The sequence below is a fragment of the Trachemys scripta genome, chromosome 17, assembly GCF_013100865.1.
Source record: "Trachemys scripta elegans isolate TJP31775 chromosome 17, CAS_Tse_1.0, whole genome shotgun sequence".
NCBI lineage: Eukaryota > Metazoa > Chordata > Testudines > Emydidae > Trachemys > Trachemys scripta.
In genome coordinates, this window is record NC_048314.1 from 23,288,482 (window position 1) to 23,360,570 (window position 72,089).

Sequence of the window (72,089 nt, forward strand, 5' to 3'; positions counted from 1 at the left end):
CATAACAAGTGAGGTTCCGCAGGGGTCTGTTTGGGACCGGCTCTGTTCAATATCTTCATTAACGACTTAGATATTGGCATAGAAAGTACGCTTATTAAGTTTGCAGATGATACCAAACTGGGAGGGATTGCAACTGCTTTGGAGGACAGGGTCATAATTCAAAATGATCTGGACAAATTGGAGAAATGGTTTGAGGTAAACAGGATGAAGTTTAACAAAGACAAATGCAAAGTGCTCCACTTAGGAAGGAACAATCAGTTTCACACATACAGAATGGGAAGAGACTGTCTAGGAAGGAGTACGGCAGAAAGGGATCTAGGGGTTATAGTTGACCACAAGCTAAATATGAGTCAACAGTGTGATGCTGTTGCAAAAAATGCAAACATGATTCTGGGATGTATTAACAGCTGTTGTGAGCAAGACACGAGAAGTCATTCTTCCGCTCTACTCTGCTCTGGTTAGGCCTCAACTGGAGTATTGTGTCCAGTTCTGGGCACCGCATTTCAAGAAAGATGTACAGAAATTGGAGAGGGTCCAGAGAAGAGCAACAAGAATGATTAAAGGTCTTGAGAACATGACCTATGAAGGAAGGCTGAAAGAATTGGGTTTGTTTAGTTTGGAAAAGAGAAGACTGAGAGGGGACATGATAGCAGTTTTCAGGTATCTAAAAGGGTGTCATAAGGAGGAGGGAGAAAACTTGTTCACCTTAGCCTCTAAGGAGAAGCAATGGGCTTAAACTGCAGCAAGGGAGGTTTAGGTTGGACATTAGGAAAAAGTTACTAACTGTCAGGGTGGTTAAACACTGGAATAAACTGCCTAGGGAGGTTGTGGAATCTCCATCTCTGGAGATATTTAAGAGTAGGTTAGATAAATGTTTATCAGGGATGGTCTAGACAGTATTTGGTCCTGCCATGAGGGCAGGGGACTGGACTCAATGACCTCTCGAGGTCCCTTCCAGTCCTAGAATCTATGAATCTATGCTTCCAAGGGAGCTTGTGGAATCCCCATACTGGAGGTTTTTAAGAACATGTTAGACAAACACCTATCAAGGATGGTCTAGATTTACCTGGTCCTGTCTCAGTGCTAGGGGATGGACTAGATGACTTCTTCAGGTGCCTTCCAGTCTTACATATATATATATATATATATACACACACACACACGTTTGCATTTTATGAATAAAGAGTCAGTTATATCCCCAGCTGTCTCTCACCCATGCCATCATTAATTGGCTTATGTCTTATGAACTTGTGGCTAATGAAGATTAAATGGCATTTCATACATGTATTTGGGAGTTGGGGCTGGTGTTCTCGCTATAATTCACTGTGGATAAGAGTATTCATTTCCCTACATTTCCCATTTAGTTTCACTGGGACATGGTGTTTTTCCATTTTTTTGTCCTGAACTGTTTGTTGGTTAAATATGCATCAGGACATTTTAAAAAAGCAATTTCTTAGCATCTTAATTGATTGGTTTTTGGAACAATTCATTCTAGTGCCCACAGAGGAGAGGCTTTTCTTGACTTGGTCCTAAATAATGCACTGGAGTTAGTTTATGAAGTAACTAAAGTTGAGCCACTAAGTAATAGTGACCACAATATAATTAAGTTAATCATCCTCGGGGGAAGGATTGTACCAAAAATGAGGAAGCTAGTTAAAAAGACCCTAAAGTCAAAAGTGAGGAAATTAAAATCCTTGGGCTCAGCATGGAGGCTACTTAAGGAACCATAACAGAGTAACAGAAGGCATGTATAACCCTAAACAAAAAAGGAAGCAGAAAGGCAAGAAATAAACAGTATGGTTCAATGGCAAGGTATAGGGGCTAGAGGAACCAAACAGATATACTTCAAAATATAGAAATCCAGCCCAAGTGAAGCCAATAAAAGGGACATAAACTACAGTAAGTAAAATGGAAATTAGGAGGATAAAGGGGGATTAGAGGAGCAAATAACCAAAAACATAAAAATAAACAAGAAATCTTTTAAGTATTAAGAAGCCAGCACAAACATCAGTAGGTCCACTGGGCTACTTGGGAACAATGGGGGAAGTTAAAGAGGATAAAGAGGCACTGCAAGGAAAGTAAATCACTTCTTTGCATCAGTCTTTTATACACATAATTTTGATAAGATACCTATCCAACACCTCTTCTTCTCAGGTAATAAATATGAGGCTTTGTTAGAGTCACAGACTGGAGCATCAAAAGAGGAACTGCTGGAACACATTTACAAATTAAATAAAAACAGCTCACCAGGACCAGAGGGTACATCCTTGAGTTTTGAAGGGACTTAAGAATGAAATGGCTGGACAACTAATAAAAATAAGTAATATCATTAAAATGAGCAACTATACCGGAGGACTGGAAGGTTTTTATATTTTAAATAGCCAGTTGGGGTAATCCTAGTAATTTCAGAATAGTGAGCATTATTTCAGTAATAAGAAATAATTTAAGCTAGAGTTACAAAACATGTAGATGAATATGACACAAGAGGAATTACTCAGCACAACCTCTGTGAAGGAATAACATCCCTCTCCAGTCTTCTAGACTATTTTGAAGGTGTCAACTAAATCATAGGTAAAGGAAAACTGATTGACATAACTTATGTGGATTTTCAAAAACCAATTTACAAATCCTTTGAAAGAGGCTATTAAAGAACCTGAGTAATTATGGATTGAGAGATAAAGTACTCTCATGGAGCAGAAATAAATCTGATCAAAATTTTTCAAAATTGAAAATGTCAACAACATTTTGAATTTCAAAATTTCAAAATTAAAGAAATAACCAGGATATTTTGACACCATTTTCCTTATTTCCCCAATTTTTGACCAAATATAGAGCTGGGGTTTTTTATTTAATTTAATTTCTAGTAAAAAATAGAAAATAAATAGTAGGAATAAATGGTAAATTTTCAGCATGGCAATATTTTAATAGCAGAGTACCTCAAGATGCACTACCAGCACTTATGTTGTTTAATAAATTTATTAATGATCAGGAAAAGAGGATAAACACTAACATGACAAAATCCACACTACAGATGACAAAATTATTCGGGATAATCAAGACTAGAGAAGATGTAAAGAACTTCAGAGAGAACTAACAAAACTAGATGAATGAGCAGCAAATTGGCAGATAACATTCAGTATTGACAAATACAAAGTAATATACATAGACGGGATAATTTGAACTGCTCATACACATTTGTGGGCTTCTAAATTCTCTACAGAAACTCAGGAAAAACATCCATGGGTCGCTCAATGAACATCTCTGCTCAGTGTGCAGTAGTGGTAAAAGAAGCATAACTAATGGTAGTATGTATAAACATAAGGTTGAAAATAATACTGAAAATATGATAATGGTATTTTATAAGATGATGGTATGCCCTCCTCTTGAATATTGTATTCAGTTCTGGTCACCACATCCAAAAAAAACAAAACATATAGCAGATATAGATATTCTATCAGATATTCCAGAGACAAGCATTTAAAATTGTTAGAGACATGGAAAGAATTCCATATGAGAGCGACTGAAAAGATTATAACTAATTTAAAGAGAAGACACATAAAAATAAGAAAAGATACTGAACTAGCTTAAACACTGGTCTGATCTAGTTTGCCATTTCCTATGGTCCTGTAATATTGCTATGTGCTGGTTAGAGGATGCCTGTGTCTTGTTGTGGACATTTCTGTTATTTGTTCAGTAATACAAATACACCTCCTTTTCCTGATTTTGTAGTCTATAGTAGACCCCCATCATGATGTCACTTCTGTTTTTTCCCCTTCTGTCTTCACCCAGAGACTTTCAACTGGTCTGCCTTTCACCTCCTTCCTGAACTCAGAACAAGTGTATATATTCTTGATGTATAATGCAACAACTCCTCCCTTTTTCCCCTCCTGTTCTTCCTGAATAGCTATACCTCTCTATCCCAATGTTCCAGGAATGAGATTTATCCCACCAAGTCTCTGTGATGGCAATTAAGTAATCATTTAGCTTATATACTAATACTTCCAGTTCTTTCTGTTTATTCCCCATACTCCTTGCATTTGTTTACAGACATCTAAGATGCTGAGCAGATTCCCCCACTGTTTTCCCTCTTGATGCTCCTATGACCCTACTGTAATTTTCCATTTCCCCCAAACATCTAGCCCTCTGTTAAGGTTGACTTTTTTTTATACTTACTTGTGGGCTTTTGTCACCTGCCCCCTTTGAAGCTAGTTTAAAATCCTCCTCACTAGTTTGTCATGTCAGTGCATGAAGATGTTCTTCCCCTTCTTGGGCAGGTGGACACCATCTCTTCCCCCACAGGCCTTCCCAGAAGAGTGTCCCATGGTCGAGGAAGCCAAAGCCCTTTTGTCGACTCCATCTACACAGCCGTGCATTCATCTCAGGATGCATGTGTCCCTGCCTGGGCCCTTACCCTCAACCAGGAGAATGGACGAAAACATTACCTGCATCCCTGACTCCTTCACCCTCACTCCCAAAGCTCTGCAGTCACTGCTGATCTTCTCAAGGTCATATGTGGCGGTATCATTAGTGCCCATTGTGATGACCTGAATGACGTAGTGGTCAGATGAGGGGGGGAGGGATAGCTCAGTGGTTTGAGCATTGGCCTGCTATACCCAGGGTTGTGAGTTCAATCCTTGAGGGGGCCGCTTGGGGATCTGGGGCAAAATCAATACTTGGTCCTGCCAGTGAAGGCAGGGGCTGGACTCAATGACCTTTCAAGGTCCCTTCCAGTTCTAGGAGATAGGATATCTCCATTAATTTCTAAATTTCATGAAACAGCTGAGCTTTGTCAACCTTTAGATAATATCTCTTTTACAGTCTCTAGGCAGGCAGCACACTTTCTGGGATATCATGTTAGGATGGCAGATGGATGCCTCTATCCCCCTCAGAAGGGAATCCCTGACCACTCAGACCCTATGCCTACTCCTTTTGGGTGTGGTGGCCATGATTCTCCAAGACCTGTGGGCACGTGGATCCTCCTCCTCAGACATTGGTGTCTGCTCCTCTCCTCCTGTTGCCAGAACAGCATACCGGTTCTTGACCTTGATGGACTGGGAACCTGTATGGGGGATGGAGCACTGTCTACTGCCCAACATGCCTATCAGCCAGTCTCCTCCCTGTGGAGGAGCCAGTTTTCCTTCCTCTTCTGGTGCCGCTGTAGTCATCTGTAATTGGCTAGCATCCTCCATCCAAGGTGTCTTGTTAATGAAGGTCTCATGTTCCCAAATGCTAGGCAGTCCAACCATATCCTCTTGCAGCTCTATTGCCTGCTTCCTGAGGGACTCCACCTGCAGACACCTCTCACACCAGGTGGTTCCCCCTGCCTAACTGTCTTTGACAAGGACATGCAGACTGTATTCCCAGCAATTCAAGACCAGGATCTGGGTAGAAGTTTCCAAGGTCAGAATGCCTGTCTGGTGGGGGCCCCAACAGGTGCAGGCAGAGGAAGAACTAGGAGTTGTGTTGCTGACATGCCATTTTTCTCATCTTCCTTGCAGAGTGACTGCAAGTTAAGAGGGAAAAAAACAAAATTACTTCCCTGTCTTTCTCCACTGGCAAACTCAGCTGGATAACTCCCTTAGTCTCTCAGTTACCTTTGTCTCACCACCCACGTCATAAGCTACATGTCTCCACTTTCAAGGCCCTTCACCGCCTATCCCCACCCTACCTATCATCTCTTATTCACTATCAAGATATCAATTCCCACCTCCAATTGGCCAGTGATGCCAGCCTTCATTGCCTACTTGTTACATTTTCAAAAAATCATCTTTGTGCTTTCTCCTGTACTGCCTCTCATGCTTTGGAGGAGCGCCCCATAAACATCCGCAAAGCTTGTACTCCCCAATCTATCTGTCTGTATCCATCTGTTGCCTCTTGTTTTATACTTAGATGATAAGCTCTTTAGGATAAGGACCGTCTTGTTTTATGTGGAACACAGCCCAATGTGGAGGAGGTCCTGAACCATGACTGGGGCTCCTAAGTGCTACAATGATAATAATAATAATAATAGTATTTATTTATTTATTTATTTATTTATTTTCAGGCCTCCAGTAGGATAATTTTACTTTCTTGAGCTCCTCTTTACTTATTTTTTCAGAATGCATTTTTGTTTCAATAACCTTTACATTTTAGTATTTTTTTAAACAGGAAACAAAATATTGGGTAAAATATAGAGCAAGTAAAAGCTGTTGTATTGACAAGCCTGAATATTGAAGTCTTCTATCTACTGAAGAGGTAAAGCAAAGGTAGCAGCAATGTAACCTTCCTCCACACTATCTGATGTGCTTCAGCCCTGACCTGAACGGACCATATCTACAGAGGAAAGGAAGTTCAGTTTAGGCCCAGTCAATCCTGAGCCTCTCTGCTAAGGCTCCCAGCAAGGGGTCCAATTATTGCCACTTGTGTTGGTGGCTTTTTTGTGCTGTTGACACTTATTCAAAAGAACTGAAATGAGATCCTAAATTAAATTTACACAGGCCACTGTACAACTATCAGGCCCTGTCTACAGTCCTTATTCAGGCTAGAGTCCTAATAAAGTCAACAGGAGTTTTTGACTAAGTAAGGACAGCATGAACAGGTCTCTCATATGGTTAAAAACTTCTGATCATCACCAGAATTCTGTTTCTAGCTTTGACATTGGCCTGGTGGGTGACCTTGGGCAAGTCACTTCCCCTCGTTGTGTCTCTGTTTCCCCCATCTGTGAAATTGAGATAATGATACAGACCTCCTTTGTTCTGTAAAGTGCTTTGAGTTCTACAGATGAAAAGTATGATATAACAGCTAGGTGTTATTAATTATTATTATTATTACCAACCTGGCTTGGTTTTGAACTAGGGTGAATAGTGCTATACCAGTGCTTTGAACAATCTAGTAGCCACAGTCAGATGCTGTAAGCCTGCTAGAATAACCCAACAGAAACTAAACACCTGTGCCATCAGGAAGAGATTTTCCCCAAGGGAGGTTTATAATCAGAAATCAAATCAAGTTAACATAAGCAAAAGAGAATAACAGGAAACTTGCCCACAATTCTGGCCAGCTCCCAGTCCTGTGACCCCTGGATGTGGAGATCCAGAGACATTCTCACTTCTGTGTCACTCAGCCAATTTTCAAACCTTCCCCTAAGCACCTATATAAGGAAAGGAGAAAGATGAGTTGAAGTTAACCACTTGTCCACAGGTAATTATGTCAACTTCTTCTACCTAGATAACAGAAAATACACTGGAAAAGATGCTTAATTCTCTAATTTACCTAAGACGCAGCTTCACTGCTGTTAAATGATTGCTGTGTCCTTTGGACTGAATGCTCTTTAAAATTCAGTAGGAAGCACTAGCATCTTAAAATATTGACTCGTTCTTGTATGACTTCAGGTCTAAGGCAGGCATCCCTGGGCTAATTAGAACTTTAGACTGAATTATATAGCTCAGAAAATCATCAGAGGCAAATAATGACATTTGTGAATAAGTGAAATCATTGGCATAAGGGAGAAAGGGATCATATAAAAATAAAAGCAGATTACCTGGAGTTTAGGAGTTGACAATTCTATTTATTTTAAAAGAATAATAATGCAGTGGGCCCCGTCTGGTTCTTGTCTCATCTCAGGTGAGGGGATAGCTCTAAAACCTTTATAGAAAAAAAGGCTCCTAGCCCACGCAAATTCATATTCTGCTCATGCTCACCAGTGAAATATTCATGTTAGGAAAGATTGAAGTAAAAGAGGAAATTATTTAGAAGCTGAGGTGGAAAGTGACAAATACCTCAGTGCAGCTCGCCATGCTGCTGAGTGGGAGAGATCTCCACCTTGCAGGTGTTCTCAGAAATACTTAGAGTTGCCATCTCAACCCTCCTGGTGGTCCCTCCAGGTCAGAGTTGATGCATGTTAGTGAGTTTGTGGGAGGCTTACATTATGCTGCCTGTGCTGGACCTGTTCTGTGGATAAGCAAAGGACTCCAAGTAGTATCTTTTACTAGCAACATATACAATTTAACAAAACCAAAACCCACTCTGCAATTAAATGTTTATTTTTCTAAAATTTCCAAGGAATTAATAAGCAACGTTCATCATGTCTCTGTCCTCCTTTTACCCTTCTTCTTGGTCTCTTTTTCTTTTTCTAATCTTTACCTGGCCAGTTCCTGAATAAAACACTGTGACTCTCACTGCGTCCTCTGTTGCAGGGAAACACAGGGCATACTCTATACCTATGATATTTGCATCTCCACTAAGCCAACTTGCAGTATATATCTGTATTTTAATTCTGGAAATGGTATGTAATTTCCTTGTCCTCCTGTCTCCCCACTCCCTCTCCTAATAGCAGAAAGGCACTGGAGGGTCGCATGGGGCTGTGTGTTACAGGCTGCCTGCAGGACCCTGGCGGACGAGGCTGTATTTAATGAGCACATCTTCACTGACAGATTCATTATTTGTGTTCGGTCGCTTCAAGTCAAAACTGATTAGTTACACTTACTGCAGCAAAGATTTAATGATTTTATTGTTTATCTTCAATTTATTTTGATTAACATCTCCGTTCTTTTCACTGCAAGTGCAATTAGGTGTAATATAACAGCGACTACTTTAATTTTGTTGAAATTAAGATGAATAAGTGACGGATTATGGCACTTTGTTTAACAAATAAATCATAGTTAAGAGGATTGTATTAGTAATAAATGAAAAAAGAGACAGTCTAATTAAAATGCATGGATCTGTTAGCTTCAAGTGTACCAAAAAACCCAGTGAATTTTCATTTTAAAAATCAACTAAATTTAGGGATATAACCTGTTCAGTGACAATAAGAAAACTGAAAAGTGATGTATGTTTTTAAAATGATCTGCATTTCTTGTTGTGTGGTATGAGGTGGGAGGAAGTGGAGGCAGTGAAGTGAAGACTTAAATTATAACCTTTAAGAGTTAGGATTATTGTGTCAGGAAACACCGCAATTAAAGCCTGGCTGAAATAAACAGGCTGAGAGACCAAAAGAAAAAAAATGTCTCATTAGCTCAATTCTCACACGTTCAAACTTCAGCATTTTCTGCAGATGAACATTCTCCAAGCCCCAGCCACAATTTTTCTTTAACTTCACAAGGTGCAATTTGCTGCCATGGCAGAAGTCTCAAGACACATAAAATGGGAGAGAGAGACAGAGCGAGGGGAATTGAACCAACAGTGAGTAAAACAAGATTTCTGTGCACAAGCATCCCCAAATCATAGGGTAGGTATCAGGGCAGCAGTCCTGGAGCCAGCTTAATGTGGGGGTCACATGGACTTTGGCTTCCACTAGAGAAAAACCAAGTGGAAAACGAACTCTTTGGAATCAGAAACTTTATCCCTCTGATGTTAAAAAGACCTTGTATTTGACAGGACAGCTTTGAAGATAAGACAGAAGCACTCTCCAGCTACAGGCTGTTCAGCACCCTGCACTGCTATCTGCAATGCACTTCAGTTCAGTTTCACAGAGTATTAAAAGCAAGAGAAGGGTAGGGGGGGTTGTTTTTTGAATAGTTACTGTATTTTGAAAAATGCTGCTGTCTCTTGCCCTATGAGAGTTCAGTCCCATCGGGCTCATCTTCATCATCCTTCCTTCTCTTTGCACTATCAAACTGGCCAATGGCTCTCTGCTAGCCAACATGTAAATAGATTTTAAAAAATTTACATTCCCTTGACTACACATATGAGAGGTCTATAAACTAGAGTGTCTTGGCACTAAATCAGGGAAGGGTTGAGGAGGGACTTTTCCCCTATGCCAGAGATGAGGGGAAAAAATTCAGATTCTAACAGAAGATTTAGGGTTAGGGAGGATGAGGAAAACTGAATGCAAGTTCTATGTGCACCTTTACTTTAACTCCCCGTATGTGTTTAAGGGTCAGGAGGAAAGAAACAGAGTTAGAGAGTAACCCATAATACCGCAAGACCTATAGGAGAGTCCTCGGCTCTTCCTTGTCCATGCCTCTTAAATTTTCTCTATGTGAGTATTTATCATTTTAACTGTTTTATAAAGTATTTTCAGATCCTCAGATGGAAGCCACTAATCAAAGAGCACATTAATTAATTAATTATTATTAATAATCTGACACTAATTTAATTGTTTGTCTCTGTAAAGAAATTTTATCTTGGTAAAAAATTGGGATACAGTTTGTCTGGCAAACTATAACCATCTGATCATTCAGGACATTTTGGGTCTCTGTGGTTTATTTTGTTTACACTGTACATTCCTTGGAGAAGGGATTTCATCTTCCTTTTTTCATTAAAATATCTAGAAACATAGGAACTTAGTGGAGCTAAGCCAGTTTACACCAGCTGAGGATGTCCCCCATAAATGGAAATAGGCTCAAAAATTCCTCTTAGCAAATACCAACAAAAAATGATTGAGAGTGGAATCAGGACCATTATCTCTTACTTATACTGGTGCAAATCAGAAATAACTGAAGGCAGTGGACTTGTATCAGTGTAAACTGATGTAAGTGGTTGATAAACTTCTGAGGCTTCTGGTCTTTGCTTCTGATTACAATACTCTGATTCACTAATATATTGAAAAAAGTGAGTTTTCTAAAGTCTATAAAAATCTAACAAATCTGGATGCTTTTCATTCTGCAGTACTTAAATGTATTTACAAGTATTTCTCTGTGTGTTACAGACACTCTTCTGGTATCAGCTTCCAGTATTTTGGTAAATAAAATAGACGAAAGGTTTAGTCAGAGAGAAAGGGAGACAGAGAGAGTAGAAGATGATGCTAATGACCAAATCAACCTGTAAAAAGCAGCCTTGCTCTGACTGGAGCCCCAGTCATCAGCTGAGTGTCATGCAGGAAAGCTAGGAAGAGCTGGGGGAGGTTGTGGAGAGGTTGGCGAGCTGGAGACTGGCAGCATCATTGGTTTGAACAGGCCGTGATTGATTTGTCACCAGAGGCCCATTTGACTGGGCGAAAAGCCCTTCTGATCTTAATCTCTCTCTGCCTCCCTACCTCCTCTGTCCCTCTTTCTCTCTCCACACTTTGGAGCTGGCACTTGCGGGCTGGGCAAGGGGGCTCAGGTTGAGGCTGACACAGAACTGAAGGGTCGGAGGTCACTGCTGCTGAAGCCCTATAACGAGACGAGGGAGATCCTGGCTCTTCGTACCTTTCACTTTCTCAGTGTCGCCTTTCAGAACCTTAGAGGGTTTACAACCCCCCAAAACACACACACACACAGAGATACAGAAACACACACCCCCCTCCACCACCACCACAGGCACAAAACTGCATCGCCCCTCTCTCTCTGTTTCTCACACACACACACATTCTCTCCACCCCCCCCCCTCCACCTTCCCATTATCTCTGGCTGAGAGAAACCTCTAGATCTACAAATATTAATTGCAAAAGACAACGAAAGGTAAGAAGGCGTCAATTATCCAAAGGTCTCGTGATGTTATTTCAAGTCAATTGCAAATGTGTGAGAGGGGAAGATTTCGCCCCAGTGATTCCTGTCTGCTTGGCTGATAGGGACTGGAGCCGATTCCCTCCCAGAACTGCTGCAGCTATGCCTCAAACCACACACTTTCCTGAAGGAGCCACCAGCATGGGCCTTTCCGAAATCTCTCTTTATTTCATTCATTAAGGGCATTAGGCAAGTTGGAATTTGTATGAGGAGGATCCTATGGGAATACAGTCTCCGGGGTAGGTATTTTCATGACTTTCCACATCCTGAGGCTCTCTCTGTATCTCTTTCTTTCTCTCTTCCCGGTTAGATGGGGTTTTGGAGGGGACTGCCCTCAGCTTCCAGCTAATCCTGGGGAAATGAATTATTTGGCGCTGCAAATGTTGAGTGAGAAAATTTATTTCAGAGAAGTGGCAATTACCCGCTAAGGAATTAACAGATCTTTCTGGCTACTTTTGTTAATGGGCATTATTATTATTACTATTATTATTATTCCTACCTGGTTTAAGGTTCTTTCCCACACAAGTGTTTTTAATGGCAATTGCATTCGTTATCCAGGAAAAAAGAGGTAGCAAACTGGGCAAGAGCAAAATAATATTAACCAAACAAAAGCATACTTATTAAGTGGGCTGTTGTATTCGTATAAAAGCAGGACAATCACAATATTCCAGCTCATTTCACTTGGCAAAGGGACATGGCACCAATTTTTTAACTTTAAAATAGTTTAATGAACATGAATGGAGAAATAATTTTTCTGTGTGTTTAGCAGTCTATAAAGAAGAGAGAACGCTTTAACTTTGATCGCCACAATTAGTTCCCTGGGTATCTAGAGGGGAACAGGGCAACCCTGGGAGCCTCAGTTCTTTAGATACAAAAGCATTTAGATCGCTTTAGAGCAGTTAATCCTGAGACTGGCTAGGGTCCCTTTTGTTTTCTAACTCCATTGTGGGTTTTGTTCAGTTTTTTCTGTTCGCATGATTGACTGCCCAATGGATGCTAATTATCCAAATGTCGCTTCTGTCCTTTGAGTGACTTTCTATGTATTATGGGCAACTGTCATGCATTCTGTCATTCTATATCATATTACATGTATTATCATATGAAAATGGTACTCTGCATAAAGGAAGGTGTCTGAACCAGCAGATGCTGCAGATATTTAGAGGACTTCCTTAATTTGTATGGATTTCTTTAGAAAATCGGTCAGAAAGCATTTAGGGGAAATTCAGAAATGGAAAGTTTATCAGGTAATTATTTTTGTCCTTTTGCTGTTTACATGATCATGTGTAAAACATTTACTATCTCCACTTTCTGAAATCTGCAACCACCTTCATGCTATTGAACCAGGCAACCCATCTGTATTTATTAGAGTATGACAGCTTAAGCTAATTAAACTGATATCTGTCTAAAATAATAAGCCCAGAAAGTTAGAATAAATATTATGATTATAAGTAAAAAAGGCAGCTATGTAGCACAAATGTTATTTTTTTAATGATAATCTGAAATTTCTGTATGAAAAATACTGGATGTTGAATTACAAACAGTGAATATTAGAATTGCACAGAAAAGATAAATTTTCACAGAAAATATTTTTCTATAGAATTTTATCTCTACATGACAATTAAACAGGATCCAGGATAACACAGTCTTGAGCTTGCATATTCATTTATTTTATATGTATGTGAACATATATATTTTAAAAGATAGCAAGGGAAAGGATTTTATGACAATATTTCCACTAAAATAAACACACCTCTGTGTAACGTGCATGCCAACACTTAACAGGAATGCAAGATTTATAACGATAGGGCTTTTTAGACTTACACTCTAGGGTCCATTGAATCCATAGACACATCCACACTTTCCCCTCCTAAAATGTTAGGACAGTATTATATATTTGCTATTGATAAGAAATGTTATGGATGCATATATAGTACTGTAATTAATTATCTTGTGCATCATCAAATACATGAGCAATAAGTTTTCATCAATGATATAGCTAAATTATGGTGCATATATTCTTTAAGAAACAAAAAAGATACTACAGAAGGGCTTGCTCTGCTGTACCAAGATGCTTTGAATTTTTCCAATGATCAAATATACATGATCAAGCTGTGCTTGTTAGGGTATGAGGACCTCAAAACGGTCAATGGTTATTGATCAGACTGTTAAGTATTTGTGCACGATTCTTTATATCCCAAAAGATTCAGGGAAATGAACAGTAAGAAATTGCATTAGAGTCTACCTTTGTTTGACACAGATGTATCAAAATAGTGGATTCATTGCCAAACTGATTGGAAAATGTGTGCTGTATATTATCACACAAGAACTCCAAATATTGAGGTTACAATTTCATCTTTTCTGCTGTCATTGGTAAATTATAAACAGCAATTTCAAAATTTAGGACATCGTTTTTTTATAACATAAATATTGAATAATTGATAAGAGCAGATTTATACAGGAAAAACAGAGATGGAATCATAGCTTCTCTGTTGGCCCACACACCTTTCCTTGCATTTTGAATTATGCCACAATATATTTCTTTAACTGCACTTGCAATAATATTGATGTAATAGAATAGATGATAACAGGAAGTTCTTTATTTCTGTCACTCCTATAGAATATCAAACCATAGACAAATCCAGCTGTTTTCATTTGTTTTGGTAAAAAAAAAAAAAGTTTAGGTGTTTTTATAAATGGTTTTAATTAGACACTTTTTGTTAGTAGATCTGTATATTTGGCAAGTAAACCAGAATATTTAAAGCTGTCCTTTTGTGTTTCTTAATATTTATATTATGTCCAATAGATAGCTAAAATGTCTTCAAAAATGTATAATTTTGTGTCTTTTTGTTTTTGAATTTACTGTAGTTAAAAAATTTGTTTTGCAAGCCAAATTATTTAACATGGTAAGAGAGAACCTAATGTGTAATTCTTGTGAAATCATATAAGAGGTCTACTTTGAATTTTATTATGCTGTAAATTAAGTGAATTGACAATACCTATCCTGCATATAGAAATCTCGTAAGATAATCTTATTATATATAAAGAAAACAAATTAACCTAAAAATAATGTTCAAAAATATTAGCTTTGAATAAGTCTCAGTATTTGTGTGTGTGTGTGTGTATAAACATGCACCTTTGTATACATAAACACAGAGATATGATATGTATATGCACACATAAACACAAATCTATAGATACAGATTTATATATACAGAAATTGCAGTTTATGGAAGTATTAACAGGGTACACCTTGAATATATCCCGCATATTTTCAATCATTTTCATATTTGGTATCTCTAAACATATCTTAATATTTTTCCAAATTCAAATTACACACAAAGTAATCAGCCCCACTTGTACTTATATGAAAACTTCAGATAGCATAAACTTGGCAAAATGTCACTGATTGGTTGGAAATGGCCTTTCACCTTATTGTGTCTGAACTGCCACTTAATTAATCTGTTCTTGTTTGAGAGCTGACAATGTTCAAGATAAGCAGTATATTGAAGAAAGCACATAGAACTTTAAAGGATGCATTATATTCATTTTTTTAGTGACAGAACTTGAATGAATAATTTATTTTTACTTAAATATGTCTATAAGATGATCTCATCTTTTCAATTTTCTCCTTAGTTCTCCATTATAATTTATTGCTATTGCAAATATTTACTTACATAGGATATCTGTATCTGCCTTTACATTTGCACTTTTGTCTGCTCTAATAGCCCATGTTAGTTCTGTAAAGTTTGCATCTGGTTTCCCTACCTGCTTGCTGTATTTTGAAAGTGTTTTTCCAAGACATATGGTGGGCATTTGGTTAGTCCAGATAAAGGTTTTTAGTGACAAAATATTGACTGGATTTGGTGTTCACTTATGAAGAATGACATTATTTCCACAGACATCTCAGCCATATACATGGAATAGTTAATTAATTAAAGGACCTGCTAATTGCTACTTGAGTCACAGTGCAGAGCTGATGAAGAGCGCTTGGTACAAGGTTAGGTTCTCTGTTTTAAAGAACATTTTAATTTAAAAGATTTCTTTAAAGTACATCTGAACATTTTTTACATTTTTCTTCTGGTTCCTATATCTGGTTCACACTCAAGTGTTCAATTGATCTTCAATTAATGATAATATATAGTCAGGGTTCTTCAGCTGGGATAAATTGATGGGAAGCTTTGTTTCATTTGGTGCAGGTGGCACTGTTTAATAAGCACAAGAAAGGGTGAATAATGTAGTGTTTGCAAAGAGAAATAAATGCAAAATAGAGAGTTGCAATTAGAGCAGTTCAGAGAAATAGAGAATAAATATTAAATGGCCAGATATCTTGCAAATTTCAAATGAAATAGTAATCAGTATCTGATTGCAAACTGCCATATTAATTTATGAATGTTTAAACGTACTGCTTTAAAGTAAATTTGGTGAGCAAGTGTGCTTGCATGAAGCCCACACATTTCATGTATGACATGCACCATAGTTCTCATTTTAAAAGACATTGTATGATTTTTTTTCTCTGATACTGAAATAAAAATTAAGTTCTAAAATCTCAAGTATAACATCAACACATACTCTAACAATTAGCTTCTGAATTATATTGTAAAGCATTTCAAGCTTTGTTTTTATTTAGTCAGGTTAATTATGTATGAGAAAAATTATACTACAGAAAATCAAAGTGTGAAAACTTGCATACCATTATTCATAATTTAATGGCAAGGGGCTTGCTAATGATTTTCACACATGCAAAAATAAAGTAAAATAAAGTTGCGGAATTTAGGTGTTTTTTTAAATTAATATGGTAACAAAAATCTGGCCAGGTAGAATCCTTGAAAATGAAAAGCTTGTAAGGACAGATATTGCACATCAAAAAAAAAAAAAAAAAAAAAGTAGATGTCATTGGAGTTGATAAATGACAGAGGAAAGAGAAATGATGTTTGATTTTTAAAAACAGACAAACTTGATTTCCAATGTGTGTCTGCCAGGTAAGAGGATACTGTTATGAACTGATTAACAAAAGAATGTGACTGTATTAGGCATTTCAGCAACACTTCTGCATCTAAAAATTTCAACTGTAGACAGATTTTCCATAGATAATTCCCCCCCTACTGTTAACCTCTTAAATATACCTATAAAATACAAAATGTTCCCAATCACAACCAATGAAGGAGACTTCCTTACATTAAATGAGTCTAATATTGTGTTAGGAATCTGAAGTACTTTCTGATGTGGTTAAATTTGGTTGTAGAACTGAAAGGAATATACTCAGCACATCTCTCTAAATATTTGTAGCTGGATACAAGGTTTAGTTAGCGATTAAGTAAAATATGGACTGAGTCATATTCTTAGTCTCTGATTATTCAGAAGAGGCAGTGCTAGTGGAGTCTTTCACTACAAACCCTATTTGTGTTATGTAGCAGTGTTTACCAAATCCACAATATACCCAATCAGGGCAGCCCCCAAAACATCTAGGATTGGTTGATATGGAACTTGTAAAATGTTTATGAGTGAGTGTTTGCCTGGCAATGCAGTTCTTGGTGCCCTGCTGTCAGAGTGGAATTACTGATACTATTACATAGTGAAAAAGGGCAGTGGGGGAGGACAGGAACTTTCCCATCTAAACTCTTTATGTACATTTAGACACAATAGTTTTCAGTGAGACAAAATACCTTCACCACTTTGTTAAAACAAAATCTGTTTATGCTAAGCAAGAAGTGTATTCCTATGAAGAATTTTACTGTGGTTATTGTACTTAACTGTACAGTCTTATAAAGTAACCAGATTAGCAAAATGGCAATTAAAGAACTCAGAAGTATTCTGGACAAGATTTTAAATAGATTAACATTAAGGAGCAGTTGCAGCAGAGACATCTTGTTGCAATATTTACTTTTGTAACATACATGTACTCTTATACCCTCTGCATGAAATTTAACTTGTATGATCTAAGTACTATGTATTTTGTTAAAATCATACTTCAAGTATTATTTAATGACAGATGCATGATGATTCAGGATTGAAGATTTAAAGGCATCAACAAAAAGCTATATTCCCTAAAATAATAATCCATTATTTATCTAAAATACATAACCATTGACCTACCCATTTGTATTTCCTTTACTGATTCACTGTAATAAAAATGAAGATTTTGTCACCACTTTGGGAAACTGTGCCAAACACCTTAAAACACCTGTCACATGCCAACTTCACTTCATTCCTCTCCTCAGGGAGCATATACATCTGGAATCATAATCACAGATAAAACCTTGACAAAATTGCCTATGAGCCCAGCCCCTCTCCCCAACATCTACCTTTTCATCACATTTAATACAATATTAATATCGGTTACTAAAAAGGCTTACAACCTTTACATTTCTGACATATCATGTTCAAACCTATATTTCACACTTCTTGTTTCCGTTTTACGTCCAGTACACTTAACAGGACTCTGGAGAGAAGATCATGTGGCTGAAGATTCCCCTCCCTCTCTGACACACATAAAGGCGTTTTCAGAACTGTTCAAATACCTACTGTCCTATAAACTAAAAAATCTAAGATTATGTATATCTTATTTAGGTCTGAGATATGTATATGTACACACACATACACACTTACAGGGTTGTATTTATTTCTGAAGCCAATTGCCTGTATCAATGACAAAGCAATTTTTATACAACATCTGGGTAAATCATCCTCAATATTTTCCTTAGAAACATTTTTTATTCTTCTTGCAAATCAGGCAAATACAATTAGCTAATTTTATAGAGTAATACTATCTGATCTTATTTATCAATGATTGACAGATTTTCAAATCAGAATAAAACACATTCTTTGCTGATCATCTTCTGGAAAGTGGGCTGCTTGCATTGTCTTAAACTAGGTATATTGCCGAGATACAGCAGGGGAGCTCATTCAGATTGGAGCAAATGGTGAGATTATAGATCCAAGAGATGCTACCCTGCCCCAAAGATTCTGGGTTTAGATCATATTTAGTTGCTGAGTCCCTGGAATGGTATTTTTTGCCACGTGCTAGTATAAAACATTCATCAACTGGGGTTACAAACAAATGCAATTGGAGAGGTTTGTAGAATTTTCATTTATTACTATGCTTGTAATTAATACCATGCTGAAATATCTCAGGCAGTTCACTCTATTGCTTTGTTCATTTTAGACTGGTGACAGCAATACATTGATACATAATTAACAGTTTAGAAAGGCAATAAAAATTTAAAAAATCCCCAGCAAATATAATAGACATCTCTTAAGCAAAGGACATTTAAATAGGTTGCCAGTTATTCTCTCAACATCTTTATGTGAGTGAAAAAAAATATACACTATGAAATATTCCTGAGACAAACCACGTTAATAAGCAAGAAATATAATTTCCTATGACTCATACACCCGGCTGCACTAGCTGGATAAGTATAGTGATGGTGTAGCAAAGAAACAGCAACATAAAATGTACTTCACTCTGGAAAGTTAAAACACCTTTACAAATACATTCATTTACAGTTTAGGGTGATGTTAATATCTGTCCTATTTTAAATAGTCTGATGTCTTTAATAGGATTATACCACTATTCTCCTTTACTTTAAAATGACCCAGAGTGTCTCACTTGTTACACAATAAGTATAAAATGGGATAGATGAATGGAGTAATCATTTCATTGAATCGTTTCAAGTCCTTCTGGAAAGCAACTGAATCTGAAGCATTAGTCTTTCTCCAGTGACTGAGGGAGATGCAGAGCTGGGCTCCACTTGCTGTCAAGAAGAAAACTGTCTCACATTTTAGGAGAACAGCATCATTGCCTATAAAAATGAAGAAGAGACAAAATAAATAAAACCAGTTAATGTTGTAGTTAACTTGCAAATCAAGTAAATCTGTTGATACAGTATTTTAGAAATAAACGATAACAACATCACACCAAACACACATTTCTGAACATATAAGACTTTTCATTTTGATTTAATGGTATATCAGCGTCAACTATTGCTTTCTTTGCTGGTACACACTTCCTGATGCCTACTGTGAAGGGTGCCCATATTTACAACTGAGTAAGATGATTAATTACACCTTGTCAATCACGGTGCATGAAGACATAACACCACAGCAGACAATGAAGATGATGCCTGAAGCTGCAATTACGTTTTAATTCATAGTTTATTGTATGTCCCGTATATTGCAGTCTAATAACCGTATGGGGCATCAAAAACATATGAGATATCAATCACTCTGCCCCCTGCTCTCTCATGTTTATATTATTCCACACCCTTTAATTTGCCATAACTAGTTACTTGTTTTCTGAGCTTTCTTCTATTTTTTCTTACCTTTGGTTTCCATTTATCTTTTATTCGCATTATCTTTATCCAACAGCTATAAAGTATGGATGCAAGTTTGCAGCTCACTTAAAATCTGTAACAGACAACCTGAAACCCAGCAATTAGCAAAGACAGCTTAGACTTGTGTCCCTTTGTTGAAGGAGGCGTTGAATTCTTTTGTTCTGATTTAGTCACGGTAGCTGGGTGGAAGCTGGTACCTCATTATGTGGTTGGTCTGTTTAGCTGGTAGGTAGCAGATGGTACTGGAGATGACGTTACCAGAGAGAGGCAGGGTAGAGAAACTCAAGACCTGTGATTTGTTCACCTGTCACCTACTACAAAATACAGGTTAAGAGACTTTATTATTAGCTTCACTTTTTTAAAATGAATAATTTCCCATTTCAAAAGAGACCCTATTTGATTTTAAAAGATGATTTGTATTACAGTGGTTTTTCCTCTGTTCATTATTCGAGAATATCCTGCTTTTTATTCTGAACAATGTAAATGTCATTCATGTGTCAGTATGTACACTAGCAGCTTTGTGTTTACAATCTATTACTTTCCTTGTTGTATTCTAGTAGCAAGGGTTGGATGCCTTCTTGTGTTTGTATATCACTTAAGAAGATAATCAGAGATAGTAGCCTAAGAACTGGATGTCACTGCCATACCTTTTCAATCATATCACTTCTGTTATTGTTTCCAGCCACTTATTCAATATAATTATATGAAATATAATCTAATCTTTTAGAGATAATTAGCAATGTCTGAGGCCTGACATTAAGTAGAAGAGGCTATGACCTGTTTCAGCTATAAATATATTTAGAACATGTGCAATAAGTTCTGTATTATAGAATTAAACTTGTCTGAAGAGATCTAAGGAAAATACAGTATATAGATACAGAACACATACAGCAAGATACCTAAGTAAAAGTAATGCAATTGTGTTCCGTGACAAGACATGGTATTAGGCAAACAGTACTGTGTGTAACTTTTTACCTGAGTTTTTTACCCCTGTACACTATTAAATGGAGGCAAACCACCCATCATAGAGAATACTAGTGAGGTCTTGCATGTTGATTAGTTGGGAAGGGGTAAATAAAGTGTAGAAAAGAGCAAAAGCCACATACCTGTTACTATCAACATGTATGGTGATTCATCTGTCCCTGTACATTATAATAAAAATAATTTATATATGTATATAATGGAGTGAAAGAAACAATGAGAATATGAAAACACAAAATAAACTACAGATTGTCAAGAGAAATACTGTACAAATCTGATCATTCTGTTTCATTTTCTAATCAGAATTAAAATACCAGTTTCCTTTGTTTCCAAGCACTGATAACTTTGGCACATTCTCTGTATATATCCCACAGATGCCAGATTAGCCTGCGTTCTGCACGACTCCTCGAGGGCTCTTGAGATTTTTTTATATAAATCTCTGTGAGACATAATATGCTGACAACACCTTGTTCCTCACTCTGAGGTGAAAATGTATTTAATCATTTGAAACTATTCAAAGGGAAAGGTAGCAGTGAGTATAGTTTATTATAAAAATGTCAAGAAATACATAAAACCAAGAAAGGAATAAAAGGAATAATTCCAACTGTAGCTAAATGTAGCCTTCTTCACTTTATTACACCTGTAAGAGGCAGACCACTACTACTGCTAACAATAATGAAATAATAAACAATAGTAATAATTTTACTCCATTTGTAAGATGCCAACCACTACTGCTAATAATAAAAACATGTAATAATTTTTATTCACAGGTCCCAGGTAAATTCTGGGATCTCATAAGTAAATTAAGACTTACTTTCCAACCTAATCCCTTTGCTACCATAATTAAAACACTGATATTTGACCTCAGAGCACTAAACCTTCCATGCCATCCATCTTCTTGGAGAATATTTATAAATCTTGAGAGGTTTCCTTCGTTTTTTACTGGGGGATTCCTTGATGTCTTTGCCTTAAATTGGGAAGAGGCTTCTCTGGCCTAGTTTTCTTAAAGTTAACTTGGAAAGAAGAGAAGTGAGAAGGATCAGTTTGTGAGAGACTCCATGCAGTTTAATGGCACCAATGACAATATTCTAGTTATGACTATGTTTCAGAAGGAGGGTGAATGATGTTGGTTGCATTCAATGAATTGTATATGTTTCAGATCAGATGATCTCTGAGTGTAAACCATTCCTTGACCTCCTGAGTCTCCTGCCGGGAGTCAGTTCACTCTGATATATCCTGCTTGCAGCGGCCACTGTAACATCTAAATCATTTAGTGTTGCCAGTTAGTTATGCGAATCTTCTTACCGATGCTGGTCTGAGTTTGAGTGGCTGCTGTTCTTCTGCTCCAAGCACTCTCTTCTGGGTGCACGAGGCAAGGCGGCGCTGGATTTGCTGCAGAGAACAGGATCCCTGCCGGGTTTCTGGGCCCCCACGTGCTCAGATGTTAGTTACCTAGAGTGATGGGTCTGAAGAGGATGGGAAGCATTATTATTTTTTTTTTTGCAAAAGTGGGAAAATAGCAGCAAAGCCTCAACAGCATGAAAACTCCAGCTCCCCCCCAGCCTACCCCTAGTCATGCCTCTCCCGTCTCCACTCAGTGCCTCCATCCCAAGCACATGCTGCCTGGGCCAGGAGCTGTTGCAGCCAATGAGGGCTGGCCAGGACATGATGTCAGAGAGGCTGTAGAAAAGGCGCGGAGGCTTGCGCTGGGCTGGGACTGCAGAAGCTTCTCTCGCACTTTAAGGGATTGCGCCGAGCGGCAGCAGCTCCCCCCCCTCGCCCCCCATTACTCACGCGGCGCCGCCACAAACTTATGTTCCTGGGGACAGCGGGGCGCACGGCAGCTCCTGGGGTGCATGGTCCAGGGGGCTGTGGGGAGCAGGGGCTGCAGAGTGCCCATCCCCATTGGTGGCCGTCCCACTCTTCACCCCCCCCCCGGGTTTTCCCTTTCCCAATGAGAACCGGGAGGTTGGGGGAGGAGCGGGGACAGGAGCAAACTTTGGCCCCGAGCTGCTCCTGCCGCTAGCCCTCTGGACTGAGTGCCCAGCGCTGGCATCTGCCCCAGCTCCCCTCCCGCCGCTGCCCCCCTGCCCTGCTCCCGGCTTTCTCCTCGGCGGCTTCGCACGGGGCCATGTAGGGGGCTGCCGTTGTTTTCCAGTTTATTTTGCACAGAAGATGGCTTAATTTTTGTCTATTAACCCCCCCCCCCCAGCCCGCCCAGCCTCCTGCCAGCTGGGCCGGGGCGGAGTGCCTGGGACTGCTCCGAGGGCGATGAGCCCTGCTCTGAAGAAGCCTCCTAGAGGGACGTGACGGGGCCACGCAACTGACTAGATCCAAGCCCTGAAGCCTGCGACACCAGCAGCCCTCCTGCCCCCCTCCCCGCAACCTCCCCTGCCCCCTCGCCCCACTGAAACCCGCGGATCGGAGCCTGCGCTGAGCTCCGGAGAGCTGCGCTGCCGGGCGCGTCCGGAGCCCGGCGAGAGACGGGGCGGCCGGGCTAGATGCATGGGGGAGGGCTCCGGTTAATGCAAGTGCTGGGCTCCTGCAGGGACCCCGACAGCTGTCAGCTGCAGCCGCAACTCGGGGCCTCCTCCTCCTCCGCTTCCTCCGCGATGCTTTTCCACAGCCTGGCCGGCTCTGAGATGCACGGGGTCATCGATGAGATGGACCGGAGAGCCAAGAGCGAAGCGCCAACCATCAGCTCGGCTATAGACAGGGGAGAGACCGAAACGGTAGGAGGCGAGAGAGCGGGCGACATACCCCCTCGACCCCCTAAAAATAGCGAACCCATAACGGTAACAACGCTTTCCCTTAACGAGAATAAACAGGGGGAAACGTAGGCAAAAATCATAACTAAGACGCCTAATAGGAACAAAAAAAATAAGCATAAACGCACCTAAAATCTGCGAAATAAAATCTAGGGGCTATGCATGTACCTGATAATAATGAGTAATAATAACAATAATAGGAACGGACGGATGAGCTGAAAGGCACGGCCCTTGCGAGAACAGGAATAAAGCAGCAGCAGCCTTTTGGAAGAGCCCAGGAATTCCTCCTCCTCCCCTGCCCACAGCCTGTCTGGCCTTCTCCTAAAGTTTTTTGGGAAGAGGGCGACATGCTCTTTTATGTAGTTAACGTTTTGGTGTAGCCAGATTTAGGGAGAAGGGACAGCATCCTGTCTGCAAAATGAAAAACACAAACACCAAAGGATTTCTGTTTTTTTTCCACATGGGATGAATACACTGAGGCAGTCACTACTGCGCGTCTAGTTGCAATGTTATAATCCATTCTTATTATTACTACCACTACTACTACTAATAACAAATATAATCTGTTCTCGCTACAATGCGACAAAAAGAGAAGACGAATTTCAAAGGTTACGAACGAAGACACAATTTTTTCCTTTTAAAATATTTTGCTAGGGCTCATTTTGTATCTGGTGATTTATAATATTTATGTATTACGTTTATGGAGTTGAATAGATACTTCTGAAGAAAATAATGTATTCCTTCTAAATGTCTTAAGCTAATTTAAAATCAAGCGAAGAGATTTTCAATTCCTTCAACATTTGTGTATCTCCTACTTTTTTTATTAAATAGGAATGATAACTCTTGCTAGGCAAAAAGATCCGTATTTAGGTCAAATATGCCTCTTCCTATAGAGCTGATATGGCCATGTGCACGAAAAAACCTTCCGAATTTGTTTTTAAGTTTTTCCATGTTGTATTATTTTTGTCAGCATTGTGTAGAAAATAACTGCCAATTAGTATGTTTAAGGCTGAAATGACGGCTATAAAAGAGAGCCTTCGTACCTGGTTTATGCTCTAAATATTTTTAGTTTTCTTTTGAAAAGTTTGATTTCTTTTTTCCCCGCAGGTAAACAGTGTTTGAATTAGACAACTGATCTCTCTTGGCATAATTGTTATGACATTTATATATGTAAGCCACCGTGTGTGTGTGTGTGTGTGTGTGTGTGTGTGTGTGTGTGTGTGTAAGTAAAATATTATAAACAGGGGCTTAGACTATTAACTTCTTAAGCACCGTTCTTGGGTCCCCAAATATTCATGTCACTGGAAGAACAAAGCAGAAAAACAGTGTTTTATTTAAACTGTATTTACAGGAAGCTGCTTTTGCTTATAAAACGATCACTAATCAGGGTTCGGTTAACTCTTTAAAGACATAAACAGTGGAGCTGTGTGGACAGCATACCATACATTGCTATACTTTCATTTAAATCTAAATTCTGAGAGTGGATTCATTGAAATATAGGCATTTGGGCTATTCGCAAAGGATTTATGTGGCTTGTACAAGTGTAGTTGGGCTACTGGATAGTTCTAGTATATTTTAAGACATTCCCTTCATTATCCCTCTATTCTCTTGTTCCTCTTTTAGCTGTCTTCTTTATTTTTGCATTGCGCACCAGTTTAAGGTGCTGGATGGGTAAAAAAATTGTATCCGTCAGATCTATTTTTTTCCCACAATAAGTAAATATATAGGGAGTTTTAGGTGCCATGTTAAAAGCAAACGAAGAGGGAAATGTACAAAAGCCAGCTGCAAGGTCTGCCATAAATAATGCTTCGCATTTTATCTTTCCACGTGAATATTATTTTAAGATCCAGGATAAAACAAATGAGGATGTTTTCCTTTTGGTTTAAATGGTTTCCACCATTATTTTCTCACTAGTTAGTTGAAGTTGATTAGATTTTTTTTAAAGGAACTTTCGATTGGGTTGTGATCTGACACTAAACTATTAAATTATATAGGGGTTACATTTAGTTTATTGCTTCCAACTTTATCCCGGCATAACCTAAAATGCTCTGCTGCGGATTTTCCCCGTTTTCTTGATTGCACATTTCAGACTATGTAGTATTCTTGACAAAGCATTCTACGCTTTGAATTTAGTAATGTTCATCTCCTCCGCAGTTTTATTGACTCATCTGTTTAGTGCTTTGGGCTGGAATACATTTTGTTTGGAATCAATTTACAGAGAGCTCTTTCTATAACTCTATAACTGCCAGGATCTGTAATTTACCCGGATTTTTTTATATATATATATACACACACACAAACATAGCCTTTCCTATACAGTCACTCTCCGTGTCTCCACTATATAGATATTCAGATATAGATATCTCAAATTAACTGTCTGCGATATGCCTGCTGTATGATTATTATGACTTGTTTGTTTGCAGAGCAGCATGGTTTTTGTTTGCTCTGGGACTGGCCGATCCAGTTCATATATACCATTTATTAGATTTAACCCGGATGGCCTTCCCCCTCACCCTGTAATATGTCCTTCTCGCATCCTATCCCCTCTGCCAACAACAACGTCCCTTCGCTTAGGATAGGGGCAGATATTTTAAGCCTTGGAAATCTTAAGGAAACTTCCCTTTCCCAGGGCAGGAGAAGCAGGTCAGGATGGCAGAGGCTGGAGTCCTCGGAGCTCCCTTTTCTCTGGTCTCTCAGTTAAGCCCCCTGGAGTGGAAGAGGAGAAGCCCAGCCCTGATGGTAACTGGGCTTGGGGGAGGAAGGGGAAGGGGGGTTGGTTAGTGGTGCAGGAGGGTTTCTCCCTCTGTCACTAACTGTCTGTAATTGTTTTCCCCCAGCAGACCATGCCTTCCATCAGCAGTGACCGGGCTGCCCTGTGCGCCGGCTGCGGGGGAAAGATCTCCGACCGTTATTACCTCCTGGCAGTGGATAAACAGTGGCACATGCGCTGCCTGAAGTGCTGTGAATGTAAACTCAACCTGGAGTCCGAGCTCACCTGCTTCAGCAAGGACGGGAGCATCTACTGCAAGGAGGATTATTACAGGTACGGACTGCCCCTCCCCCAGTGCAGGGAGCGGGGGAGGGCTCTGAGACCCACCCACCCACAGAACAAATCCAACCCCACTGCACACTGCATAAGGGGGGTACTGGGCAGACCCTCCCTGCGGGGCAGGGTATGGGCTCCCTAAGCGTCTCCATCCAGAGGGGGGATAATGAGGTAGGCAGGACAGGCTGCAGTCTTTGGGGGGAATGGGCCAATATCGGGGCACGAACCCCACCCAGGCTTGGAACACGTGCCCCCCCCTCGGTTTCCTGCACTCTTTGAAGTAAAACGAACCAACTAAGGAGAAATACAACTTCGCTTTCTTCTCAGCCCTTGGCAAATAGTATTAAAAAAATAGTAATAATGATAGTTAATTAACGCGCCTCCAGTATTACTTTAAATACACACAGGCACACACACACACACACCCGGTAAACTGTGTATGGATTGGCGCCCCAGATGCAGGGAGCCAGCCTGGAGAGGGGGTCTCAGCAGCCGTCGCCAGCTAGGATGGATGGAGTGGCAGGCTCTGGGGATAACTCACAGAAGAGCGAGAAATGTTATTCGTTAGGATAGTTCTCCATTCAGTACTCTGGGTTTCAATGAAAAGGCTGTGATGGTGCCCGGCGATTTGAGCTGGAAAATGCCGAATTTCTCCCCTGGCACCCAAGCTGAAGGTCAGACCCAGTCCCTTCCTGCTGTCTCGGATCTCCCGAGCAACCACAGCAGACAAGTTTCGCTGCTGTCCCATGGCCCTGAGGGGGGATTTCGCTGCATTGGAGTTGCAGAAGTGAGGCGGGGTGGCAGGTTGAGTGTAAAATAATGTTGTTGCTAGATGGGAAGCAGAACTGGATGCCCTGCAAACCTCATGAGCCAGGGACCCTGGCAGGGGTATCTCCCCTCGGACTGGTCTGGCAGGACCATAGCTGGTTTTACGGCTTTCCACGGCTTGAATCTCTTAAGAGTTTAGAGCACTGGAAGACAAAGGCCACTTTGCAAACTTTACTGCCTTGTTCCCCGGTCCTTGCTCATCCAGGGATCGCGGTCTGGAGCCCAGCCTGCTCTGAATAAAGCCTTCTGGCCGGAGAAGAGAAACATCTTTAAGCTTTTACCGGCGAATTGCAGAAGGGGGATGGGGAGGAGATGCGCGATAAAAAGGGGAAATGCGGTTCTCATTTGTTTCCTGTCGCGGTTCTGTTCTGCAGGAGGTTTTCGGTGCAGAGATGTGCGAGGTGTCACTTGGGGATCTCCGCTTCCGAAATGGTCATGAGGGCCAGGGATTTGGTATATCACTTAAACTGCTTTACTTGCACCACTTGCAACAAGATGCTGACCACCGGCGACCACTTTGGCATGAAGGACAATCTGGTGTACTGCCGCCTCCACTTCGAGACTCTCATCCAGGGGGAGTACCAGGTGCATTTCAATCACTCGGATGTAGCCGCTGGGAAGGGCCCAGCACTGGGAGCGGGCTCTGCCAATACTTTGGGACTGCCTTATTACAACGGCGTGGGGACTGTCCAGAAGGGGAGACCCAGGAAAAGGAAGAGCCCAGGGCCTGGGGCAGATTTGGCAGCTTACAATGCAGGTAAGAGACCCCTCCCCGCCAAGAATAATGCTGATGGTTTGTTTCTGTTCCCCTGGGGGGGGGAGGTTCTCTTTATTTTAGCTTAAACTCTTAATCATAGTTTAGCTGCAGCATAATTATTGAGATCAAGTGCTGTCAAACTGCAATTACGGAAGCTGATATGTTAGCATTTTTCACTTCAGTTGGAAATAAAATGTTTTGAAGCAAGGTCATCTGGTTGGGGGCGGGGGAAAAGGGAACGGGTGTAGCTTGAAATAAAATCTGGAAACCAGAGATTGTAAATTAGCACTTCAGAGAGCTGTGAATTTCTTTTAGTAGTTAGTTCTTAAAGGCTGCTGGTGGGTGAATTATTCTGCCACTTTTGAGCTTTTGCACCAAAGACTTTGGTAAAGAGGAGAGTAAAAAACCAAACCAAACCCAACAACGTGGTGATTTCACCGGGAACTGAACTGGAAGGGAGATGGGGCTGTGCTGGAACTCTGGCGTGGGGGTACAGCGTTTTTATGTTTGGGCACATGCATAGCGCAGTCTGGTGGTCTGCGGAATTGTCTTTAGAAAGCAGGTATTTGCAGGCAAGCCCTGGACTGTTTGCCCGATGACCAGTTTGACTGGAGTTTTGTTCATCAACTGTGAATTATAAAAGTCAAAAAACTAAAAAAAAATCACTATTCTAACCATGCACTAGCCTCAAGTTACAACCCCCCTACTCCAAATTTGAGATCAGCAGTAAGGACAAGGGGTCGCAGGAACAGACCTGGGTCCCGGGACAAGCTTGTGTCTTTGCAAAAACCCATGGCTCTCCAGTTCTTTACATTTCAATAGCTAATATCCCAGATTGTTTCCCTTCACCTCAGTGTTGTAATTTTGCAGGCACAGGAATTCCAATTGGCTGCCCATCCTATCAAAGAAAATTATTTCTTTCCTTTACTCTTCTTCTAATGTATCATGTGTAGCCTGTATATAACAGAAATGTTAGAATTATTTTTATCTTCCTGTTTGTGTGGATCCAAGAAGAGATAGAAAAGGGTTTGTGCAGAGGAAAAGATTTAGATCTCCGTTCTATTAGAAGTGTTTCCAGCAGATGTGTTGGGAACAAGGTTTTCTCTAGACACAAATCTCTGTAAACTCTTAGATCAAGAGTCCAGCAAATGTTTGTAAAACAGGGGGAGACCCTGAAGAAGAGTCAGCATTTGCCGGTTTTTTTCAGTAGTGCTGCCCCTTTTTCACAGCTCCTTGAGTCCTTCAGCCCTCCTTGGCAGAGTGTAATTCTGTCTGGTATGACGTTCGTACATGACCTGGGGGTGGGGGTGTGGTGCAGTTTTGCCTTGAACTTTTTGGGGGGATGGGGCCCTCAGGCAAACGTACAGTTTGCTGCTGTTTGGTGCAAATTCCCTCTCTCGTAAATCTCTGGAATATGCTGCTCTGGGCAGCGCTTTACTTTCTACTACTCAATAGTAGAAAAAATAGAAAAAAATAATCAAGAAAAACTGCAGCGCAGTGTATGGCTTTGTGAAAATCTCCTCATCTGCTAGTGATCTCCCAGCCCTGTAGACTGAGCGCTCTTTGAAAGTCGGGGGCAGGAGGAACGGAGGATGCGGCTAAGGCTGCGCCTCTTTTGCGCGCAACTTGGATGGGAACAATGGGGATGGATGTGCAAAAATTACTTGTTTGGCCTAAAAATAACGAGGAGGAAAGGCGCAAATTTAACTAACTGGAAAACAGGTTTCAGGAACCGTTTGCCACCTGGAATTCGATTGCTGTCTAATTTGGAAAATGTACGCAAGTCAATGGGAGTGCCATTGGAGAGATTTGGGAAGGAAAAGTTCTTCTATGCTTTGAAAGGTGTATATGACGTTTTCCTCAGATTCACTCCGAGCTTTAAAATATATAGAAAACACGAGTTTCACGTTTAAAATTGTATCCTTTTAGGAGGATTGTCCTTCCGCTGTCTCCCTATGCAGGGCAGATGTTCAGATTCAAAGGACCAGTAAACCGAACCATCAGCATCTGTCCTGGATAGGTGCGCAGCCTGAAAAAACATTATAGCTCCTTGGCTTCTTAAACTCAGAACGTTTATTTGCAATTATTTTTAATTCCTTTTCAAAATAATTACTCTCCTTTTTTTTATTTCTGCTTTGACTGTGAAACTGCAGATTAAACAACCTTCCCTGGGAAGGTTTTATCTTCTTTTGCTAAACCTTTTTATGATTAAAACAAAATCTCTTAACTGAAGTGATTATAAAGGAAGTTCTGGAAATCTACTCATTTTGTCCTTTGATTTAAAATAAAACAGTAACGGATTGCAAAGTGTACACTTAGTAAGTTTTAAAAGAAAACATGTTTTAACGTGTGTGTGTGACTGCTTCCCACTTTGAGAGATGCACTAGAAATAAACAATATTTGCCATCCCCTCTTTCTTTTTGTTGTCAATTGGGGTTTGTGTATAATACATCGTATTCTTCTAAAAATTAAAACCACACACATGAATTTGGGGAGGGGAGGGGAGGGGAGGGACACCTAAAACCTGACCGTAGTTTAGAAATAAATTATTTACTAAACGGCAGTTTTTTCATCTGTAGCATAAATTGGATTGACTCTTTTTTCCCACTCAAACAAGACCCAGTTTGCAGTGGGGTGGAATGGTTGAGGGATTTTAGATGTGGATAGAGCCTGACAAGTGGAAAATAGCTTAGAAGGAAGCCGGAACTTCAAAAAGATTTTTCCCCCTTTCTTCTTCTTCTTCTTTTTGTGTAAGAGTTGCTTCTATGATCATACTTTTTTTTCTTTCACTTGTTGGAATGGAGTTTGAGAGGGTTTTTGGGTCAGTAAATCAATGGCTGAAAGCCTGCTGAACACAGGAGCACCTGTAAAGAATTCTGAATAAAATACTCCCTTTGTGAATTGGACCCCGAACCTCCCACAGCCTGGAATATTTTATTCATTCATATCTAGTCTCCCTTTAACGCGAAGACACTAAAATATCCCTAGAAATGATAGATGTACCGTGCATACCGAGGGCCCCACAGACTGATAAAATGCACAATCTTTGCGAAGAGCAAAGACCCACATTAAGAACTATTTTCTTCCTTTACTAGCTGGACTCTGGAGGATATAAAGTCTGTCAATAGGAGGGTGGTTAAATATACAGCGCAGACATAACTCTCGGGTTGGGGAAACAATGGGAGAGGACAGCTAGTCCCGAGAAAGGTGTGCACTTGTGAAAAAGTTTTTTTCTTTTTCTTTTCTGTTTGTTTTGTTAGTAATGTAGAACGGAAAAGGCTTTTGAGCTAGGTTAAAGCAGTAACTGTTATCCCTAGATTCGCTTTGGTTGGACTTCTGCAGCGCTCGAGTTCGTTTATTTCCTTTCACTATCGAACAAGCGTTGAAAGAATAAATCTAGAGCTTGCGAGGGGGTCTGGTGAATCCAGGCAGCAACGAAAGAGTCTTTTGCTCCTACCTCCCTGCCCCCTGTCCCGTCCCCCCCCCATCCCCAGCAAGGTTCGGGGGAGTCAGGAGTGTCTCTGGCGCAGGCTCGCTCTCTGGTATCAGCCAAAAGTTTCACAGGAAAGACAAATAAACCACCAAACAAATACAATAAAAAGCAGGTAAAGTTTTTGAATAATTTGTTCGATCTCTTTTATTCTAATTTCTCCCATCGCTTTTCTTGCCTCTGCACAAAAATCAAACAACAAATGACAAATCAAAGAAAGATTTCTCCTTGCCACTGAAATTACAAAGCCAGACAAAATGGAGATTCTCAAGCGCGAATGTTTTCCAGGAGGTTAGTGAGAAAAATCACACTCTCCTCCCCGGCCGATGGGCTTCGTACTTTCAGGTGTGGCTTGGTTTTTTGTTTTTTTTTAAGTATTTAGTACGAAAAAAGTCTGTCAAATACGTAACTGCCGGTACAACTTTGGGGAGCCTGCTTTGCTGGGGCGAGCACCTGGGACACGATCCCTGAAGCGGGCCCCTCCAACGGGAGATTACAGCTACGGATGAGGACTCTCCCCCGGGACCCCAAAGGGACTGGGAGCCTGGGGGGCTGGGGACCTGCTGCGCGCCCCCTGGAGAGCAAGGGCGCGGCTTGCGCGCCCGGCTCCCGCTGAACTGCGCCTATTTCCCAGGGAGGCCTCTTGGGAGTGAACGGGACCAAACCAAATGTGGCCCCAGCGAAGAGCGAACCAGCCCCTGCGCTGCTACCAGGGGCCTGGGGCAGGCTGGGCGGACGGGGCTGCATGTGCGGGGGCCGGGGCCGGGTCTGGGTCTGGGTCTGGGTGGGAGGGGACAGATGGGGACAGAGGGAGGTCAGCGCTGGAAGGGGAGGGGAGACGCTGCAGGGACTCTGCTTTGCCTCCAGCCCATGACCCCGGCTCTGGCAGCCCCAGCCTGGCCCTGGCGCTGGACTTGGGGAGAGGCTGGCGGGGTTAATCACCAGCGCAGGGACTTACTGAGCGCTCGCACCAGCAATCTAGCTTCATTCAATTGGCTTAATTGAGAGGAAAAAACCTTCCCGAGCCAGCCTCTCCAGGAGGCTGGCCCGGACACCCCCGCCGCAGCCCCCAGAGGGGGCTCAGATCCCCCCTTCCTCCCCGCTGGGGCACCCCGGGCACACACGTACCGGGGACCCTGATCTACCCCTCACCCCCTCTTCTTGCAGGCCTGGCCCCTCTCTACTCCCCATAGAAACCTTCCCCCCGTAGTCCTGGCCCTTCTGCGCCCTCCTCAGGACCCCTTTGTTCTCTCCTCTCCCCCCATTTTAGGCCTGTCCCCTCCGCTCCTCCCTCTCTTTCCCCCGACATACAGCCAGTCCGGCAGCTACTCCGATCTTGAGCCTCTTTCTCCCCCTAGAGGAGTCACACAGGTTGCAATTCACTGGGGTTTGCACCGAGACCGCACGAGGTGCCCTTTGGTTCTGGTAGGAGGAGGGATAAGATCCCGTCCCTGCCCTTGCCTCTGCCACAGTCTTGTTCACAGTTCTGCTTCTGAGGTCTAGGGAGGGATCCTGGGATTGTTTCGCCAAGCGAGACTGTGAGGGAATGTGACCCAGACAGAGCCCTGAGCTTTCTTTCTAGCTGGAAGGTTGCGGTAGGGATAAAAAGGGAGCTCCACTCTCTGTCATCTCCCCCGCCCCCAGGACATCCCCTATCTCCTGTATTCCCCAAAGCGCTGCTTGAGATGTCAAGGCTGAGGAGGAAGCTCCTGGGTCCCCGACTCTGAAACCCCACAGGTGTGACCTGGGGAGGGGGACACACTCCCTGTTCTAGGTGCCCCAGATTCCTCCTGCCGAGCACAGAATCCCCCTTTTTGTACCAAAATCCCCCTTTTTGTTCCACTTGCTATTAAGGACCCAAGAGTCGTCCCCCCCCCTTGTTCAGAGGGAGATCCAACCCACTCTATATCCCAGGTGATATGAGCCAGTGAAGGATTCTCATCTTTTTACCTCCCACAAGGATACAAAACCCTTTCACAGACCTACCTCAAACAACAAACAGTGCTGCTCTCCCTTCCTGTTCTTCCAGGTGGGAAAAGGTGCCGGTCACTGAGCCACTGGGAGTGGAGAGCTGATGTCTCCACCATATGTCTCTTATCGCATCATTCTCTTGACATCAAGCTTTGGTTTGCGTTTTCCTTTTGGTGATTTAACATGTCAAACATAAAATAAAGATCAAATTTCCCCAAAGGAAGTGCTTCTGCCCCTTGCATCCAGCAGCACATTGAACATTAGTGCAAGGTTTGTTTTGAACCCCAGCTGGTAGGATCCAAGGACCAGGTTGGCATAAGAAAGATCTTTCTGTGTTTTCTTCTCAAACATAGTTTATAATAACAATACCTTATTTCTTTGTTCCCTGTCATCCTTTCACCAGGCACTTTGCTGCATTAATATGTGGAGTACATTCTGTTCCTTAGCACCAAATTCCAATGTTTTTGGCATAGTTTGTCAGGCTCAAATTGCTGGTGATACTGCCTGAGCTGATTTTTGTACAGTGTTTTTAATGGGGGGAGTGTAGGACTAGTCATTACTCAGAGTGGCCAGCCAGAGATCCATAGGGAGGGGGATATGATGGCCAGCATGAATGTGGTTCGGTGGCTGGTGGAGACTCTGGGAGGGAGGGCACAGTGGATAGCTTGGACTCAGTGTGCTAAAACGGGACTCAGTGCCCATCTGGGTTTCTTTGATCCCCGAAGTGGGAACCAAGCACTAGTCTCATTCATTTAAGCTTTCCCATTTGACTGGCATTTCACTGAATTCCATTTCGGAACTTGTCTCATGGCAGAAAGCCCTCAGCCTGCAGTTGAGAGGAAACCTGGAATTTGGATTGTCTAACAGATCCTCTGTGAGATACACAGGGATGGCACACAAAGAACAGGAGCAAAAGTGTCTGAAAAGGAGAGGGGGTACATAGGGAGCATCTACAGGATTATTTCTTTGCACTGAGGTATTCTATAGGAGACCCCCTGCTCTCCCCATCCCCATGAAAATTCCCTTCTGCCCACTGAGTATCTTTTGACCCACACCCTGGGAGGGAATCCAGATTCTGGGAGAGTCACGTATAATAATACAATCCTAAGTACCACACCCCAATGTGAATGGCTACTGGCACTAATCAGAAATCTTTATCTCAGGCTAAGCTTGAGAGGGGTATCCATCCAGCTGGCATAACAAGAGTGCGCAGCAACCACCCCTATGCACTTAGAAATTCTGTTGTGGCAGTTCCTTTTTTAAGAGGAGACAATAGTTCTGCAGGCCTCAAATGGGACATTTTTGTTTTTATTTTATTTGAGGACTGGATGAGTAGGGAGAAGAGGTAGGGAAGTAAATTATAAGAAACAAGTTATATATATTTGCAATGAAAGGAAAGCAGGCTTTGGTTCTTCAGAAAATAATTCGATGTTTTTCGTCATCAATCACTGACTTGTCACCTCTGGGAGGATTAGAAAAGATTTAGGATGATGCTCATGGGTCTTTTCCATCTCTAATTTCTATGAGTGAATTTCTACAATTCTGAGTGAATATCTTTAAACAACAATAATAAATAATGTATTATCTTACCTCTTTTTCATAGCACCAATTTCCCTGAGCAATATAGTTTTAGATAATCTTCTTCCTAGCATTATTTGAGGAGGAGAATGTAACTATGAGGGAGACTGAAGTACATAGGGTGACTACATGTTTGGCAACCAGACTTTAGTAACCAACCAAGCCAGAAGAAGATTCTGAAGTTTTCCATTCAGCTTAATAAATGCAGCATTCTGCTGTCCCCTTTTGTGTCTCCTTTTCCCCCTCAAATTCAGGTGCTGTCAGTTTTTCCATGAGAAAACCAAGTTTAAAACTCAGCAGAAAAAATGCCCCTCATTGCTGAAACTTGGCATGAGGCTAGCCTGGAAAGGATTTATATATATAGATATAGATCTATGGCTAGTTATTTAAATTATAGGAGTCTAAAAAACGGTGAGAGAAGTTTTGCGGTTTCGGATGCTTTTTACATGTTTGTGAGACTTACATGCCTTTGTTTTTCAAACTGAAATGTTTCAGGCCTTACTCCATAATGTGTCCTGGCCTTTAAAAAGTCTCTGAAATGCTGAATTTTGCAAAGCAACCACTATATATGCTGACTAATTGCTTTCTATAATGTTTGAATATATTTATTATTATTGGTATAAAAGACACACATGCATATTATGAACATTTTGTTAAATTCGTTTCCACACCTGATTTTTAAAGTTCATATTTATTCTATGGAGCTGAACAGCTCCAATTGGATAAATAATCTGTATTTGAAATAAGGCCATACCTATCTGTTACATTACATTGTATTGGATCAGTAATGATGGACTATTTTAAAAACCTGTGTGTAGATGTTTGGACAGCTGGATCAATAATTCACATTTTACAGCTCCCAAGATACATATTTATCCGTTTTTTTTTTTTTTTTTAGCCCTTTTGGTAGAGTGGATGAATAATTATCAAGGGAGAGTGTAAAATGAAGATTACAGGGATTTTTCCCCTTTTTAACACAAAACTTTTTAAAAAAACTGAAAAGGGGGGTTGCGGATACCTGAGCACAGAGGGCTAAATTAATGACAAAATGTCAGAACAGATTTCTAGACGTATCACTGAATTTTCTCGTGGGTTTAGTCTTGATCCTTAATGTTATTTTAAGAGGATTTTTTGTGGTTTACTGTATGCATGTATAAAATCAAAATAATACCTTTGGCTTATGAGAATATTTCGCTTGGCGTGCAACTTTTAGTACTATTTGGTAATTATTGTAATGTTCCTTTACTCCTAAACATTCTTTGCAAGACTTGTTACTGATTTTTTCAGATCTATCGGGCAGTCTTGTTAAATTATCTCAAATGGATACATGGAAAATTGATCTTTGAACCACTATTTTTAAAGAGAATTTGTTTTTAATGAAATATAAATATACAGAGAATAGTTTTTAAAATGTATATTTTTGATTTGGCACACTACTGACATATTTTAATAGGCTTATTTCTTTAACCAGTCAAATTATAGTTGTAATTTTCTGTCTGGTACACAAACTTTACTCCTTTAATAGTGTTTTATTTAATAGGTCTCTCTTGTATTCTACAGGGTTTAGTTTGATGGAGGAAATAATTATAATTTTAACTAGTCTGTTCCATCAAGATTTAAGTGGACTCTATTTAGGAGCTTTCTGTGTACAGTACGATGCAATTTATGGTGATACAAAGTGCATTAAAACACTTTACAGAGTTGAGGACAGCTACTGTCCTACAGACAGAAAGTCATGGAATGGATGTGTGGAGATGGAGAAAAGAAAAAAGGAAAGAGACCTGACATTTTAAAAGCAGTAAAGATGCAGGTGAGGATTCTTGCAGACTAGTTATTGTAAGGGAAGAATAGAAAGATGCAGGAATGGAGGGGAAGGCAAGTAGGGTTTCTATCATTACAATACATGCCATAGTATGTTCTTTTAATCGCTGCACTCAGATGATTTGCAAACAATGTTGGTCACAGAGTGATGGATTTACACAACCGTTTCCTTCTTGTTGTCTTTAGCTTTAAGTTGCAATGAAAACGATGGTGACCACCTGGATAGAGACCAGCAATACCCCAGTAATCAAAAAACAAAGCGCATGAGGACATCATTCAAACACCACCAGCTGCGGACAATGAAGTCTTATTTTGCTATTAACCACAATCCTGATGCCAAGGACTTGAAACAGCTAGCTCAGAAAACTGGCCTAACCAAAAGAGTTCTTCAGGTAAGAAGAGCAAAGACTTCTGTCTCTAGCAGTAAATAAAATATCGATCTCATGTTTGACAAGCCTCAGTTGAAACACTGTGGATAATACCTCCACATATTGCTAATGTCCAAATTTTTCTTATTTGTTGGTACCCCCTGTAACACGTAAAGTAATGCCAGAGAGTACGAGAAAAGCCATTTCTTTACAGCCTAGCAGAGGAATATATCTTGGGTTCTAATTTTTAGAGCACAGTTGTGTAAATTAGGTGTCTTGCTTATTTTTATCAAACAGTTAGTTACATCTGTCAGGCATTTTTCCTGCAGTATGCTTTTAAGGAGAGGTGAATGATTTTAGCTGTCATATTCCTTTTCTAGGTAAATAACAGTATAGAAGTTTAGAAGTCACTCTGAATGAATAATTGCATAAGAAATTAAACAGAAATATTGATCTATTTTGTCAGTCAGGACAGATCGGACATCTTGGCTTTGTAGCTGAAGTGAATAATAGATAGATTTTTCAAAGATTAAACCACACGTTAATTTCTCATTCATAGTTTTGTAATTTAGAACCAAGGGTGAAGGCATTTTTAAAGACATTTTTCCATTACATGCTGGATTTTTCTTGGCCCAAAGGCACTTGTTCCCTCTGAATTTTTATGGGAAGCAAAAGATGGGAATGTTGGATCCTTCAGCTCCATCTAAATCTATACTCTGTGCTACACCAAATTGGATTTGCTGGGCTCTTATCCAAAATGACTTTTTAGCCAGAGGTAAATTTGGGAATTCAGGTGTGCTAGACCCTCCTCTTGAAATAGTGTAAACAAGAGCCTGAGTGGGGTTTGTGGGGAAATGGGTTGGAGACTTTCTAGGAACCAAATGGGGTACAGTGACAAAATCTGACAGGGAACTATGGGGAAACACTAGCACCGTGGCAAGTTCACAGTGAAATGAGGGATGGGTGGAGGTAGCAATGCTAAGAGAAAAGATAAATTTGCTGGAGTAAACCTAGATCTTGTGGTGATAGATGGATAGAGAGAAAAAGGAGCGGAGGTTGGGGTTCCTCTGGAAAAAACTGTAATAACAAAATTCCTGTGACTCCTTCTCTTGCACATCTTTCCTGCTGTTTGACATTGTTTGTTTTTATGGCCCTACCTCAGCGCAGTGGGACAGATACCTACCCTGCTAGTCCCTACACTTATTAATGCCTGAATCGGTGCCTCTTGCAGCAGCTGCTCCCATATGTGCCTGACAAGAGCTATTGCTTGTGCAAGAAAGGATTTTCTGCATGTTTCCATGTTCCTTCTGCCACTTCCTCTCTTCCGTTTTCTTCCTGTTTCTCCGGCTTCTCTTTTCCTTTTCTCTCTTCTTCTTTTTCCCCACACTTTGATTCACTTTAATCATCTCCTCTCTATTCCTTGAACTTCACCTATCACAGAGCTCTCTGAGTGCCTTCCTATAGTGCATCAAGCAACATGAGTCACATATGCCATTACTGTCTCTCTCTCTCTCACCATCTTTCTGTTCTCTCGTCCCATCCCAGCTGCATCAGTCTTAGCATTCAGCCCTCAACTTTCTTTTCTCTACTCATACTCTGCCCTTCATTCCCCCACCCCACTTTATTCTTCCCATTCCTTCCTTCCCTCTTATACCCTAGTTCTCCCTCTCCAACCCTCTTACTCTGTGACTGCCCCCACTTCAACATCCCTCTATCATTGGTTCTTTGCTCTTGCTCTATTCCTTCTACCCCTGTCTTACACACTTAAACACTGACATTTCTGGGTGCTGAATGTTTTCCCTTCTTTTCATCCTGTCCAGCCCCCTGCAGTTCCATTCAGCTTCTTTATGAGCTTGCTAAAGTTATTGGAGAATCAGTCATCTTGCTCCCACAGTGGTATATCTGGTTTGCTTTGCCTGCAGCACTGTGGGAGGTGCACAATAAGGAGGAGAGGATTGGACCTGTAGGACCACGGGAAATAATAGAGTACTGTTTCCAAAAAGTGATTCAGAGTGACACTTTGCCTACTACAGCCATGCTTATGGCCTCTTCTGCCTATGGTGGAATTGCCCTAATCCACCCTTCCAAGTTATAAATTAATGTGGGCCATGAAAACACTTTCTTTTTGGCTTGCATAGATCAGGGTTTTAGAGCCTCTGTGTCCAATGTGCACTTTAACTGATCAGTGAGAGGAAGCAAGCTAGATTTCTGTGGCCATGGAGATGATTTTCAAACTTGAAAGTTCACTTACAGTAATTGCAAGGTGGCTCCTTGCTGGGGAAGTCTCGTCATGCTTGTTGGCTCCTGGCACAGTGCTGTTCATGAATTCTTTTAAATTGAAAAGTTTGATATCCAGTCCGTGTCATTTATTGAACTCAAAGCCATTCACTAATACTACTGAGCTAAGCCATGCAACATTAGATTTCATCTGTCTTTTGTACTGAAGACACATGGACTCTCAGCCATACATGGACATGTTCCAGTAGTATTAAATTCCAAACATTGCTTGTGTTATTGCCAGGCATGTCTGTAAACTTACCTTCTTTTCTGCAAGAGTAGGTCTGTGCTGATTTGGCCAAGGACAATGTTTTTGCCTTCAACATCTTTCTCTTTCTTTATACATAATTTTTAATAGAAACTCTATATAAGCTTGCCTACAGTTGATGAACAGAGAAACAGCTGTCTCTAAGCCTTGTGACACTTGTAATGAAACTGGTGAGCGTCCTAAGCATATATAGTGTAGTTTCCAGTGTACCAGAAGTTGGCCATAATCCTTTTACTGTATGGACATCAGTCCCATGAATACATATTAGGGGTGGGTATGCTGATCGACGAGTGGAATATTTGGCCAGATTCTTCAGCATCTATGATGTCACACTTGGAAGACCTGACTTTGAGCTTGGCTAAGTCTGTAGTGAGTCATCAGTCATCCATGGCCAGCAGTAGTGGGCAGGGGAACGTGTATATACTACTCTCTAAATGATTGTTCCTGATGCAGTTTGGCAATGCACAGACTATTTCCCAGAAGTATCTAAATCAGAATTATGTTCAACTTTTTTTCCATAAATTTCCGCTATTTCTGTTTGTTTTTATTTATTTTTTAACCTTTTGATCTACAAGTCCATTCACATACCTAATGCATGTCAGCCAGTGAGAGCATGTGAATGAGTTGATTGAAATTCAACAACTTTCCTTTAGGTTCTTTCCCCAGCAAAGAAAAAGAGGGAGAAAACCCCCACAGCTCTTTGCATCTAACACCTTCTGCAGGTGATATGAGGAAAGGGGGCTCTCGGGAGGAAATTCTGATAAATGGCACAAAATGTTCCTTTTTAGGGCCTAGATTCTGCCCTTTGTTGCATAGTGCAGAAGGGGTGGGGGAGAAGATAGAAAAGGATTCTTTCCTCCCTGCAAGTAGCAGGGTAAGATCCTTCATAGAGACAAAAGAGTGCTATAGGAGGACTGGCAAATGAGCTGGCCCATTCCATCTATAGTCTCAAGGAGATGTAATCTGCTTGGTAGAGGTCTGTCCAGCTACCTCCTCTCTTCCCAATAGCTTAGAATGCATGCTATTCCGAGGAGCAGCAAGTAACCCTATTCTATGCTGCTCCCCCAGGCAAGAACAGGATTTTGCCCGTAATATTCAGGATCTCTTTAACACACTGTCAAGATTATATGACAAAGAAAGTGATATGGAAATGTACACAGAGAGGCTAAGTGACTTGTTCAAGGAAGTCTGTGGAAAACAGCAACTTAAACGTAGGTCTCCTTAGCCCTAGCCTAGTGCCCCAACCACTAGACAATCCTGCCTAGCTGTCCATCCATAGCTATTCAATACCATTAACTCAAATCTAGTATTATTAGTCATTGACTTACAGCTGATTCTGTTTTTCAGTGGTAGTTTTGGTTTATGTAGTTCAGACCTTTAATGATGCATTTGAACAAAAAGACATTAAATATTTCCCACACTGTTGTGATTTTATTTATTTATTTATTCCTAAATACTGAAGACCAGATTCCTAATTATCTAACTGATGTGAGATGAGCCCTTCTGGAACTATTATGTACAGTTGTGTTATTGTTTCCTTGTGTTAATGTAGCACTATTATTGGTATAGGGCCTGAACCTGCAAAGTGGGCTTAAAACAGTACCACCGCTGTGCTGAGTGGAGAATTCTGATTTTGTAGCCTTTTACATCCTATCTGCAGAGATATAAATGATGACACATACTGCAAGGCAGGCCCATATTACCAACAGCTCACACAAACAATAGTTTTGCTTCTCTCAATTCCCTTGAGTAAAAACGTTGGCTGAAAATATTTCACATCGTAAGTCTACACTGCAGACTCGTATACAATGTGTTGCGGGTAGCTGTTTTAGGCTATTCTTTTCTGACACAAGGCTAAATATTTTTCAGAATCTCAGTACAGTCAATATCTAGAAGCTTTTTAAGTAGCAATATTAATACTTGTCATTGTGCATCCCTAAAGCACATTACAAGTATTAACCAGTTAACCCTGCAACACCCTGGAGCGGGAGGGAGTTAGGAATTATCCCTGTTTTTAGACAACACCTATAAGATGTTGGGGTATATTTTACCCATAATGCTAATAGGAATGAGTCATATTAAAAGGAAAATGCACCCTGTCAAAATCTTTCCATGTGTGTGCAGCTCCCATTGGTAGCATTCACAGATAGCTGCATGGGCAGCTGAAGGTAGGATTTGGTTACGAGTGTTTAATGACTTTGGAAGATGGAGGGAAATACATACAAACTAAGAGGCTTGACCCTCTCTCTCTTCCAAATCACTAACTTATATACAAAATTAGACATTTAGAGACACCATAGTGGGGGTTTTTAGCAGCATCGCAGTTAAGGATCCATTGGGCTTTGGGAGTAGCGTGGGAGATCAAAGTTGTTCTAATGTCTTTGGAAATTTTATAATTTGTTTTAACCAGCAAATTGCTTCATGTTTAGAAACTGAAATTTTGCTAGCATGTGGGGCTTGCCCCTCTTCCCTATGTGCAAGTATGTTTCTTGCAAATATCAGGATGAAGTCAGGGCGGGATGTGCACATGATTGGAACTAGTGAAATGGTGACTTTGGCTGTTTTATTTTATTTTCATTAATAAATGATTGAGTTATTCAGCCTTGACAACAATGGGCAATTCTTTAAACTTTTTATTACCCTTTTTTCCTGCTGTTAAAGGGACATTGTCAGATTATATATATTTGAAAATAAAAATTCCCATACTTGTACTACAAATAATTTATATTATTTAAAATGAAAAAAAAAACGGATTTCAAAATTCCCAATGTACTTTTCATCATTTCTGATGGCTGTTTTTTACATACTCTCAGCTTGAATAATCAAAATAGATTAATCTGTTTCACCTTTATTCTTTGCACACATGGTTCCTGGTTCTTCAGCTGGAACCACGCAGACAGACCCTTGCATTCTTTACAGAGCCTCACAGCTCTGCCTACATGGATCTGATTGCAGAATCAGGACCCAGGAATGGCAGACATTGCAGGGGAAGGTTTAAGCCAAAACCCACTTTCCATTGTTAATACATCTGACATCTTTAAAGAACCCTAAAAAAGTTAGTGCTAATATTAATTTTTGGGATAGTTTTTTTTTCTGATTGTAATATAACAAACCTATGCATGGAGCCTAAACTACTTGACAGTGTCCCTTTAAACAAGGGGAATGCCAACATAAACTATTAAAAACACTAAGCTGCACAAGCAAGGACACAAATGGACATATACTCAGGGCTGCCCGGGGGGGCGGAGGGGGGCAAGTGGGGCAATTTTCCCCAGGCCCCGGGCCACGCAGGGGCTCCCACGAGAATATAGTATTCTATAGTATTTCAACTTTTTTTTATGGAAGGGGCCCCCAAAATTGCTTTGCCCCAGGCCCCCTGAATCCTCTGGGAGGCCCTGCATATATTACCCTTGGTCTATGTGTACCACTCTAGAAGACATTAGTAGGAGTTGCACATGAGGATAAAGGGAATTTTTTATGTTCAAGCTGCCCATCTGTCCTTAACTCCACTCCTTGGAGTGCATACCTAAACCCTTCTTCACATGGATTTCCCCATCTTTCCCCAAAGAAAGGAGGGTCTGCAACAGCATCCCCTCTTTCCCTGGGCCCCACAGAGGGTGTTTGGTTCTGGGGATCCATAAGTGGGAAATAGACTGGCCAGGGGAGAGAGTGGGAAGACTGGGGCACATGCATCGTCCCAGGACTGTGTTATCTTTACACCTCACTCTCCTCCTCTGTGTGGTGGGGATCCCACTCAAAGGGAATTCCCAGGGCTGCCCAAGTTGCAGCAGGACCATACTGTTAGGGAGTTGGGGGGACACACAAGATTTCTGTGTGGATGGCTCTGTCTTCTTTCTGGTCCCTTGGGCTCTGCACACCCCCTCTTCCACAACAGACCATCTGGCAGAAAGTTGTGATAGGAGACCCTCACTGATATCTTCTCTCGCTTAGCCCCCTTCTGTGGGACTTCCTGTAGAAAGAACGATAAGGCCTTCGGCACCTAGACTGACAGGGACTGATGCTGCTCACACTGAAATAAGTCAGCATGAGCTCAGTGAGAGCAGGACTGGGTCAGTTAAAGGTGATACAACACAATGACTTGAGACCCAATGATACGTAAATAGTCGGGCTTCACTTTGTAAGATCAGAGCCAGGGGATATATTATCCCTGTAACGTCTGAGTGTCTGGTATTAAAAGGTCGGTATCTGCCTGCATCAGCGTGAGCACAGGACTTTTAATGCCATTTTGAAATTTAATAGAGATACGTCTCTGTATCTGGATTTGATAGAAATATTCTTGGGGTTTAATATATTTTTACTGATATTTAATTTGAGATAAACTAGCAGAGTATTTTATTTTAAAACTAGCCCTATAGGCATGGGACAGGCACCATTACCTTCGGAGAGAAGCCTTGGCAATTTAGCCTTAGGAGATTAACTTTGCCGCTTTTGTCTCTCAGTCATAGACAGCGAGATAATAGCTAGACAATACAGGAGATAAATATAGTTCTAGTTACATACAGATAAATATACTTTTTGCACACTGATTTTGTTACTTCTAAAATTATGTTTTAGTACAATACAAATTGTTTTGTATACCTTCATAACAAGTATGAGAAGGCATTCTACAGAGTGGCTGGGGTGGGGAGTGAAGCCAAAACACTTTTGGGGTGAGGGTGGGGAGGAGAGAGGAAGGCTTAATAATAATATATGGAGATTTCAGAGTAGCAGCCGTTTTAGTCTGTATCCGCAAAAAGAAGAACAGGAGTACTTGTGGCACCTTAGAGACTAACAAATTTATTAGAGCATAAGCTTTCGTGGAGATACACCTATCTCATAGAACTGGAAGGGACCCCAAAAGGTCACCGAGCCCTTTATATAGCTATAGCTCAGTGGTTTGAGCATTGGCCTGCTTAAACCCATGGTTGTGAGTTCAATCCTTGAGGGGGCCCCTTAGGGATCTGGGGCAAAATCAGTACTTGGTCCTGCTAGTGAAGGCAGGGGGCTGGACTCCATGACCTTCTGAGGTCCCTTCCAGTTCTATGAAATAGGTATATCTCTTATATTATTTTATTATTATTATTTAAGGCTTTCTGGAGAAAGAGTGTCAAATCTTTTAGAGAGCGGGGAAAGTTCTGCTACCTCTAGAGCTGTAGAGGAGCTGTTTAGGGAGAGGGGAAGAGCAGGATGCCATGCATAGGATCTATATCCTTTGCAGTGCATGATGGGAGGAGGGATGGACCAAAAAATGGCTGGGGCTGGTGGATCTAAGATTATACACATGGTCTCGTCAGTTCCGCCCCCATCCTGACAAATACTTCTCAGGAGCTGGGGGTAGTTGCATGAACCACAGCGGCTACTGAAGCCCTAAGACTGTTTTCTTCATTGCCTGGAGAGCAAGATTCCTCTCCTTCATCCCCACATCTCTTCATATCCCAGTGCAAACTCTGTTTACTTAGAGAAATGTGGGAAAGGCAGACAGAAATGCTTTACATGCTAAGCAGAGAACACTTCACACAACTGGACACAACCTGTGGAGTTACTGTAGCAAAGTGAGCTGTTCCACCTACATGCAGTCAATACAAGAATACACCCAATTGAGGCTGTATTGAATTTGTGTCTTTTGCTTTTCTAAAAAAATGCTGTTTTTTAAATGCTACCCTATTATATTAAAATATTTCAGGTTTGGTTTCAAAACGCCCGAGCCAAATTCAGACGGAACCTCTTACGTCAAGAAAACACAGGGGTGGATAAGACTTCAGATTCCACACTCCAAGCAGGAACCCCGTCAGGACCCGCCTCAGAAATATCCAATGCCTCCATGAGTCCATCCAGCACTCCCACTACCTTAACAGACTTGACTAATCCTACCATGCCTACTGTGACATCTGTCTTGACGTCAGTACCCGGAAGTCTTGAGGTTCATGAATCTCAAAGTCCTTCACAGACAACTCTCACAAATCTTTTCTGATGACTCTTTCTCAATAATTTCTTTAAAAAAGAAATTATTCTTAGTTGAATTCCAAGAGTATTTTAATAGAGGCTTTGAGCAACTGACTAACCACACTTAGGATCTCTCCTGAAAACAGAAGGAAATGTATTGTTCTGATATTACAGATTATGGACTGAGGAATAACTTGGAAGATCTATCTGCAACACAACATTTGTGTAACTGTACAGTTTTGTGGACTGAGTAAGGGAAACAGCAATTAATTTAAGTTGGCTAAAGCTTCTGTAATTTTCAAAGACTGCCATGTGCCTTATATACTGTTTTATCTACGTACTTTGGATTACATGTCCATTTTTCTCTTTTTCTCTCTGTATATTTATAACAAGGGCAAAAATGTTACAAGAGTTTGTTACTTTGAATAGTCCTATGCCCTTTATTGGTTGCTTTGTTGTTTTAGAATTTTAAGGTGAAAGTCTGTTTGAATATCAGAATTTGTAAAATCTAACCAGTAATAAAACCACTTGTGGAAACTACTTGGTAACAGCTGCAGTTACATTTAGCATTAATTTCACAGTGCAGGTAGGCTGACTGTATTTAAATTGAATAGAAAATTGCACATCAAATACAGTATCTGCTTAGAGTAAACTCTAAATACAATACACATCTGCCTCCTGATTCCTAAATATATGGGTGAAAAATCCAATTTGTATAACAGGGTCTAGATATTTTCGTTATAGAGAAATAAATAATTCTTAGTTGAAACTAAAAATTGTTATTGAACATTAAAATTTACACAAACATACTGCTTAATTTTGTTGCTGAAACTCAATTTAACTTCAGTTAACATTGAAAAGGAAAGAAATATTGCTTTTATGCAACCAAAGGTGTCTGTCCTATTTTGTGGAGAGGGCAAGCCAGGCATTTAAAAGCAGTGTGGCCATGATCAACCTATTTCTGAGACAGACACTGGGTAATGTTGTCCCCTAGAAACAAAGAAAAAGTATTTGTTAGATTAATTTAAAACATTGGCAGATAACATTGAGACAAAACTATGTTTCACAAACATATATGGCCTTTTTTAATGGTTTGAAGGTATAAAAAAGCAGGTAAGAATATATTGTTATGGATACTGATAAAAATGGCTATTCCTTAAACCATAATGGATCTGTTCAATTTAATTTAATTCCTTCTCCAGTTGTGAGATCTGAGTATCATTTGTGCTGTGAGCTCTTTCTCCCTTTTTTTGAAAGCTAGTCTTTCATTCTTTAAGGAAAAAATAAGTATACCTCAGCAAGGTTTACATTTGAGTTAGAATGCTGTATGCTATTTTCCCAATGGTTTATTTAATGCAGACTTTGAGCTGTATGTACCATATATAAGGTTGTTTCTTTTCAATCTTGTTGCAAGGTTTTTCAGTCAGATGTGTTAGGTTGTATGTGGCTGACTTAGTAAAAACTGCTCTGTTGCTCCCATAGGATTGAAATCAGCAAAAGATTATTCCGAACTAGCAGCAAGATAGGTGCTAAGATTCGTGTTCTTTGCTCCTCTCAGTGTACTGAAGATGATTCATTAGGCCAGGCTCTGTGCAAACAGTGTTTTGGTTTTTAAAATGCTATATTTATAAAGCTTTCTCAGCTGAAAGCTTGCAGATCTTGTGCATGCCAAATTCCCATTGAGGTCAGTGAGAGATCTGGGTGCACAAGGACTGTGAGCCTGGCACCCTGACGTATTTAAGATATTTATTAACCTTTCTTGCTCTTCAGTTCTGGTAAATAAAGATGAATAATCTGAGAAACAAGAAAGTCCCCATAGGAAATCATGATTGGATAAGATTTGTGAAGGGGGTTGTATTCCCATCTCTAAAAAACAAACAGTTTAACATATTCATTACATTTGTACACAGTTACAAATACATGTTTTAAAAAAAACCCTGCAGGTTGAGTTAGCAAACTTTACTAGATACCCCATAGCAACGATGTCTAAAAAGGAAATAATATTGGTTAGTGGATTGTTAAAGAGTATGCTTCTACCTTTTGAAAAGGGTGTTCATACACAGATATTCTGCTGTATGTGGTGTTTTGTTTATTGTCAATTACCTTGGGAATTTTATTTTTGTTAAATGGTTTAGTTGGATCTTTTCTTGATTTAAAAGGCAATGTTGGTCCAATATGAAATGGATACAGGCCATAAATAAAAACCTATGTATTCCTATGTAAACAAAATGGTTTTCAAAAACTTACTATTAAATTCAATAGTAATGCAGCAAAACGTAGCTGTTGAGAATTTGAAGAGAGGTGCTGGTTGTTGTTGGTATTTTCTTGTTTTGATCTTTTGTTTTAACTACCTGAATCCACATCTTCGAAATCAGTTCTCAATATTGCCTTTTCAATAACTGAGATTTATGGAGGGGAATAATCTCGTGTTTCTATTATCTAAAACCTAAAACAGACAATTAAATCAATTGTCTGGTTTAATCAAATCAGGGATTTTGCATATAAGTAAGATACAATATTCTATATAGGGCCTTTATGTAGGGACATTCGGATTCACTCACTGTCTCCAATGACCTATGTTGTCCCCATGATTGTTTCAATCCTGTGGTATTGTTCAGTTGTTTAGAGCTTGTTGGTTTTGAATGCTGTACATTTTTTTACTACTGCAATCCTAATGTTTCTTCACATACTTGTACAGTTCCACATTTGATGTACTAGTCTGAAATTCTGTTAAAAACATGAACAAAAATGGAAATGATATTTCTTTGGAAGTGTATTTTTACTGTATATCTAATTTGAACTAGTTGAACATACTTCTTTACATCTTGCATGATAGGTGTGTAGTTCATTTTTTAAATATGAAAGAGACTTGAGAGTAACAGATCAAAAATATAATGAAAACTATACAAATATGGAAAATACATACATTGATTTGCTACTTTTTGACTCAAGATACTTTTTGAAATACATTTCTCTAGATTATTTAAGGTAATGCAGGTATTTTGTCTTTTAATTTATACCTAATACAAAACAGTAAAATGGATTACACATCAGAGAATTTTTGAAGCCAGCATGCAATTCATTGAAATACTTGATTGCTCCCTCAGTCAAATAGAGGGAAAGAATATTTGATCTTAAGAATGATGATCAAATCTATCTGTATTTAAGGTAAAGTTCCCTAGCGATTGTTCTTATGAAATATTATCACAATTTAAAATATGTTGATACAGTTAACTTTTACATTTCAGAAACTTCATTCTCTACTCAGAGATTACGTATTGTATGATTAGGGGGATACATTGTATTCTTTATATATAATGAAGAGTTTGAATCCCTGCTTTAAGAGCAAAAGTCAGTGCAACCTTAAATGTTATGGGTGCAACCAGTGCCTCCATAATAAAACATACTGTTTTGGAAGCCAGGCCTGTAGGTATTTGAAAAGTGCATATTTAAGTATACTTTCCTACAAATAGGTTTGGTATTTTTGGTGCCTTGCAAGATAAATATGTCATATGTTTAAACAAGAAAATAGAAAACAGAATCAGGCATGTGTAGCAACCACCTCCCTTAAAAAAATAAAGGGAGAGAAATAAGAAAGAAAAATAAAAGTGAGTCTTAGGGTACAGGGAATGCTGCTGATAGAGGACTTGGAACCAGTTCCAGCTACAGATACTTCAGTGTAACATCCAGTGCCTAGACCCTACAGTAACAGGGTCTTTAGTAATGCTTAGAGAGAGAGATTTTTAATGAATGCACGTGAATTGAGTTAGTTAATTTGTTACTTTATGACGCTGTATAAAATTAGCATTAACTCCATATGATCATTATTATTTTCCAAATGCAGTTGGTTTAAAGTTACTCTGTATGAAAATCCAGTATGTACAGAAGGAAGGGCCAGAAGGTCAACATTCAGTACATTGTGAAGAGACTAGCATTGGCATAAGGATATTTTCTCCTGTTCCCATCCACCTTTATCTTAACCTCAATCCTGGGTACTGTCTTCTACAGTAAGACCCATGGAGAATTGCAGGTAATGGACCTAGTTTACTATTTCATAGGGCAGGAAGACCCTTGTGTTTCAGTGACTGATACCCCATTTCTCTGCTTAGCCTCCCGCTCATGGGCCTCCTGCACATTCAGACTTGTAAACACTCTTCTCTTTGCATTGATTATTTTGGCTATATCCACAGCTCTTGGAGTTATTCACTAGGAGTTGAGCCCATTGACTAGCTTTGGAATGTTTCAGATTGTCAGTCAATCTGACTTGGTGAAAGCAAAGTTCAAACTACTATATAGGTTTAGATAAAAGAACTAAGAGATCTTGTTCCATTGGTTCCAGCATCTTATATGGAGTCTTCAGCAATAACAACCAATTGGTCAAAAGTTTTCCTTTACCTTGTATGAGGAGATGTGTATTGCAGCAGCAAATGGGATAAGGAATGTCCTCATCATTTATCCAGACAAGACATTGAATGGATGATATAGAACAAAGAAGGCCAGTTACTAGTTCTTAAGAGTGTTGCATTTCCAAGATAGTTCAGCCCAACAGTTTAAGGAGCAGCTTGACTGGGGAATGTAAGGGGTTTTGCTCATACACAAGTATAATCAATTTCAGACAACATTATTTACTTTTTAATGTGCAAAAAATTCCCTTTGGGGGTCATGTTCTACTCACAGTTACACTGGGGTGCATGCATGAGTAGAACTAAGCAGACATTAGCCTTTTATCTTCTAACATATACTTGTCTAGGAGAGTGTAGGTATAGTCGGTGTCTGAACTGAAGAAAGGGTATTGATTGTGTGTGAGAAAGAGTTGGGGGGAGGGGGAGGGATTTCCCTGTCTCTGGAGCAGTTTATTCCTCTCTGGATATAGCTAAACCATTTCTGCTAGAGATGATTTTTATCCTTAGCTAATAAAGATACTTGTGAACAAAGAAACCTTCTCCCCACCCCCCTCTTCTTCTAAAATGCACCAAGTGGCCTCTGTATTTTCGAAGCATTCAGGCCCAGATTTTTAAAGGCTACGTGTAGAAGTATGTGTGCAAAATGCCCAATGCAAATCAGAAGTGAGGTTTGCATGAGTGCAAATCCTAGTTTCACATCTAGTTTTGGTGTATGCAACTTATGCTAGCACCAAAGTACATATATATTTTTGCTTTCAAAGTTTAAAACATAGCTTCCTTCTCAGACCCTTCAGGGCCTTTCTCCCCTCTGCTGCAGATGAACTCTGCCTTGTCCCATATTTGAGGTCATTTTCTTAGTCTCCAGTATCTTGGTTTAACAGAGTAAATACATCAAAGCACAACATATACACACAGCAGTTTCATACACATTTAAGCATGGTCAAAAACCTAAGAAACTTACTAGGGTACATCAATATTGGGATAGATAATACTGGTTCCGAAAACTGGTGTCTGCTTTTTTTATTCACATATGAAGAAAAGAAACAAGTATTAGACTCTTCATCTAATTGTAATGAAAAAGTGCTTAAGAAAGTGTCTCAGGGATGGTTAGTCTACTTCAGAAAGGGGATACAAAGGAGAGATTTTTGACACACAGGCAATTAGAGGGATTACTGTCAAGAACAGAAATAATGAGGCAGATGGACTCTGAGCAGTCATGCTTTCACCTCCACAAATGGAGAGATGGTATATAATTTTTTGTGGGGTTTAGCTGTTCTAAAAAAATCTATGATGTGATTTTGATTTAAAAGCAGAGAATCAAGTTTGTCACTATCGTAACAATCAATGAGTTATCAGCAATCTAAGATGTTAATATGCAGAGATGGCCCTACTATAGCACGAGAGTATACTTTTTACAAGCAAACATGGCTGCCTAATGGTGCCAGTAAAGCATTCCTCTTAACTGTCTCGCTATGTGAGACAATCCTGCTATCCAAGTATATTCATAGTCCTATATACCCAATGTCTCCTTGCCTGCCAATACTTAAGCACTGTCTGAATCACTGAGGAGGTTATGCTAAGTAAGGAAATTTAGATTAAATTAATCATTTAGATTTTTAATTAATTTCAATGTTGTATTTTGCTGGTTTGTCCCATATTTAGCCTTTTAACTTTCCTGATGTCACAGTATCATTTCCAGATTTTGTCATTGCAACTGACTTTGGCCTCATGCCAGGGAGGCAACCAAACGTAAAGAATACTGGGGCATGTAACTGAGCAGATTCCAGTTAAGGCTGAGTGTACATTACACATTATTCTCCATTTTTATCTGAAAATCAATGTCAGAAATGTCAGTTATAGAAAAGCCTAAAACTTCAAATGCTTTGGGCTGTATTTCTGCTACATTTAGTTGCCCTTTAGTGAGTTTTCACTCTATACCTTGAGGGAAGTGTAGTTAACTTAGTGAGTAGGCAGGCCAAAAGAATTATTCCCAATTGCAGCAGCAAGTTGAGTTTGTTGACTGAGAGAGAACTCATAATATTTAAAAAAAAATCCACCAAGGCAACAAGTACAGATAGTTCTAGTAGAAGGGAATTTGTATTGTCCCCATCTTTACTACAGATTTCCCCTTTTTTCTCTAATCTTTACCACTTGTACTAATTAAACAAATGTTTGTTCTCATGTAACAGCCCAGTCATACTGATTCCTGTCAAACACTGTTTTTCTGTAAGATGGCATTTATCAAATGGTCAATTCTAGCATTCAGTGAAAACACCAAAAGTACATTGGTGCATTAATGAAGTTTTGATCAGATTAATTCAAGGTTGGCAGCTGTTTCTGGGCCCACAGCCTAGATCAGGGGTTCTCAAACTAGGGGTCGTGACTCCTCATGGGGTCGCAATGTTATTGCCTCCAGCATTTATAATGATGTTAAATATATTAAAAAGTGTTTTTAATTTATAAGGGGGGGTCACACTCAGAGGCTTGCTGTGTGAAAGGGGTCACCAGTACAAAAGTTTGAAAACCACTGGCCTAGATTTTTCACCAGTTTAGAGATATCAGACTCAGTAAGTCTAGCTTGTGATTTGTTCCATCCATTTTTTCCATTTAAGCAAAGCATACTATTTTATTAGAATGCATTGGAACCTGCTTATAGTAAATTCTGGTATAGTGAAGTTATTTAGTGAATGTCAGTGCATTGCAGTGTGCAAATTGTAATTTGTTTCCTAGAGGATTCCACTTTGACAGGAGCTGTTCTTTTCTTAACACTTCATTGTAAGAGGCTTTTTTCTGGATTTTTAAAATTTGTTTGCATTGTATTGTAGGTATATTGGTTTATCAGTTCATTAAAACCAACCTTTAAAGAAAAAAGAAGTTTTTGCAACAGCTGGTGGGAGTGTGAGAAAATTCATCTATCAGTTACACTGGTGTAAGTCCAGAGTAACCTATTGCAGAATTTGGCCCAGTATTTACAAAAATTATGAGGACAAAATAACTGGTAACAGTTACAGCTAGAGGGACACAAATAGCAGGACCCTGCTGTTACATCCTATGGTAACTCTGTCTAACTGATAAATACCAGCAGTGACTATTTACAGGCGCATACTGATTACTGTATAATTACAGTTAGTGAAGTCACAATAGATTCTCATACTAATCAGCACTTTGAACACAGAAATAACCATGTACTTTCCCCATAATGACACAGAACTAACCATGCTGTTACCCAGCCACTGCATGGTAATTACCATGTAATTCAATGTTCCTCAGTTACTATTAGAGAATGGTGAGAAGATATTTATGCCCCTGTAATTTGAAGTGTCACTAAGAAAGGCTGCTTGAATTTCCATGAGCATATGTCCCTAATGGAGACGAACATGGATAATAAGCTTCAACCTAAGTAATACTAGTGCAGGCTGAAACCTTTATTAGAGAATTCAAAACCACTTTCCCCGTCCCATTTTATATTGCCGGATACAGTATAGAAGTCACATGCTTTGTGTTGATAAATGTTGCAAGTGCCATATGAAATTGATCAATGCAATGAGAAGACAGCACCAGAGATGTTTAAACCTCCTGCTGTTTGCATTCATGTTTAATACACAAACAGAAAGTTCATGGAAAGTGAATGTGTGTTGCATGCTGCTTTGCTGCCATGAGCTGGTAAGTGATATGAGTTAACAGAGACTTTCCTAGTGGAAAATAAGTGCATGTCACTTTATGCCACAGGGTGAGGATAGAGTGAATTGTCATGTTTCTGGCTTCTGGAAATTCTCAGGTCAGTTTAAGGAATGGATGCTGTCATTAAGCCTGGAGAACACATAGCTATCAGCAGTATAGCTGTACCAGTAAAGTCCATAGTTGGCTCCATAGTTCTAGGTATTATGCTTTCTCTCTCTTCCACCCCCTGGAAATGGGTGAAGGTTTTCCTTTTATTTTTATCGTATTAAAAATATTTTTTTAAATATTTGTTGCATGGCAAAGTTTACCAAGATCCATAAAACAGGCAAAGAATCATCACCAACCACGATGTAGCACTAACGCCTTCCATCCAATTTCCAATGCATAGCTTAAACAACAAATTCTGCCCTCAGCTACCCATGTGTAGTCCCTGGTGAATTTAATAGTCATCCTTCATCAGAGTAGAGAGATGGACCAAAGGGACATATTTGCTTTACTTACATATTTACTTCAACAGCTTTGCTGTTGAAAAACCTGACAGATGTATTTGGCAGATGTTGAATGTCCTGCTTGGCTGAATGCACCTGGCCCGTCCAGTAGCAGTATGCCTCTGGTGCCAGCAAGCACCCCAGGTGTTAATAATACTCAGCACTTAGACAGCATGTCACATCTTCAAAGTGCAGTACACAGTAGCTAGCTGCTCCACTACCTAATTAATATCCCGTACTCCCACATGCTCTATTGGTTTAACTCTTGCATGACAAAAGAGCTGGTGTGACACCAGCAAGGAAAGGTGGTGAGCAGAGCTCTTGACTACAAGCGCCAATCCTCCAGAAAAACTTTGCCAGTGACTGTTTCATGATCCTCCCTTCATCGTTTCCCTCTGCTTGATGTCACGTTTTTTGCTGCCTCCATTCTGGGAATTAAAACCAACAAAGGGCTATAGCATAAACTGTACACTGAACAGGGAAGTAATCAGGCATGAGGCTGACCCCTTCTTTCAGGGCTATGAAAAGGGAAGAGTGGGTTCTGCAAGGCCACTGCTGCCACCTACAAGCTGGTGGGTAGGGGAAGGGAGTTGGTGGAGCCCTGACTCCAGGCTCCCATTGCGATGACCTGCAGAGCTGAGCTGGCATGGTTGCCTACCCACCTCCCGAGGTCCTGTGAGGGTTTTTTGGTGTTTGTACTGCACTTTGACAGTGCAAAAATGCTATGTTGTGCCGTCCTTGTTATACTGCAGTAAGTCTTGTTCTAGATTAATCTCTCCTTCTCTTGGTGAATATTTTCAATTTTCTTGGCTAGGCCTGCAGATATGTGCAAGTCACCCAGGGGCTCAAGAGACAGCAAAGTGGTGCCATATTTCATGCACATGAGCCAGCACTGCTCTTCATAAAGAGCTCTAGCAGACCATCTGCAGCGCTCACTTTTATCCAGGCAGGATTTTTTAGGATTCTGGAAATGTGCTACCCCATTGCAGAGCTGCTGAGTTCCTTATTGAGAAGACATTACACATAAGGAAATAAAATCTGCCATGGGTGTTCCCATCATCTCTTTCAACCAGCCCTAATTAATCCAGATCTAAATTTATCTCCATCCTACACACACCTGGCATCAACTCTCTCTTAGTATAGATTCCAACATGCTGAAGGATGGCACAAGTTACACTGCAGCAAATTTTATTTATGTTAGAGCAATGAACCTCACATCATTTACTTTTTATTTATTTTGTGGTGGTGTTTTTTTTAGTGTAGCCCCCTTTTGGGGCCCTCATTTACCTTTATGTCTCTTCTAATTGTATCCTGTTGTGCCTATAGAATTCAGGAGTCCATTCTGGATTAATATAAAAGTCAGACAAGGTTCTTTTCTATGATGCTTTACCATTCAGCTACCCAAGTGCAGACTATGTTTCTTGTAATGTTTTGCGCACTCGCTCTTTCCCTCCCTCTCTCTCTCAGTTATGTCCCACGGTTATAGCTTGCACACACCAACACCCACTAGCACTGACAGGATTCTCTACAGTCCCCTCTGGCAATTCCAACACAAAGGAGAAGTCGCTGAAAAGACATTTGCTGCTATTTGTAAAACTATATTCTCTCCACAAAACATCTCCGATTCCAAAGGATCCCTGTTCAGAGAGCAGTACATTTTGCTGCCATTCACATGCAGCTAACATCATTATTAACGGGATAAGAAGAGAATGCAAAATGCAAACCAGATTTTTTATTAACATATAACAAAGGATTTCATGAAAACATGAACAATTTTAATTAATTAAATTAGGAGGAGGTGAGTAGAGGAGGGATGTGTGGTGATGTCAGGGGTGTTAGAAGACAGGGTGCATTTCTAGCAGAGCTCCAAAGCTTCCTGTTCCTCTTTCTGTTTCTCTTCCTAGTGGTTAGAGCAGGGGCTGGGAAACAGGACTTCTAGATGCTAATTCCAGCTCTGCCACTGAGTTACTGCCTCAGGTAGAATGTTAGAAGGCTTAGCTAATTGAGATTTATAAAGGGCTTTGAAGTCCTCAGATGAAAGGTGCTAGAGAAGTGCAAAATGTATTATATACCATACAAACAGCTCCAGGAAAAATGCAAACTGGTGTTTTCAAGTCCAGGAGGCTCTCCAGTCATATCTGCCAAGGCCTGACTACTGCTGGACATAGCTACCCTGAAGACAGGAGAGAGTGGTTTACAGTCTTCTGGAAGAAGCCAGTGGGAAGCCACACTGGGTCCATTTAGTGATCCTGAGGGTGAATGAGAAATTCACAAACCTATTGCACAATAAATGTAGATACATCTATATTGGATGGCACTGGATTTCAGGCCAGCCTGAATGAGCCCTTTCTACTTTATAACAAGAGATTAGAAAAGAGAGAATCACTTTACCCTTAACCTCTACCCTTCTTTACCCTGCAACAAAAAAAAGATGGTCCCATATAACAGAGGCTGTGGAAAACTAAACATGTGCTATATGTACACAATTGAGTGCACAAACACACCATCCTTTCTCCTTCCTTGAGACACAATGAAAGTGGGCTTTACAACAGAAACCTTAAGACCAATCATATATATAAAAATCATATATATAAAAACCTTAAGACCAATCATATATATAAAAATCACCTAAAGATCAGGAGTGCAGGATATTTAGGGTTAAAGAGAAGGTAGAATCTAGAGTCTACTCCATCTCTGGTCATTGGTAAGGCTTTTGGTTTTATCAGGAGTTTCTGACTCTAGGTATGTAGGTTGGAGGAGAAAAAGAGTTAAGTGATCATCTAAATTTTATGCAGCTTTGATTATCTGCACACTTACTAATTTCCCAAAGCCCTGTCCTAGGCACTGAACTTAGTGTAAAATTTGGAGTGGTTCTTTGTGGGTTCATTTTTTTTCTTTGTTTTTTCCCAACTCCTATGTAGGTGGTCTTATGAAGGGCTCAGTTCCAGGATATTACAGATGCTGTCCTAGCCAAAGCTGTTTTTTTGCCACTCTAAGATGGCTCTGTGCATTAAAAATCTATCCATCGCAATAGGGTTGGGCGTGGTGATGTGTGCCTGTAATTCCAGCTCCTGGGAGGCTGAAGCTGGCAGATTGCTCAGGGGTTCTGGGCTGTAGTGTACTATGCCAATCAGGTGTCCAGTGCCACTGACAGCCTGGCTAGCAGGTGGCTGAAGGACTGGCTAGAACAACACAACTGATACGTTTGATCAGTGCTCTATCTGTGCGGACTGATTGATCAAGGTGACATAGCAGTAACTATTGTTATTTATGAATAATTCTGGTGCAAACATGTCCTGGATGTCACTTACTGCCCTCTAAGGTGCCACAAGTACTCCTGTTCTTTTTGCGGATACAGACTAACATGGCTGCTACTCTGAAACCTGCACTAGCACTGTACATTTATGGCGCTGTCAGAATTTCAGGTTCAACAATAGCCTATTAAACCCAAGCTTGTTATCCTTACTTCACGCCTCATTCCAGAACCTAAACTTGGGTGTGTTTGGGGTTTTTTAAATATTTTACTTAGTTGGTGAAAGGGACAATAACAAATACCATCAGACACAGGAAACGTGCAGCTGGATTGAAACTTGAGCATGAGAAAAGAATATAGCACCTTGCTGGACTCCTAACTCTGCATGGGAGACACCCCCCCCCGCCACTCTGAGGGCACCAGGGCCTAGGTCATGCCTCTCTTCCCCAACTCCCATCTCGTGTGGCCTTGCAGAAAACTGCAGAGAGGAGCCCACCAGAGACTGCAGCCGGGGGCTGGAGCAGCCAACGCCGGCCTCTCCGGACATTGCGAGAACTCTCCACAGCTTCTCCGCCCTGTGCTGATTGGCCATTTGCTCCAACCCTCCCCTCCCCCGCCTCAGTCTCTTCCCCTCAGCTCACCTCAGGAGCCTGAAAAGGGAGAAGCCCGGTTCAGAAGGGGCCAGCCCTGGGTGGGGGACAGAGTTCTCCTATTAGCTCCCAAAATGGGGGCCGAGGACGAAGCAGCCTGGGGGCTCCTGCAAACGCTGCCCTGAGCCCACTGAGCCCACTCTGGCTCGTCAGGGATCTCCCCACAGGGGGAGGCCAGGGAAACAGTTGGACTGTGTTTGGGTTGTGCCTTGCCTTTGTCACCTTTCCTCTGAGGCCTGAAGATAGCTGTGGAAGAAAGCCTACAGGCAGGTTGCCGTAGAAAGAAGCCCGGGGAAGCAGCCCAATCTGCTGCAAGGGCCTAGACTGGACCCAGGATAGAGAGAGTGGTTGGGCTCCCATACGGGCCAAGGAAAGACCTGGGGAAGGCCCCCTGGAAGGGCGTAAGGATTAGCGGGCTGGAGATCTGGCACAAGGCTGCTGGACTGTTATTGCACTTGACTCTGATTGACGCTAAAAGGGGCGAGTCAAAAACATGACTGGCCGGAGAGCCAAGTCACAAGACAAAAGGCACCAGCAGACATGAACGGACGGTTGCCAGGGACATGGAGGGGAAAACCCTACCCAGCCACAAGGTGGCGCACTGGCTGGTGAGTGACTTCATCATAGTACCCCTGACCTAAAAGACACACAGATTCCAACAAAGGAGATTTTTTTATATCGGTGACCCTTAAACAAGCCTCTGTAGGGCAGTAGAACAACAAGGAACCTTTGGTGCTTCAGCATAAGCAGAAAATATTAGTTATCTAGAACCTGCTTGTGATGGGGCAGACAGGCGCCACTCAGGCAAGGAGGCTCTGTGGACACCCACAGCTGATGTCAGGCATGGAGAGGGGAGTTAGAAGGAAGAGACCTAGCCTAGTTTAGGGATGACCAGGAAGAAGAGCAGAACTCCACTTCTCATGGGAGAGAAGCCAGGTTGCAGCCTGAGACTGAGGCAGCTTGTTGGTCAGACAAGTCCTCTTGTGAAAGGGATGACCGGATCCTGGGAGACCAGCCAAAATACTGACTGAAGATAAGCCCTGAGGGAAAAGGTGGACTCACCAGATGACCCCGGTTTTGAGTTGCAGAGACAGCGACCTACCTGTGGAAACTGACAGCTGGGTGAGTCATGCTTTGATGGGCTACCATGAGGTACCACAGAAACAAATTGTATATTTTTCACTAGCCCCTTTCTCTGATATTTATCTCTTGGACTAGTGCATATAGAACAGGTGTGCAAGTATTTACTAGTCACATGCGTATTTTTTTTTAAATAGGGCTCTATGTTCATAACTAGTAACCTCCCTTGCTGTTTATATAATTGAACGCTGTCAACGGTCCAGTGATGGCCAGTCCACAATTTGTTAGTGATGGAATTGAAATGATCCTATATATGCTCTGGAATAGGGGCATGTGTGGATTCTTTCTAGTGGCTGTATTTGTCTTTTGTAGACTTGTCTGCTTTTATGAGGCAATGAAATAATGAGATATCAGCTGTGCTCATGGAATTTTAGTATCTGGAATGTGAGAAGGCTCTAAGCAGACCAGTCCTTGCTTCATTTTTGCCACCAGAAAGGGCTCACTGAGCCAAAAAAGCCCATAAAAAGTTAAAAACAATTATCAAGGTATTAGTCTGATTTGGGTTTCTGCAGAGCCCTATTCAGAAGAAAGATGATTGGCATGACCACTGCAAGTCATGCATCCCATTGTACACTAATGCCAGGGAGAAGGAGGGGAGGGGAACTATGTGTTCTTGCCTCATTTTAGCCAACGAGGTAGAAAAGCCTAATTTTAATCCTCCTGAGACTGAAAAGGTGATGTAACAAAGTTACCAAGTGTCCTCATCTCTTGGAGAAGGCTGAGGTATGAAAAAGACCCTGAAAGCAGACAGTACTGTGGTAATATTAGAGTAGGAAGTACAAGTGAAGGTAGCGTTATTGGATAATGAAAAGATAACACCTGATTTGAGACTGAAGATCAGCGCAGGCAACTCAGAGCAGGAGGCACTGAAAATTTCTACCCCCAAGTAAATGAAACACTTGATAGCTGTGTCTGATTAGGAAAAGACAACCAATCCTTTCTGAGTAAGTGCACAGAGAACCAACCATCAAATTGTTGCAGCAAAGGCCTAAAACTTAGGGACAAATATCTTTCTCCTCTTCCCCCCTCACCCCACCTGAGAATCTGGTATTATCCTTTCCTAGCCTCAGTTCATATTCTCCTTATTATCTTCACATCTTACCTTTGTTTCTCTTAGTCTTCTATACTTTACTGTCTCACTTTCACCCCCTCTCTCTAGTGCCACCTGCTCTCTCTTCTCTTACCACTAATTTTCTTTGTTTCCTTTCCTTCTCTCTCCCTCTCCCTCCCCTCTGGAGGAACAGCACTAGAAGTACATTGTCACAGGCTGCTTCCCACCAGGGTTTACCCAGCCTGCCTATTGTTGCAACAGCAGTCGTTCCTTGCATCACCAGGACCACTGGCACTGCACCATATGCCTCACTGACAAAAACAACAGCCAGAAACCAAGGGGAAGCTGGAAAAGCACGGAGCCACAGCAGGCATAATTCCAGCACAGCAACAACAGCAGCGATGCAAAGAGGAATGCCAAGGAGGAGAAAGTGGGCTGGAAGATTGGAGGAGGAGAAAGAGTGTGGAACTGGAAGCTATAGCAGATCTCCAGACCTGGGGGGTGAAATGCAACAGCACATACAGGAGATTACAAAAGAGGAGATAAAAGACATTTTTTTTTTATACCAAAATAGGTAGCGTGTCTTTAAATTACATTAGCAGCTCTATTCTCATCTGTAAAAACAGGATAATAATGCTCCCTTTCTCCTAGCCTCTGTCTGTTTAGACTAAGCTTTTCAGGGCAGCGACTGTCTGTTATTATGTATACGTACAGCACCTAGTACAATGGGGCCCAATCTGAAATGTGGCTCCTGCAGTACAAATTATTATTAACAATAACCAGACACACCAATCTCTGGGCAACCCAGGAAATGGGAATTGCATTCCCAGGGGTCCTATGCCAGAGATTGTGAATTACATACTCTAGCCATCCAATCATGCTATGCACCAGGGATACAGTACCACAATTTCTTTCATATTCCACAAGGAAATACCACTTTGCTAGAGTGTAAATTTGACCTATGGAACACACTGCTACATCAGATCGTTAGGGCAAATACTGCATCTGGATTTGATTAGGACTGGATAATTGTATGACCAGTAACAACAATGGTTACTATGTGAGCTAAGATCAGGGTAATCAATTCTCATGCTTCAGGTAAGTAAGCTGAACACCTGTGTTGCAATCAGGAAGAATTTGTCCCTCCCCCCCTGCTGTGTACAATTGAAATGAAGTATAAGGTAAGTGGTTGTGGTTAAGATGGGCTATTGATCTGGTCCAGTATGTCAGCTCTTATGTTACTAAAATATATTTATAAACTACATCAAACAGCAAGATAATATACATTTTCCTTGACATACTCGTGTACTTAGCACATAACTAACCAAATCTCCAAAGAACTTGTGTGTACTAAAATAACACAGCATACCCTCTTTAGGCCCTCCCACCCCATTCCTTTCCCATATTCCCTAAGAGGTTTTTCCCCCTAGTACCAAGTGCCTCTTTGTTTCTTTAATACAGTTGCACAGTCATGTGCAGTACTTCTCAACAGACCAGAATAATCTAGTGTTTTAAAAAAATGTGAGTTCCAAAATAATTATTGTTAAAGACAACTGAAGTCCGGGGTCCGTATTCAACTTGCATAAGAACAGGCCCCTTTCCTTTGCAGTCTGTTTTGATTACATGAAGTTGATCTTGCTTGTTCTTAATTCTGATCTCAGAGCCATTTGGGTTATAAGTGTCTGAGGCAGGAAAGCAGGCTCTCTGGCAGGACACTGCCTTCAGCTCCCTCGGATTCTGTTTCCTGGGGGTGGCGCTGTGGGCCCTTCCATTGACTCTTTCAAACCAAAAAATCAGTAAATACTTCTGATCAGTTTAGGGTTTTTGGAAATGCTGAAAGTTAATCAAAGGACTGGAGTTAAGGTCAGACTAGCCCACATGTGAGAGACACTTTCTAGAGAGAGAAAAGTTTCAAAGGCAGGCAGCTTTATGGAAGGACCTTCACTCTTTCATCCAGGATTAAAGAACTCTGTATTCCTTTCTGTATTTCATAAGGAATCTCCTGGAGTCCAAAATGCATCTATTTCTCTATAAATAGCTTGGCTGGGAGTTGCCGCTCTCTGAATTACAGTAGCTTTTGCAGTCTCATTGCATAAAGTCTGTGGGGAAAAAAAATAAAAAGGAAAGTTCTGAATGCATGAAGTCAATAAACAGGATTCTAGAATGGCTCTGGCCAGCTCCTCTAGGTTATACAAATATGCAATAATTTATTCAGCAGCACAAATCTGTGCCCACAATCAATGTCCCATAAATCTTCAATAAATAAATGAAAATAACTCAACAATTCATTAATCCATATTAATTCAAACACATCATAAATATTTAAAATCCTGAGCAGCAATAATTTGTTACCCAAATCCCCAGAGAATAAATATTGTAATGAATTCAGTACAAGATTGCACTGTGCAAGGCCCAGAACATACCAATGAGAGTCAAGAACTCACTGTGATGCATGCAGCGGAAGGTGCAGGGCCTCAGAAACTTCATGCAGTACATGACATCACCAACCCCAGAGTGCAGGTGGAGCATCACACGTGGACCACACTGTTCTCATTTTCAGCCCTTGGCTACTCGAGTCTAGGGCTTATGGAGGGGGAATTCAAACAACAAGCATTTCTATCCAATAGAAGCAAATATTGCAGCAGTGCAACATTAATTTGATAAATTCTGGAAATGGACGTGGATCTGAGGTGTAGTGCTTCATATATTGGCATGTGTCAGATGTCCACCCGTCACGGTATTCTATGTCCAAATGCTTCCCTGTAGCGCTCCATCTGTTTAAGTAGTGCTGTGCCTGAGAGGCTGAACCTGACCCTTCTTGTATTGTCACACTACAGCTAGCCAGGGCCCTGCAAACCCCTTCCCCCTGACACCCCTGGAGACAACGGACAAAATCATTGCAGGATTCTCTCATTCAGCTTGTGCCAAACAACCACTGCAATAGGTGGGGCCAAAGGAGAATGTGATAATGTCTAAAGGGTGTAAGCACCAAAAAAGGGGACACCAGAGTGTGTAACTAGGACTAGGGTGAAATGGTGAAGAAGAAAATGTGAACTGAATATCAGGGAAGACTTCCCAAAAGTGAGCTGCGTCACCCTGTGGAATTTCCTCCCAAGTGGCAGAAGCTCCATGGTTTAGGACATTTGAAATTAGACAGGATGAAACACTAATTGTAAGAAACAATCCCACCTTGTGGCTGAGACATAAGAGGGGGCAGGTTGTGGGGCAGATGATCTAAACTTTTCCTTTCAAATGTCAATGGTCCAAATCCCCAGCACCTAGAGAAATCACTGGGGCCCTCTCTGGAGTTGACCCTAGGATTCCATGAACTATGGAATTGAAAGGCAGCATTCACTCCTCTGTACTAACCTTTCTCTGCTGTAGTGCTGGACATCCTCAAAGCCCTGAAAATCCCTAAATAAATGGTGTTTCCCCCCTTCCTCTTTTTTTCTGGTGGCACTTTGCCCCCATCAGAAACCCACCAAGGCACAGAGAAGGGGGGCTTGGAGAGCCTCATTTAATTACAAGTGCAGTGCTTGCTTCTCTCAGCCCCACCCACATGCCATTTCACGCCTGATTTCTCCTCTGATTTCTTTGGGGAAAGAGAGGGAATTCGAGTGCATGTAATTTGGGTTAACAAGATGCATTATATGCAGCCTCATTCTTGTAAAAACTTTCACAGGGAAATCGCCCAGCCCAAGGAGAGAAAAAGTTCTGTTCTTTTTGTAATTTTCCAAGGCTAATCAGACTCTCTCCTTTATCCTATTGATCACAGGGAAGGTTTGTTTACCTACTGGACATCTAGTTTAGGGGCAGGAGCTGTTACCTGGCTTGTTACATGGTGTGAGTACAACTGAGATCAGCTATCCATTTGTATGCTCCTTTTTGTTCCCTTCCTGGATCTGTTTCTTCAGAGCTCACCTGCCTCGTGCTTTTGTGTCAAACCTATCTTTATTTAGCTTTCCTTTAAATCCAACAAAAGGTGAAAAGCTGACTTTGTGCAATTAAAATTCTCAAGGTTAACCTTCCCCCCACTTCCCCAAACTCTGATCTGGCTTGAAAACCACAAGGGAAGAGAATGTAAAAGGCTAATGCAGCATCCCCTCGCAGAGGGACAAAAGGGGCTCGGTGTAGAATGCTGTGTCCAGTACCTGTAGTGTTTATGTTAATAACTCACTCTGGTTTTGGAAGGTAATTAGAGGCTATAGGCCCTGCATGTTGTCCTGTACCCAGAACTCTCACCAAATGTACAAGACCTAATCCTGCCATTATTACCTTATGCTTTGTAGTCTGTAAAGCTTTTCTCTCAGTGCAAGAAAAAGCATCAGTCTCCATTTCAAGGTGCAGCTCCCATTCTCCTGGGGGATGGCTGCTATGTGTGAGTACACAGCAAGAAGGCGAGGAATAGGTACACAAGAGCAGCTTGCTGGAGAAAAGTGCTGGCTTTGCTCTGCTTTCCTGTGTGTGGGTTTCTTTGGAAGTGTTTTGTGCCCCTTCAAGTCACTTGGGAGTCTGGGGGACTCAGATAGAATAGCTTTTTCAGTCATTATTTGATAACCAATACAGTTCCCTTTGACCCTTTCCCCTCCCCCCAAAAAGAAAGACCAGCTTAGCATTGTGTTATTTTTCAAAGCCTTTACAAATTAAGACAGTAACATGGAAATCCTCGTTGGGTTTCAGTTCATACTTCCTCCCATGCTGGGCTGAAATGGGGATTCTTTTGTGATCGCTGCACTGGTTATTTTTTTAAACCTCCTGAATTTGGCACACTGCCCTACTTTATTTTCCTTCCTTTCTCTAGTGCTGCTCCCAACGGGAGGCTCATTCGCTTCTAATGCATGGTGTTATCTTTTGCAAGTTGAACTCTAAATCCCCTTGTTGTTTTTCCTTGCTTGTTATTCAGGTGCAGAGAATGTTAATGATGCCTCCTTGGTTTGGGGATGCACTGGCTTTATGGCTTTAATTGTTTTCATTAATGTAGACGTGAATTAAAGCTAGTAGATTTAGCTAATAGCTAAAAGATAGCGCTCTCTCTACAGTGGGTCCCCCTCTTCAGTTGTGTGCCCACCTGCCTAACTCACAGAGACATTGTTCCACAGCAGTAGTATCTCAACAAGCATGCTCTTCTGGGAGCGGCACCTGAGCAACCGTTCCAAAACTAAAGTGATGCCTGGTGTATCACAGCACAGAGACAGAGAGAGAGACCGTGTCTCCACGGTACAAGACTTGCAAAACAACCTGCCTACTGGGTCAGTGAGCACTGTTCATGTTCAGGGGTAGCCGTCCCTGCTAAGATGGAGATTTCTTCCACTACTAGCACTTAACTGTCTCCATTAAATCAGGTGTTGGAGGACACACATCCATCAAATGAAACCTTCGAAAATAAAGACCCAAAATCTGTACTTGTCCCCAGTTCAAAATTCCATACAGCAGCTGTTGAAAAGTGCTCCAGGATTCAAGTAAACGAAAAGAATGTCTTGCCTATTTATTTTAGAAAATTCCCATTAACCATCATTTTAGTAGAACAACCTCTGTGAGAATCCATCTGACTCTGAGTGCCTCACTGAGCTCCTGGCTTAATCCGTGGGAGCCAAAGGATGTTGTTATGGCTGCGGGAATAATTTGTTTATGTTGTTTAGCCAACTCTGTCTCCTTTTCTAGGGCTTGGGCCTCCTTTGGGACTTGGTGCATCAAGCAGCGGTAGGAAAGATGGGGCCGCCCATGAGAGCCATTTTCCTCCTGCCATAAGACCAGGAAATACAGGAATAATGCTAAGCAATGGTTCCAAATGGTGGGGATGGCCCTCTGTGCATACATCCCCCCTGCCCACATGGAAGAGGCAGACAGCTAACTTCATGGCAGCACTATCTCGTCAGCCCTGGCACTTGCAGGAAACTGCAGGGGCCATATGGGGAGGAGGGGTAGAGCCAGGGCTGGGGGAATAACACATTGTTCCCAGAACCCCAGGGCTCCATGTACTTTCCCCAGGTAGTTTTATGGGGCAGTCCCAGGGGCTGTTCTGGGCAGGGGAGCCAGCTGCCATACCAATGCAGCTATACTACGGAACTGGTGCAAAGGACACTTACGAAAAACTCTCTGTCACTAGGATAGCCTTCCTAAAGCTGTGTAGATCTTAGGAATCCATAGTCTACATCACTGGGGTGACCAGGGGAGATATGTTGGCAGGGTACTGTGGAGAAGCTGGTATCGTTATTGTTGGTGCAGTACCTGTTCTGTGAATAAACAGAGAGCTTCTGGGTTATTAATCCAGCACCTTTCATGCGCTCTAAAGGAAACAGAGGGACTGAAGTTTGCTGCAGGTTGGCATAATTTTTCCATTTACTCAAAGAGAGGGAACTGGGTTGTAAATCCAAGGAAAGATACCACAAAATACACATTAACGTGGGAAGAGCAAGGATCAGCTGAAACTTCATTTCTCTGGAAGACTGCAGTAAACTGGAATTAGAGGAGTCAGAGAAGAAAAATACCTATTAGGTCCTGCACTCTGTCTACAGTATGTTTAAGATGATTTAAGATCCTGTCAAGCATTTCAAGTGATCCATGTACAGATTTAACTGCAACTCTGATCACCTGACAATGCCTTGAAAGCATCCCTCTCTCCAAACACTATGTCTTGCTGGCATGGTTTCTTTTCAGAGTAACCTCTTTATTCCAGGAGTTTGGACAACGTATGATCATTTGTTGAAAATAAAGAATTAAAACCAAGTGGAACCTGAGTCATCAATGTAATGAAAAGATGCAAAGCTAGAAAACATGGATGTTACATTGAACAAAATCTCCAGGCGGGTCGATCCTCTTCCACAGCACTTGTCTTTAAATTTTAGAAAGAGATACAATCAATTTGAGGAATTCTTTTTAGGAGTTTGTGATAGAAATATTAACATGGGGACTTTTTCCAAGTTGCCTTTTCCTTTCTTCAGCTGCATTAGCTACAGGAGGCATTTCTTCTTCAAAAGCCACATCACGTAATATCACTGAGATCAGAAGGAGATGAGGAGAAAAACCGCCCTATAGGATTTTTGTAAAAAAAAAAAGAGAGAATTCCATCCATAAAAGATAAAAGGTTAAATTGCTTTTAGGAACACAGCAGCATTTAATCAGAAGAACTTCTGAAATAGAGTTTGGATTCAATAATTTAACCACACAGAAGGGCAGAAGAAGGCCTTTATTTGGAGGGAAATGGCACACGTTAGCACTGATAAAATTACCACTACTACTAATTATCACAGCTATCAGAAAGGAGCCATCTTCTCTGTTCTCCTGGATAGGCCTGGCTTTGTCAAAACTATTTACAGTACCGAAAAGGATCAAAAGAATCTGAGATGGAGTAAGCAAAGAATCTAGTTGTGGGAGTAGGGGAAGACAGAATAATCCTGAGGCACTTTACTGGAGAGGTAGTGAGTCCCACTCCAGGTGAGCAGGAAACTCTCCCCCCCCCCCCCCCCCCCCCCCCCTTAGACTTGTGTCAACTCTGTAAAGACACTGTGAGACGTGTAGAACCCTGAAGGAAAATATCAAAAGGCGAAGGGGAACCCAAACAACAGCTCCGTGGGTGGCTGGCATTGCAATCTGGCAGGGAGCTGCATCACGGACGCTCAGAGCTCGTGCACTGTGTTCTTTGCCTTGGCTGTGGATAGTAACAAGTTTCATGGGTGGGCTGTAATTTTGTGCACCTTCGTTTTTGAGGCCCCCAATCTGAGACACGGTAGCTCTGATTTCAGAGGTGCTGGGCAGATGCAGCTCCCGTTGAAGTCAAAGATTGTTGCAGATGCTCAGCACCTCTGAAAAGCAGGTCTACAGTGAGGCACCCCAAAATGGAGGGGAACAAAATTCAAGACGTCTTCTCAATATTTTGCCCATAGATCTGAGCATTGGATATTCAAGGCCCTCAGCGTCTAGCTATCCCTGTATATACATATGTGCATGTGTATGTATAAGAAAATTGCAGAGGAAAAGCTTAATCTTCATTAGCAGGAACAATCTCAACTTGAGTTCTCAGGCACACAACCTGTGAAGAATCTTGAGAAAATATAGAATGAAAAACCATCTCTATGAACTGGTCATTTTCTCTTCCAACTAATACTGCTGCCCAAGACATGAAAATGTGCAGATTTGACAAGCCTATTACTTCAGGCTGGGTGACAATTAAATTTAGCATCCACTAAAGTGGTAATGTTATAGCAGTTAAATATACAATTTTAAAACAATTAGTCCTTGCAGTCTTGCCTTTCAACCTACCAACATTTTTATTATTAAGACTTATTTAACTTAGTCAAGGCATGTTGGTCTGGAAACTATCCTACCAACATTGTGTAAGACAAATATTCAGACATATATGCTTTTATACACAGCCATGTTTAGGGACATATATGTAAATAATGACACACATGCCTACAATTCAGAGACTGAGAGATCTGATGAGCATAACATATTCTAGTGCTTTCTAAAGGTAGACTCCAAATAATGAAAATGTATGGCAAGTATCGGGAAAGGAAATGAGATAAGTGTACTGCCCATACCCAGAAATTCACAGAGGAAAGGTTGTCCTGGAGAAAAGGGAGAGAGAATAAAATAGCAAATCAAAAACTATTTTAAAGGAGAATTGGGATGCAAGAGACAAAAGGTAAAGGTCCACAGGTTGCTCTGTCTGCAAAGAGAACAGTGAAAAGGAGATGATAAACAAAACAAAACAAGCTACTAACCGCTTTGAGTGTGAGACAGAGAAGAAATGATTCTTCAGCATCACGGCTTAGAGATCTGACTTTCTCCTATTTATAATGATACCATACCCTTCCCTTTCACCTCTCATCTGAAGATCTCAAAGCACTTCAGAAACATTAATGAATGTAGCTTCATAACTTCTCTTGGAAGATAGTAATTATTATAATGGTCTTACACAGGAGTAAAGTGATGGAGAGAGAGGGGGTTAAGTGACTTGCCCAAGGTCACACAGTAAGTCAGTGGCAGAGCAAGGAATGGACCGTAGGAGTCTGGCCTTAAATTTTCCTGCTGTAATTACTAGATACACTGGACTTGGGTCTTGATTGCAGTGCACACCTTGTTCAGTCATTCACACCAGTGCAAGTTGGAAGTAATATGCTACCTAATCAGAATGCTACTGGTTTACATCTACATTTGTCTGCACTTGGCACTGGTGTAAATAACTGCACAAGAGAATGGAGAATCAGACATGCTGCCTCCAAGCAAACTTTACTACTAATGCTTGAAGGCATGTATGGTGCTTGCCTTCTCTGAGGGATTCAGACACTCTAGAGCTGGGTGTCGATGTGAGCATCTGGATTGAGATAGGGTTGATTATAAACACTCATTCGGACAACATGAATACTTAGACTGGTAGGGCTTTACTTCTTTTTAAACCCTGCCTTTTGGCCTTGTAGCTGCAGATTAATTTAGGTGCAGCACCAATATAAATTCATTCAGTAGGTGGAACACCTGACTGGGGCTCTAATAGGAGTCCAAACGGTCCAAAAAACCCAGGAACAAAATTTGCAAAACAGTCTGTCTTCTGTAACATCTACTTGAAAGGTGTGGCCAGAGCACGGTGGCACCAGTGTTTTTCACAAAGTATTTCATGTTCTGTGTGTCTGTGCCATTCATTTCTGCACAGTCTGAACGGACGGAGAAGTCATTCACCAGCTCTTCCCTGCTCCAGGTGTTGCCATGCGTTAGCAGGGGCACAGAGAAAAGTCCAGACAGAATGGCTGCATTCCAGACCAGAAAGAGTGAGGGGCAGGAAGCGAAGGACTGGTGTCCTACTGAAGGATCCTTTACTCTCACAGATCTTGGGAGACAGACCTGTCCTCGCTTACAGACAACCCCCCAACCTAAAGCAAATACTCACCAGCAACCACACATCACTGAACAAAACCACTAACCCAGGAACCTATCCTTGTAACAAACCCCGATGCCAACTCTGTCCACATATCTATTCAAGTGACATCATCATAGGACCTAATCACATCAGCCATACCATCAGGGGCTCGTTCACCTGCACATCTACCAATGTGATATATGCCATCATGTGCCAGCAATGCCCCTCTGCCATGTACATTGGCCAAACCGGACAGTCTCTACGCAAAAGAATTAATGGACACAAATCTGACATCAGGAATCAAAATACTCAAAAACCAGTGGGAGAACACTTTAACCTGTCTGGTCATTCAGTGACAGACCTGCGGGTGGCTATATTACAACAGAAAAACTTCAAAAACAGACTCCAAAGAGAGACTGCTGAGCTAGAATTGATATGCAAACTAGACACAATCAACTCCGGTTTGAATAAGGACTGGGAATGGCTGAGCCATTACAAACATTGACTCTATCTTCCCTTGTAAGTATTCTCACACTTATTATCAAACTGTCTGTACTGGGCTAGCTTGATTATCACTTCAAAAGTTTTTTTTTCTCTTAATTAATTGGCCTCTCAGAGTTGGTAAGACAACTCCCACCTGTTTATGCTCTCTGTATGTGTGTATATATATCTCCTCAATATATGTTCCATTCTATATGCATCCGAAGAAGTGGGCTGTAGTCCACGAAAGCTTATGCTCTAATAAATTTGTTAGTCTCTAAGGTGCCACAAATACTCCTGTTCTTCTTTTTGCGGATACAGACTAACACGGCTGTTACTCTGATACTGAAGGATAATGTGTCAGTTAAAGAGAAGCAGCAGCCCGCAATTGCTGCTCAGCCTAGAAAGTCACCAGACTGCTCCCGGTGTCCCTGATCTAGTTTCAGATAACAGTATATTCAAAGCTGATACAATAATACGAGCCCTGGTGACAGAGGCTTTACTACAGGAGTTGAGATTGGGGAAATGTCAATAGCAGGTTTAGAAAGGATTGGTTTAATCCAAAACTTTAGAGTATTTAAAACTGCCAGTTTGAGAGATCCTGCTCCACCTCTGCAGCACCAGGCATCTAGCCCTTGCTGCAGGCGGGATGGGCCCTGGTGAGGGAATTAGCACTTGGCTCTCCGGGATTGCCATTAGAGCCGAATGAATTTAGTGCCAGTGAATGGTGCAAGACTGAATGCCTGTGAGAGTGAATTCCTCTGCTTAGTTACCCAGAGAACAGCCCAGACAATGACAGTACAAATACCTGCAAACCAGTATTCTTCACTCCTGGTGGGTCCACCTGTTAGTGGGAGAGGGGAGTTCAGAGTTTTCTGGGTGGTGGTGGATGTTCTTCCACCACACAAATGAATAACTAGGAGATCTGGGGGAAGAGGAGAATACGAGAGACTTGTCTTTTAGCTCCAAGGTACCTTGATGCTCTCAACACTCTCCTGGCTTGGCTTGCAAACTAAACCTTTGTTATCAGTGTTATTTGCAGAGTGCTGTAACTATGCAGGGTTCTTTACGGCAGGTAACATATACTAAACAAAATACAATACCTTACCCTGCAGACACAGAAGCCTACACGATATGGGTCAGATCTTGCATTTAGGCGTTAGCTTGGAACTCTGTTGACGTCAGGGGTGTTGCATAGATTAACTGATGGACTGAAGGTGGAATTTGGGGATTCCAACTGTTCTCTGGATGGCTGGATCCCC

The 72,089-nt window shown here is 41.1% G+C and overlaps 1 protein-coding gene and 1 long non-coding RNA gene across 4 annotated transcripts; one reads left to right on the plus strand and one right to left on the minus strand.

Moving 5' to 3' along the window:
- Positions 1–18,088: 18,088 nt before the first annotated feature.
- On the minus strand, positions 18,089–22,548 carry LOC117867159. The gene is made up of 4 exons (XR_004643321.1): positions 22,019–22,548; positions 20,839–20,874; positions 19,721–20,046; positions 18,089–19,201 (listed from the first exon to the last, which is right to left on the minus strand). It is a non-coding gene; the product is annotated as an uncharacterized LOC117867159 (long non-coding RNA).
- Positions 22,549–22,751: 203 nt separating this feature from the next.
- LHX2 (LIM homeobox 2) lies at positions 22,752–48,770 on the plus strand. 3 transcript variants are annotated; one of them, XM_034751974.1, is made up of 5 exons: positions 22,752–23,445; positions 26,319–26,524; positions 27,730–28,112; positions 37,159–37,364; positions 45,569–48,770. In XM_034751974.1, exons 1-5 carry the CDS (start codon positions 23,215–23,217, stop codon positions 45,854–45,856), a joined length of 1,314 nt encoding a protein of 437 aa, XP_034607865.1. In that variant the 5' UTR covers positions 22,752–23,214; the 3' UTR covers positions 45,857–48,770. The 3 variants fall into 3 exon arrangements, with proteins under 3 accessions (XP_034607865.1, XP_034607866.1, XP_034607867.1); XM_034751975.1 differs by having other exon boundaries at positions 26,322–26,524; XM_034751976.1 differs by lacking the exon at positions 22,752–23,445 and adding an exon at positions 26,025–26,220.
- Positions 48,771–72,089: the final 23,319 nt, after the last annotated feature.

What these genes read in the sequence shown, in the direction of transcription:
- LHX2 (XM_034751974.1), top strand. Translation starts at nt 23,215, where the DNA reads ATGCATGGGGGAGGGCTCCGGTTAATGCAAGTGCTGGGCTCCTGCAGG. An exon ending in TTTGGCAGCTTACAATGCAG is followed by an intron (nt 28,113 to 37,158) that starts GTAAGAGACCCC and finishes TGTTGTCTTTAG; the next exon opens with CTTTAAGTTGCAATGAAAAC. An exon ending in TAACCAAAAGAGTTCTTCAG is followed by an intron (nt 37,365 to 45,568) that starts GTAAGAAGAGCA and finishes AAAATATTTCAG; the next exon opens with GTTTGGTTTCAAAACGCCCG.